The sequence below is a fragment of the Pinus tabuliformis genome, chromosome 6 (genome assembly GCF_031772625.1).
Source record: "Pinus tabuliformis cultivar Carrire ecotype Pingquan chromosome 6, CPIR1, whole genome shotgun sequence".
In the NCBI taxonomy this organism is placed as follows: Eukaryota; Viridiplantae; Streptophyta; class Pinopsida; order Pinales; family Pinaceae; genus Pinus; species Pinus tabuliformis.
This window is the reverse complement of record NC_142292.1, coordinates 894,711,163-894,783,251: the sequence shown is the minus strand read 5'-3', so window position 1 is coordinate 894,783,251 and position 72,089 is coordinate 894,711,163. Positions and strand designations below refer to the sequence as shown.

Below are 72,089 nucleotides of genomic sequence, written 5' to 3'. Positions count from 1 at the left end.
AAATTTGAATATGATCTTTAGGTTTTGATATTATTCAACTGTCATAGCACAAAGCTCTTCAGATCTTGTTGTTGCAATTGGATTGTTATTGTGTTTTTATTTTTTTATTTTTTAGTAAATGGGGGTTTTTGATTTGTGGATGTTTTGTTTTATTTCTATGTTTTCTATATGAAAATTCCTAAATTAAGTTAACCCTAAATGAAGATGACCCGAAATTAAAAATTCTTCCGAAACAATCCTCCTAACTAGCTTACATCTAAGTTTGCTTCCCCGGAAACGACACCAAAATATTGGTCTAATTTATTGAGGTGAATTAGAGCATTCATTTATTTATCAATCCCGGTTGGTAAACTTAGAAGTAAACCAAAGTATATGGAACCTTCGATTAAACTTGTGTATGAAGTAGTTGTTTAGATGCAAATAATGGAAATGCATATTACAAATCTAAACTACTTTGAAAAGAAAACATTCAGATCTATTTTATGAAAGCATAAAAATGTTTGATCAATGGAATTAGTTTACTTTAGAAGATAGAGAAGAGTCTTTTATTCAAGGCTCCTATTTTTTCCTTCTACAATCTTTCTATAATAACATTTCCAAACATCTAAGAAAGCAGGGAAGAAAGCATATAAATGAAAGCAAGTAATTTTTTTTCTTAGCTCATGGAGAAGAGTCTCTTGTTCAAGGGTCCTTGTTGTCCTTCTCACATAAAAACTAGATACTGAAAGGAAATCAATTTTCACATAAATTTAAAGCATATAAGAATGTAACTCTTGTTTCAGTTCAGTATAGCCCATGGAGAAGAGTCTCTTGTTCAAGAGTCCTGGTTGTCCTTTTCACATAAAAACTAGCTACTGAAAGGAAATCAATCTTCACAGAACAAAACACACTTATGGAAAGTAAATCACACCTGCATGAAAGGAAATAACATAAATTAAACTATGTTACAGATGTATGTGAATTTTGGTTGATGGGGAACTGTCCATTCCTTAATGAGCACACATGAAAAACTATCACTCCTTAAGAATCAAGCAACATTCATAACTCATAATTGGAAGAAAATGATTTTATTCATGTTGAATGAACAATCATAAATCTAATTCTAATGAATAACTGACAAAATTTATCTACCTTTGAAGGATTTTCCTCTTATTTATACATGAATTAGGGATATCTTCTCAATAAATGTAAATCCCCTAAATATCTACTAGATCCATACTTGTCCCAACTTATCCCTAAATACTAAATACAAATCCCATGACACATCAAGATCTCCATGATCTTTCTCCTTGGAATATGGTCCATCTCTTGAGTTGAAATTCTAGTTTGTGCTTGGGAGGCCAAGAAAGGTCCTTCACATGTCATAAAACTCATAATGCACATATATATAAATGAAACCATGTTAGTTTCGTAGTTTTTAATCATAAATTCACTTAAAAATACACAAAATAAATAACTTTCAAAAATTATTATTCTAACCCATATGATCATGAAGATGATTACTTTAGGTAGGGTTTTAGGCTAGATAATTATGAAATGAGGGATAAATGGTTATGAAATAATGGAAATATGGATGAAGATGGAAGACAATTTTGAGACTCAACATACCCCCCAACTGATGTTGTTGCATGTACTCATGCAACTATTACATTGATTCATTTATCCATAAGTTGATCTTTTTGAAATGATTGTCTTTTCTATGAGCTTTTGCTTGTATGGATTCACTACAAACTTTGCATGATCATATTCTCTTTTGGAGTGTAATACATTTGATTGCAATATATATTTTTGATGTTTGGTTCTTGTCTGACAACTAAAATTTTTGAGCATTGGTTCTTGTGTCGCAATATATTTAGAATTTTGTAGAATTTTTCTACACATCAGCTAGCTCTGATACCATGTAGAATTTTTCTACAAATCAGCTAGCTCTGATACCATGTAGAAATTCCACTTGTAGATCACCTGGTAATGCAATGTACTAAAGAAAAACACTTGATCTACTTCTACAAACAATTTAGCAAAAGCTTAATCGAACATGAGCAACATCAATAAGAACACGTATAACTGATATGAAGGAATCAATCACACATAACACAAAAGATATAACCCAAGGAAAGCCTCAGCCTAAAACAACTATGTATTATCATACAAGTGGAAATATAGTTCGAATTACACAAAGCCTTAGCTTGGAAGCTATCCAGCTCTTAATACAATCCCTCTGCTACTCATAAACAGTCAAAGGCTTCTCACAAACCTTCTCCTATGCCCTCCAAGCCTCTTATTTCCTTGTGCAGTTTCCTTGAGGCCCAGTGATGTCACATGTGTGAATTGGCCTCTTCACATACTCACTAACCTCTGATCTAACTGTACAAACCTGAAGGAGATAAATACTCATCATGGATGAGCTTCCTTTATAAGAAAAATATTCATCCAACTGATAATACACTGTCCCACATTTGATCTCAACTGGGTCTCTGACAAAACTGACATGCAACACTTATCCATGAGTGAATCCTCAGTTATCTAAAATAATAGTTGTCACATGCATGCAAGCATTAACAAACTATATTTTATTATTTTAACAACTTGTTAAAATAATCTAACTAGACTTGACTAGTTAGAACCAAGTCAACTAATTCTCTCATTATAGGACTCATACTTATTCCCTCAATTAGTGGAGGAAATTAAGGATAAATTCCTCAATCAGTGGGACAACTCATGTGCATGCTCACAAAGACTTCAAATTCGAATTTCCTTAAGTAATTCACTCAACTGAATTAATTAATTAATATTTCCAGCAGCTGTTAAGACCAAAATCAATTTTACTTCCTATAAATAGACTAGGGACTACTATAAATAGGAAGGGACCCAGAAATGCTATTTTTAGAACTTTCTATTTTTAGCAGTTTCACCTCTCACCCAATGTGGCCAATGACCTCACTAGCCAAACTTCTATTTTAGACATTCTATTTTTAATAGGTCTATTTTTAGCACATTCTAAATTTTACATTTCTTGTTGCACATTTTTCAACACTCCCTCTCAACAAGAAAGGCTTCCTCTCCAACCCGATCCTGTAACTCTAGAATGTTCTGCGTGCAACACATCTACCTAGTCCGCTCGCTCCAAAAACACTTGGAACAAAAACACTCCCAGCTAACCACTTTGTTGGGCTAGGAACATACTCTGATGCTGAAGCTCTACCCACTTCTGACAAGTGCTCCCTCTCTGACATCTACGCTACTGCAACATCTCCATGCATCTCGCACCATTGCACACCTCTCTGTGCCATCTAGCACTGTGCAAAACACTTGTGCCTCTTGCATTGCAGCAGCCTACTAGTTATACACTGTCCTGGGATTCCCTACACTATCACTCTCTCTGTCGCTCCATTCGCATCCGTCTCTACCCAATTAGTCAGTTCCTGCTACTCCACATCAGGGCTACCATAGCAAGGTCTCATCCAAGTGGTTGGGTACCTCAAGGATCCTACCCCTCCTCCTTGGGATGATCACTCCACATCACCCCACCTCCTACCTGGAGATATGGCTGCATGTGATCCCTCTTCCCACCTGGCTCGAAGTTCCCCCCTACTAGAGGTATTTGCATGAGTAGATGTCTCTACTCGATCTCCTCTCAGCTTCTCTAGTTGTGGTTGCTTCACAACCTCCGGAAGTTGCTTCACCAATTGTGGCTCCTCAACAATTGTCTAAGACTTCTTCTGGCGCTGCATGTTGAGAGGTAATATACTCTCCCTCCCAACCACCAAGTCTCTAACCTTTTCCTTTCTCCTCAAGGCTTTGCATGCATCTTGTATCTCAAGTGCATACAGGTTCTTGGATAGCACACCAATCTATTTCCACTTTCCCACTGTCACAAAATTTTCTAGAAAAAGAGCTGATTTTAAATCAGCGATATCTTCCTCATTCGAACTCTGATTCAGCCAATTTTTTTTTTTTTTGGTACTTTTCAACAAGGAATCCAAATCTGCTATTTATTTCTGAAAATTTTCTACAAAAAAATTCAGATCTGTTGTGCAAACTCTCAGCCCAAAACTCAAAACTTTGAAATCTCCTCTTCTTGTACATTGTTCTTCCTTGATAACATGTGCTCCGATACCATGTAGAATTTTGTAGAATTTTCTACACATCAGCTAGCTCTAATACCATGTAGAAATTTCCACATGTAGATCACCTGGTAATGCAATGTACTAAAGAAAAACACTTGATCTACTTCTACAAACAATTTAGCGGAAGCTTAATCAAACATGAGCAACATCAATAAGAACACATATAACTGATATGAAGGAATCAATCACACATAACACATAAGATATAACCCAGGGAAAGCCTCATCCTAAAACTCCAACTCTGTATTATCATACAAGTGGAAATATAGTCCATATTACACAGCTCTCAGTACAATCCCTCTACTGCTCATAGACAATCAAAGGCTTCTCACAAACCTTCTCCTCTGCCTTGCAAGCCTCATATTTCCTTGTGCAGTTTCCTTGAGGTCTAGTGATGTCACATGTGTGAGTTGGCCTCTTCACACACTCACTAACCTCTGATCTAACTGCACAAACTTGAAGGAGATAAATCCTCATCATGGATGAGCTTCCTCTATAGGAAAAATATTCATCCAACTGATAGTACACTATCCCACATCTGATCTCAACTGGGTCTCTGATAGAATTGACATGCAACAGTTATCCATGAGTGAATGCTCAGTTATCTAAAATAATAGTTGTCACATGCATGAAAGCATTAACAAACTATATTTTATTATTTTAACAACTTGTTAAAATAATCTAACTGGACTTGACTAGTTAGAACTAAGTCAACTGATTCTCTCATTATAGAGCTCATACTTATTCCCTCAATCAGTGGAGGAAATTAAGGATAAATTCCTCAATCATTGGGATCACTCATGTGCATGCTCACAAAGACTTCAAATTCGAATTTCCTTAACTAATTAACTCAATTGAATTATTTAATTAATATTTCCAACTATTTTTAAGAACAAAATTAATTTTACTTCCTATAGATAGACTAGGGACTGCTATAAATAGGAAGGGACCCAGAAATGCTATTTTTTGAACTTTCTATTTTTAGCAATTTCACCTCTCACCCAATGTGGCCAATGACCTCACTCATCAAAATGCTATTTTTAGACATGCTATTTTTAGCAGGTCTATTTTTAGCACATTCTAAATTTAACATTTCTTGTTGCACATTTTTCAACATATATATATATATATATATATATATATATATATATATATATATATATATATATATCATCATCATCATCGTCATCATCATTATTATTATTATTATTATTAGTATTAGTATTATTATTATTCGCATCAAAGTACATGAAAACGTTTCTAATTAGAAAAACATATAATCTTTTGGAATCCTACTGCAACAATAGTTGATTGGGAAGAATATGCGAGTTGGAATGAAATTAAAATGTGTGATGATGTATGAAATGTGAATATGAATTGATGTCCCTTCCCCCGAACTAAAGGTGTTTTTCAGTTTATGTCAATACGAGAAAGGGAGTGAGGAATTTTCCAAAATTACTATTTTATCATTTTAAGTGATTGCATGACTAAAAATTAGAAAACAACATACCTTCACTTACCTTCAATGTGGATGAGTTGTGTTTACTGAAGAGTGTGGCTGTTGATGTTGGATCTTGGATTATGTAAACAAAGGAATTTGATCTACTTCTTTGTTCTCTTTGTGTCGATGACAATATTGTGACCATTATTGTTGTTGTTACAAATTGATTCCTGCTGCAAACTTCTGAAACAATGTAGTATTCAATCATTACAAAACTCGATTGTACAATTCTAGTCATGTGAATAATTTTGTGTATGTTGAGCATGAAGATAATTCATTGGATTACAAGCCATTAATGAATGTCGTTAACGAATGCGAGTAAAACTCGCCATTAATGTCAGCGAGTGCCAAGGTACCTAAGTACATATTGCGAAGAGCAAAAAGATGAGCTGATGTCGAGCCACTTGTAAGATCCGACGATCAAGGGACATTGATGTATTCCCATGATTTCCAATGAGAGAACTTGTCATTAATGCATACAAGCCTCAAGGTACTAATAAAGACTCTAGCCTTCAACCTAGATAATGTGCTGATATCGATAGGCCAAGACTTGTTAGAAGGGAGGTATTAATGAATCCCCCATCATCTAATGCAAGTACAAAATAATGATTTTGAAGGACCATAGATGAAAAATTTGCATCGAGTTGAATTTATTTAATGGAAAGGAAAATGACAAGAGGGTAAAAAATTTAATAGAAAGCAAAAGGACAAATCAACATGTAATTGAGCTGAATGTTTTTATTAATAGTTTAATGAAAATGAATGGAAATTATGGAAAATGTGAATGGAAAATGTAAAGCAAACATGCGACACTTGCAAGGAAAATGGTGACGATGATGTTTAGCGAAAATCCTTGAATAGTTTGTGAGTTTGGAGATGAAAAATGATGGTATTTATGGATGATAGAAATAGATTTAAGTGGTTCATGTTTCTTGAAATTGGTTGTAGAAAACCAATCATGCATAAATTGGCTTCCTTGAATTCTCCAATTGTTCTGGACCCCGAAAACAAGCATGACACTAATATTGCAATAAAACGTAAGTGTGTTTTAAGAGAAGTGATCAATTTCTCTTGCTACATACGCAAAAAAAATTGCATAATTAATGCTATAAAATAGGTTCATGACATGTCTTCATTTCAAATTATCATGTTTAGTCCAATTTCACAATTGCGATAATAAATCCAATTTCTAAAAAAATGACCATATGCACAATTTCCTCAATTTATGTTTGAACCATAGCATTTCATAAAGATAAAGAAATATTATTTTCCGAATGCTTAATGATTCTTCAAAAACAATCTTTGGTCAAAAATTCATCAATCAACCCTGCAGCTTTATAGTTATTCTTCTTCCTTGCATTGGGTTTGAAAACATAACATTAGAAAAAACCAATGATAAATTTTGACCAAGATTTAATGCAAAAATTCAACCTTAACAAAATTCAATTTGTAATTAAGTTTACTTAAGTGAGCTATTGTGCCTTTATTCAATTTCTTTTGTCTCGTGTTTACTATTTTTTTTTTTCTTGCTGCGACGGGTGTATTTGAGTGAAACATCACAATAACTCTTTTTTCAATTTGCAAAATGTCAATTAATTTCACATCAATTTTTACGACAATAGTTCATGGCAATTTTCTTGGAAAATAACAACAAAGCATACAATATAATTACAATATAAAAATTAATAAAATATTTACAAAATTTTAAAAATAAAATATATATACATAAAAAAACATAAAATATTAAAACATATGGACAAACCAAAACATAACATATAAAAAATTAAAAAATAAATTATTAAAACGTATGTACAAACAAAAAACATAACATATAAAACATGTGTAAAAAAAAACGCTTCACTCAAAATTTATATATGAATATAACATATGAATAAAACACATAACATCAAAATTTATACAAAATTTGCCATGAAGAATGTGAAAGATAAGAACGCGGCTTTTCTAGCCTCATTTTCACGCATGAAACATGTTGAAAAGCATTGGTTATATACAGTGGTTAAACATGGTGAAAAATGAAATGTGTTGAAGCATTTTCATTAATCGATTTGTTCAAAATTGAATCCGGAAGAAAAGGTTGATCATAATCAATCAAAATATTACGTGTTGAAATGAAAAATGTTTATTTATTCCCATCAGAATTTCAAACGGATATCGTTGAAGTGAAAGGCGTTTTCATGTGTTGTTGTTCTCTCAGTTGATTGGGCAGCGTTGAATTATGCATCTTTCCATGTGACTTGACCATTACATATGGATAGGCTGCATTATTACGACACTGATAGTAGCAGTCTGGTGCGCAGAAATCTGCCTCCAAAAATCCACTGGAAAACAAATCCCCATCACTAGTTGTATCAATGACCTCTGCTGCTTCAATCGTTGAAACTCGAGCAATCTCTTGTGATTTGATCGTAAGAAGTGGAGGTGATGTCCAAAAATCTATGGAAGTGTTTCCACTCAAAAAGAATTTAGATCTCGGCTATGAAGTGCACATAGTTGGTAACCACAATCCAATCTTCCATGTCCACCACCAAGCATGGATGAGGATGAGCAGAAGTCTGCACGGTTAAGTCTAGCTTAAGCTCATAGCCATTTGGATGATCCAAGGGTGCTTGAAGAATAGAAATGCAACACATCGATCTAGATAAACATTTGAATGCACAGTGCCATGTGAATCATCCTCAGATTTAAAAGCTTCTCGGAACACCCTTGGATTATAAATCCCTATGAAATAGAGCACACCCACAACACATTTATATTTTGAAGAAGCCAAGTATTAGATTTCCCTCGACAACGATACTGGTATTGAATATGGATATCAATACAACAACTCCTTACCTGAGTATACCATCACATCATCTCAATATATTATTATGTATAATCTTTCAAATGTCTCCATTGGCTAGTATTCATAATGTGAGCGCAGGAAGAGATGGTAGTTCAGGGCAAGCAAGACGCAGAAAAGGAAAATTTTTCCTACCAAGCGATCCTACAGCTAAGTCTCGTGATACATAGAAAAAGCGTAGAATAGGGAAACCTTGTAGATGGGTCCAGCGCTGAAGTCGCCTTTTCTCTCAATACATATTGGAAATAGATCACCAAGATTATCAGACCGTGACGGCTCTCACGTGGGTGATATGGATCAAATCAGGCTCAGCTACAAAAACAAACCTTTTCTGCAGCTCCGCCAAAAGGAATCAGAATGGGAATCATGTGAATTGATGGTGTGCCAGATATGGAGCAAATTAGATCAAATTCAAAGCAATATTTTTTTCTTTCTTTTATGATGAATTTTGAATTTCGATTTTAAGATAACACTTTAAAAAAAAAATCTTTCAGGCCGCACGAGAGCCTACTTATCAATTTTCCATGATTTCTTTTACACATTAAAATATGGCAATTAGAACAGAGTGAAAATAATTGATTTTGCATTTCAAAATTTCACATTTTCCTTCGCTATAAACATGATTATTTTATTCAAAATCTTTTTGTGAGGTTGGTAAATGAGTTGTTCTTACTGCGCCACAAAATTTCAAATTTATCGTTGAAATCACAAAAAATTGTTTTTATTTGTTGGTCCTATTCTAGTAAATAAGTGGAACATTCTCTGAAGTATAAGATAATTTCCAATGCATTCATTTGCGTAACAAGATCATGAGGAAACTCATATACAAGTTTGAAAAATAAACCCTAGTGAATTCTTCGACATGATTATGAAGATTTGATGTTAAAAATTATAGCATAATGACTAAGGGAGACCAAATTTGAATGTGATCTTTAGGTTTTGATATCATTCAACAGTCATAGCACAAAGCTCTTCAGATCTTGTTGTTGCAATTGGATTTTTATTGTGTTTTTATCTTTTTATTTTTTAGTGAATGGGGTTTTTGATTTGTGGATGTTTTGTTTTATTTCTATGTTTTCTATATGAAAATGAAAAAAAGCTTAAATGAAAATGCCTAAAAGCAGTTAATCCTAAATGAAAATGACCCTAAATTAAAAATTCTTCCTAAACAATCCTCCTAACTAGCTTACATCTAAGTTTACTTCCTCGGAAACGGTGCCAACATGTTGGTCTAATTTATTGAGGTGAATTAGAGCATTCATTTATTTATCAATCCGGGTTTGTAAACATAGAAGCAAACCAAAGTATATGGAACCTTAGATTAAACTAGTGTAGGAAGTAGTTGTTTAGATGAAAATAATGGAAATGCATATTACAAATCTAAACTATTTTGAAAAGAAAAGATTCAGTTCTATTTTATGAAAGCATAAAAATGTTTGATCAATGAAATTAGTTTAATTTAGAAGATAGAGCAGACTCTCTTGTTCGAGACTCCTATTTTGTCCTTCTACAATCTTTCTATAATAACATTTCCAAATATCTAAGAAAGCATATAAATGAAAGAAAGTAAATATTTTTTTTCATTTCAGTTCTTAGTTCATGGAGAAGAGTCTCTTGTTCAAGAGTCCCGGTTGTCCTTCTCACGTAAAAACTAGCTACTGAAAGGAAATCAATCTTCACATAAATTTAATCTAGGAAAGCATATAAGAAAGTAAATCTTGTTTCAGTTCAGTCTAGCTCATGGAGAAGAGTCTCTTGTTCAAGAGTCATGGTTTTCCTTATAACATAAAAACTAGCTACTAAAAGGAAATCAATCTTCACATAACAAAACACACTTGCAGAAAGTAAATCACTCATGCACGAAAGGAAATAACATAAATTAAACTATGTTACAAAGGTATGTGAATTGTGGTTGATGGGGATTTTTCCGTTCCTCAATGAGCACACATGAACAACTAGCACTCCTTAATAATCAAGCAACATTCATAACCCACAGCTAGAAGGAAATAATATTATTCATGTTGAATGAACAATCATAAATCTGATTCTAATGAGTAAATGACAACAGTTGGATTCCTTTTAAGGATTCTCCTCTTATTTATACATGAATTAGAGATATCTTCTCAATAAATGTAAATCCCTTGAATATCTACTAGATCCATACTTGTCTCAACTTATCCCTAAATACTAGATACAAATCCAAGGACACATCAAGATCTACATGATCTTTCTCTTTTGAATATGGTCCACCTCTTGAGTTGAAATTCAAATTTGTGCTTAGGAGGCCAAATAAGATCCTTCTAGAACTTCCCAATAAGCCTACACATGTCACAAAGCTCATAACACACACAAACACACACACAAATAAATGAAACCATGTTAATTTCCTATTTTTTAATCATAATTCACCTAAAAATACATAAAATAAATAACTTTGGAAAATGATTATTGTAACCCATATGATCATGAAGATGATTACTTTATGTAGGGTTTTAGGCTAGATAATTATGAAATGAAGGCTAAATGGTTTTGAAATAATGGAAATATGGATGAAGATGAAAGACAATTTTGAGACTCAAGAATATACATATCTTAAGAGTACCATGTGTACACTCCATTGTGTGTATATATTTTATGTTTTTCTTTTTTTTTAATCATAAATCTTAGAATCATTGATTTATATAGAAGGTTTTCAGACCTTGCTACTCTATATGGTGTGATTTTTATTTTAACTAAACTATTGAGTAATTATAAATGTATAATATTATACTATCATCATTTTTTCGTAGTTGTTTTCAAACGTATTTCATCCAAAATATACACACTTAATTTCTTCTAACTCTTATATAATTATCTTTATTTGATTTTTAGAAACTCTTGGCAACGTTGTTGTGAGCAATGCATTTTACTTCCTATTTCTCTTCTTAGTCACAAACATACAAGATTACTCTTTCATTGTAGTTAGTAACTTAATTTACCAGTAAATATTTCATTCATCCTTATTATTTTCTTAGCTCTTTCTTTCGCATGATGATTTGGTCACCGTGAGTGCTTAGAATATTTTTTCATAAACTGTAATAAATATCTAATATAAGACAGCTATGCATATGAGTCTTCTATGTTATGTACCCAAAATCATTTTGTCTAGAACAAAAATAAGTTCTCACTATATTAGCAATACCATAGAGAATTAGTCTGAGAATTTTTTATTTTACATACAACATCCACAAGTTCATCAACATAATCAACCTTCTGTGAGCATACATATAGTTTTGAAACTTTCCAAAAATTCAAATATATCTTAAACATATATATGTATTTTTACACACATTCAAATAGAGTATGATAAATAGGTCTACAATTTTCGTTCCTTACATATTTATACATGTATACATTTCTTAGCTTGGTTATGCAAATACTTTCTCAATGCCATATATTATGAGCTTCTTTATCTACTCAATATTCAAACAATCGATATGCTAAGGAAATTGAGGGGTGGCAAAAGCTGGGACCATGTGGCGAAGAGTTGGCGGACAGCCGGGATCATACAGGACATAGAAGGTTTGATGCGGACGATTGACTATATTACGATCAATCATGTTTTGAGGCGAGGTAATAGAGCAGCCGATTTCTTAGCCAATTGGGCATGTGGAGAGCCAAACAGGGAAATGGACGGCAGTTGGTTATTATTTCAGGAGGATCCACGGTGGAATGAGTTAAAATCCATATTAAGGCAAGATAATGATGAGGCGATCGAGCATGAAAGGACTGATTAGCTGCCTCCTCATAATGGATAGGAGGGGAAAAGACAGGATCATTAATGATTGCACAGGGTGTATGAAGGCGAGAGTCGTTCAAATTAAAATTAGGAATGGTGAGTATACTCGAACATTGGGAGAAATGATCATCCCAAGAAGGAATGGGGGTCAGGTTCCGAGGTGGTGTGGCGGAAGTGTCAGAAGGACAGGGATCGTATCACATCATGATCCAAGACCTGAGACGTGTATTAATGAGAAGGATTGGCAGCAACCAAGTATCAAGGAGGAAAGGTGGCCGAGCAGGGTTATATTACTGCATGCGTGTAGCCAAACGACGACAAGGATAAATTTGGGAGTGTATAGCAGCCAAGTGAGGGGGGGAGTTTCGGATTTCCTGATTGCATACAGTCCGACGGACTTGGGAGCGAATAACAGAAGTTTTACGAAATTGCTGATAAACATTATGGCAGTGAACCCAGACAGGGGTGAAGGTAGGCGAACGCAAAGCCAGGGGATGAGTATGGATACGAAAGGGAAGAGTGCGGTTGAGGAACCGTCGCAAAGGATTTACCTTGACATACCGGAGGAGTCGGAAGAGGAGGAATTCGATATACGCGATTATATCGCAGAGGAGGAGCAGCGGCCGACCTCGGGTGGAAAGGTTGGTAAATGGAAGCAGGGCAGAGCTCCATTGGGAGACAGGGGAGATACGGAGGAGAGTTCGGAAGAAGATGAAGAGGACGAGGGTGGTAGGTGTGGAAGGAGTCGAGGTCTGAGGGGACGAGGTAACCTGAGGGGACGAGGGAGGCCTGCAGCAAGTGGAGGTCGAGGGAACCGAGCTCGAAGATCTGCTTATGAGGAAGGATCAGCCACTGGGGCCAGAGGCAGGAAGAGAGGGAAAAAGGATATGAGGAAGAAATTGCAGGAGGCAGAGGAAGCTTATATTCATGAAACCAATCCCAACATACGGAGAATTATAGACCACTTAGAGGAAGATGCAATGCAGGAACTCTCTGAGCCTGAAATGGAAGACTGGGAGAGTTTTCTCCCTGACCCGGGGCACACAAGAGGGAGAATGTCTTTATATAAGCAGTAATTACATGTCTATTGGGGCATGAAGAGATTACTAGCCAAGGCCATGGAACAAGTGGCCATGGAAATGGTGGAGCTGGCTCAAGGAATGCCCACCCTTAAAAGGGAGCTGAAGAATATCCAAGTAACTCTTCTCATGCAGGATAGAAAGATGGACAAGTTGGTGCAGATGTTTAAAGCAAGTGGAATAGAGGTCAAGGCAGAAAATGAGGCCAAGCCCGATGCAATGAAACAGTAGAATATGCAGATGCTGATAGGAGGTTTTTCTATGCTTCTTTTTGTCTTTTTGAAATATTAGATGGTCCTGCTTCCAGTTAAGAAAAGTATGTTTGTAGTAAGAATAGAGGGGTTTTTAGCATGGTTATATAGACTGAACATCTACTTTTTTTGGATGGCTGTTAAATACTTTCGATGGTCACCCGGTTTCCCTTCTGGGTAGGTGGAGTCCTGCCTGTGTATGTAATCTTTCTTTTTAGTAATAGAATCTTGCCTCAGTTTACAAAAAAAAAAATATTCAAACAATCATGGAATAGATTCCACTAGTTACTGCTCAATCAATTTTATCAAGAACTACTTGCACTCATGAATGCCCAATATACATATTCTTGCATGTAAGGGTGTTCTGCCAATAATTAATTAGTATCAATTTACTCATAGTACAAAACTCTATTACTCACCTTTTCCTTTGTTGTATAACACAAAAAAAATATTCCTCATCATTTAAGAAACACTTTTTATATTTCATGTTAGTTGTAGTCAGACATGTAGGTTGCAGTATTGTAACCCACAGATCTTATACCACATGTAACATCCCTTTAATTTTACTTAGATTTACTACTACAGTTTATATAATATATATATATATATATATATATATATATATATATATATATATATATATATATATATCATAGGCATTTTCTCCATTTATTAAAAAGTTGTAAACTTTTCTTCATAATATGATGATCTAGTTTCTAGATCCATCCTTGCTTCTACTTTCTGCCAATTTTTCTTTCTATCTATCTATCTATATATATAGATATATATATATATATATATATATATATATATATATATATATATATATATATATATATATATATATATATATATATGATATAGGCATGATTTTCTCCATTTATTAAAAAGTTGTAAACTTTTCTTCATAATGTGATGATCTAGTTTCTAGATCCATCCTTGCTTCTGCTCTCTGCCAATTTTTCTATCTAGATTGATATATGACATAGAATTTTGCTTGAGTAACTTGTTATGGCTCAACGTTATCACTTAATTACTTGGGGTGTGACTATTTGGAATGTTTGTATAACCACACTTTCCAATAGTTAAAGAAAGATATCATACTTGCATTACAATATACAACTACGATAACCATATATGCATTGCAATACCCAAGTGAATAATTATATATACCTTTCTCTATACAAATCATGTTTTGACTATATTGTATGGTATCAATATTGTAAACATTACAAAAATGGTTAACGTATATGACATGTACGTTCATGTGGAGTTTCACATATGTATTAATGCATGGGAGTGATGTGTGTAATCGTGGCCGTCTAAATTACTTAGAGTTTGGATCTATGGTGAAGTAATTTTTAGCTTAGTTAGAGTAACAACCTCCTGGGACAATATTGCCACCCTAGCCTCATTTACTCTTGCTCTAGTTTCGAATGAGCTTTGAAGTGAATGATTTTAACCTGGTAATTAGGGCTTTTCCTTACAATACTTGAAGGTATGGGCCAAAATCCTTTGTCAGTTCTCGCCTGAAAACAACAAACAAAGGCTCACTTATGTGCTGAGATAAGATTTACATATCCAGGTTGGGGATTGACCTTTACAATCACTCATTTTGCTTTGTTTATTATATAAATTCCTTATTTAGAACTAATTTGTAGAGTTTGGGCATTTTTGTTGGCTAAGTCTTTATTTCAATGTTAATTGTCATTTTTTAAAAATCATAGATGAAACCTTGGCTTCTCATGTGGCTTCCAAATTGTGGCATCCATCTGTACTAGAATTCAATACTACGACTCTGTACCTTAAGGTAATTGCATGGTAACATTTGTCAAAAACAATTTCTTAGATTCGAACCCTAACATATTTGTCCTTTTTGAAAGAAGGATTTTCCCCTATTGCATATCCTTCGATAGTAACATTTCTATATTCTGGAACATGGTTTTTAACTATGGGCTTCTCTTTCTTCATCAAGTAATTTCTCTTGTTTTACTTGGTTACAAGTTTACCATGTTTCCTTACAATAACCTCTTGAGAGAAATTTAGGGTTTTTATACAAAAATTATATTCATGTCCCCTTGCAAGTTAGTGACATCTATGACTGGTTTCACTGGGCTTTTTCTAGAATGGATTCTTTTAGCAATTTTTACTTCTTTTCTTTGCGACCATTACAGGGGCTTACTAAAATTTTATTTCTTTTCCAGGGATCTCATGCTAGCATGACCAAGACCAATAGAGAAAAAAATTGGATTAGGGTTTTATAATGAGGCCCCATGTTGGCCCTAGTCATATGAATTCTTGTAACTTTCTGTAAACTTCTAAAAGTTATATAGCAGCAAAGGCTTGACCTATGTGGACAACATTTTCAATAAAATTCTTAACTTCTTATGTTAAGGGCTCTTTTCCCTGCTCTGGTAAAATTTGCAGTTCTTATGTATATTGCTAAGTCTACAGGTGGCCTTGCAAGGACCAGATTGAAAACCCCTATATACAATATATTTTTTTTTTCCTTTTGTAACAAAGGTTATAATATGTTCTATATACATTATATTTGTTTTTCCTTCAACAACAAAGTTTATAATATGTTATTTAATGATGATGATGGTGGTGGTTAATGATCACTGAGACCAAACTTTGGTCTATCGGACCTAAAGAAACAATTTATTTAGTTTGATTTAAGATTTTATTCCTATGCTCAAAAAGCTTGGAGAGAAGCCTCCCGAGCTCACTATAATTTTGACATCATAAAAGGCTAGGAAGGTCAATATTGTGACAAAGATTATGAAACTGAGATCTAATGTGGTTGTACACGGGGCACTCTAAGAGGAAGTGGTTTCATCCTCGATGTTCCTATTCTCACATAGATGGCAGATCCTTTCCATCCATGTTGTTTTAGGAACTACCCAACGACCTGTTTCACTATGGAGCTCATGAGAAATCATTCTAAGCTTTGCTATATTAATTTTGTTCTTTGAGCTAGTTAAAATAGAGATATACTTTTGATCTTCTAGGATGGGGTTGATGACCTTCTTATAATAACTTAATTTTCTTTTAGCCGCTAAATCTTTCTCACACCACATTTTTTGTTTGAACTTAGAAGTAACATTATTTTTAATGTTATTAATGTGTAGCAATGCATCATTCTCGTTGATCTCCCAATAGTTTAACTGGGCCCTCATGTCTTTATACCACCCTCGTTTGAGCCTTAGGTGGTTTTGGCTGGAATTTAAAGCTAGCTTAGAAAGTCTATGATCTCCTATCTTATTGAGTTTGTGTTTGTACAGAAGAAGCCTAATCATAGCTAGGCTCTCGATAGGGGAAAGACCTACTTCTATAAAGAGAATAGGATAGGGTGTATTACTTTTAATTTTGAGGTTATACGTTATAAAATGCTTCTAGATTTGCTCAATATTTATCCAGGATTCTATAGAGATGTTGCAACCCCAAACCTCACATCCATATAAGATAACAGGAGTGACTAAAGTTTCAAAGAGGAACTTCTTTTTATCCCACATTATGAGGTTTGTTGTTTTACAATTATTTTCAAGACCAAAATAAGCTTTCCACCCCACATTAATCCTTTTCTCAATGCTATAGTTCCAGTTGAGCTTGTGATGAATATCAATTCGTAGGTACTTGTAAGAATACACTTCCTCCAAGTTATTATTTTCATACATAAAATTAGCGTAAGTGTCCTTCTTGTATTTGATAATCATAACTTTTGTTTTGTCAGTGTTAACAGGCATACCCATGGTAGAGCAGAAATCCTTAAGAAGCCTGAGTTTCTTATCAAGATCAGATGGGCACCTTGCAAGAAGAACAATATCGTTAGCATAGAGAAGGAGGATGACGACTATCCCAACTAATATTGTGCCAGCACATCATGCTTCCTTTAAATAGCCTTCGAGCTTGTTGATGTAAATGCCAAATAGGGTAGGGGAGAGGGGGCAATGTTGTTTAACTCTGATATTACACTTAATATCTTTCGACCACCTAGATATATGATTACCTAAGAGAGTCTTCTTTTTTCTTTTATTTAAGTTACAGTGTAAAAAGAGGTAGTGGCCCATATGAATATAAATTTAAATTTCTCATTCTTTTTTTCATAAGAAAAAAGAATAACTGTATAAGTTTTTTTTCATGGAAAGAACTTGTAACTTATTTGACAATTTCCATTTATGTTCTTTAAACATATATGTCATATCTTCTTGCTCTAGGTTTTGTGTGGTCATGTTTACTTCCTTAACCCTTATTGCTATTGACTTTCCATTTATGTTCTTTAAACATATATGTCATATATTCTTTCTCTAGGTTCTATGTGGTTATATTTACTCTCTTAATATACATATGTATAACTTTATGTATACTTTGATGAACTATATAGTTAAGAATAATTTTATTATTGTTTATAGTATTGGGCTAAAGACCTAGCAGATCCCTATCATGGGAAAGTTCTCTGGGTTCTTCTTTGAGCCCTCACATCTCGATGTTCAGGGTTATTATCCATGGGCTAAACAACATCGTTTCTCCGTTTTTATGGCCTTAGACATCTAACTTGTGCATATTATGCTCCTCTCCCTTTCCTAATTACACACACACATATAATATATACATTTATTTTATTCTGTCATTGTCAAAGTTCAATTCCATTACCAGTAGGAATTAAACAAATAAATGTGACATCCTCTACCTTTTTCTATTCATTTTGACTCTCCTAGAGAATACCAGGGTGAGTTTCTAATTAAAACCTCTTACCAAATTTTATATCAAAGGAAAGACTTATGTTGCACCTGTAGTCTTCCAACTATTGGTAGCATATCAAAGACAGATGCACACACAACTACAAACACCTACAAACACACGTAGACCATACCTAAATGTTACATTTACAAACATTATGAAGACTTTTCTGTAGATCCAATCCAATACAACAATGAAGCCTTCAAGGTTCATATTAACAATCTCTTCCATTTCCTAAATAAAATCAGTCAAAAAAAAATCAATTAACATCTATATACTTATCTAGATGTTTCCTAGAAATATGTTAAAGGTTTCCACATTCCTCCCAACCATGAACTAGCTTTTTTAGTTAGTTCCTCCCGAGCTCCAATCCTCTCTATCGGGAAAGCAACACATAAATCATTTTCAAATTCACCTCTTTAGCCATTTTATGGGTTTAAAACCAGTGTTTTGGTGCTTTTGGTTTTTTAAACAACTACCTTTATCTCCTACAGTTCTCTTGTACACGTTCCACCTCATGACATGTATCTCCCACCATTAAAATTTCTTGGTGATCGGTGTCTCTGCCAACTATTCAATTCAATAATCATGGAAAAAGGGAGGATTTTCTTCTTTTTTTCTTGCCCATTTTCAGACATGATTGATTTTAGGAGTCAAATATTACATAACAACCTTTAACATATTTTCAAAAATATTAAGAAATCAATTTTTTTTTTATATATTTAAAATAAATATTTTTTGTTGTTGTTGTAAATAAGATAGTATATTACTTGGTCAAATGACAAATTAAAAAAGGGTTGTGTGGGAAAGAACCTGACACAAAAACCAGCCGAAAAGCTAGTGTTGGTCATAGCATAGGCTATATTTATAGTACGGCCCAAACAATAGAGGGAACAAAGTACAAAAGAGGTGTCAAGAGGTGCTCTGATTACAATATTTTCTAAATTGAGAAAATAGAAGCCAAGAAAGGAAAAGAACACCTTATAACGGTCGATCATGCAGAAATTGTTAACCTTCATGACTGACAGACTTTCAAGGAGGTAGAAGAACATACACTTGGGAAGAAAAACAAAGAAGGAAATCAACTGCATCAATCCTGGTTGGTGGTGACCCGATCCTCATCTAGATGAATGGGAGTCTCCTAAGAGCTTCCCTCCTACTGCGCGGTGATGACCCAACGACTTGTGGAGGCCCCAGGGTCCTCTTTCTTGATGCTCAGGTATCCTTCAGTGGTTGAATGGACCTTCGTTGTCAACTTCTTCTTGATGACAGTAGAATTCAGAGCGTCCCGAGTGATAAATCTGAAATGGTGGATGGCTTCTACATACATTACAAACTTTTCAGTGAGTCGGTCAATCCTAATTTCTAGAGTCTTAGATCACTCCTCTTGTTCCTTCATAGCAAGCCCCATGATGGTCTTCATTTGCCACCATGTTTCAATTCTACGTGCATAGAGGTTTTCGGTTGCCTGAATGAGAGCAAGGTACGGAATCCAAGAAGATTCTGCATCAACCTCCTCTGTGGTGACCTATCTACAGAGAATATTGGCATGGGTCTCTAAGTCTGAAATTCGTTTTTGAGTTTCTAGGTTAACCGTCGTCATGAAGCATAGAATTGTGCATCTAGCAGCAGTCTCCAAATGAGTGGTAGGGTCCAGGCCCAAGGACTGCCAATGATATGCTGTGTGACTACACACACCTCCCCTACTTGGATTAGGGGTGGAATTATTCCTCACAGCCAAGAGAGAAAATGAGGGACGGGAATGCTGGGGGAACTAGAGAGTGAGGGGAAACCAGAGGAGGGAAAAGGCAGTGAGAAGAATGAGGGGAAGAAGTGGGAGGAGTGGGTTTATAGATCCCAGGAGGAGGAGGGAGACCAAAATGAGTGAGAGGGGGTGGGAAGGGGAAGCATGCAGAGATCTAAGGAGGGGCAGGGGAGTAATGGCGGAGCAGAAAGGAAGAGATTGAGAGATGGCAGTCACACAAGGGAGAGGGGAGGTGGCATCACAAGTTGTTTAGGGAGGCGAGCCTAGGATGAATTCGTACTTAGGTACTGTCCATTTGCCCTTCTCATTAAGCAGAGAATCCATCTTGTAATGCTGAAAAGTAAGCGAAAAATTATTGTTGGGTAGAGTAGTTATCTTCTTCATTAATTAATGTGCATTTATCATGGAGTTCCCCTTCCTCCAATTCCTGTGATGCTCAGGACTTCAAGTGAAGGGTACTAGCCGTACCCTCATTTGCTAGTCTATCTGCGAATTTATTTCCTTTCCTTCTGATTGTTTGAAAGTGGAGACCTGCCATGCTGTCAATTCCCTAGTTGATCCGTTGTATTATTTTGTTTAGGCACCAATTTTTAGAGATCTTATCCACCTCAAGACCCTGCTGAAGTATTTTGCCAATTTGGGTAGCGAGCATGGAATCTCCTTCAACTATCAGAGGACTGAGGTTTAGGTTGTGTGCTATGGTGATGCCAAGTTCCAAGGCATGAAATTCAGTGGCATTATTAGTGGATGAACCTATATTTCCCTCATAAATATAGATTATCTCACCTTTAGAGTTTCTGAAGACCCCTCCAAACCCTCCTAGGCCCAAATTCCCTTTACGGCGCCATCGTAGTTGATCTTGAAAGTCCCCTGCTCCAACCGGGTGCCACGCGTTATTTTTATTATCATTCCTAGAGAGGGGAGTGACTTTACAGACCTTGATATGAAGGAGATCCAACATTTAGAGAATTCTCACCTCGCGGAGAGTGGGAGGGGCTTTGATAGTCTCAGTGGGTAGAGAGGTCAATATTTCACGGAGCACGCTTTTTATCTTCATGATAATGAATTCCTCCTGGATGGAGAGGCCACGAAAGATTCTCACGTTGCGTTCCTTCCATAGAGCCCAGCAGGTCAAAAGGAATTAAATTCCATGCGCAGTTAACCAGAGGATGGGGGAAAATGGTTGTTCTTCATTTCTCGATGGTACTTTGAATGGAAGAGGGGTTCCAACCTGAGATTTTGAAGACAAAATAAATCCAATTCCAAACGGTAGACGCGAAAGGGAAGACAATTAACATATGATTGGTGGTTTCTTCTTCTTACTGGCAGAGGGGGCATCTCGAGGGGCCAATAAATCCTTTTCTTCTTAGATTGTCCCACGTTAAAACTTTTTTGTGCATGACTAACCAAAGGAAGATAGAATTTTTTGTCCAGTGCTTCCTGTCCCAGATTGCATTCCATTTCGGATATGTTTAGAGTTGTTTGTGCTTTCCAATGTATCTGTAGGCTTCGCTTGGGATGAAATGTCCTGCCGAGGTTTTTTGCCATATAAGTTTATCCTCAATAAGGTCCAGGAGGATTTGTATTTTTTGTAACTCTGAGGAGAGGTCCAACCAGTCTTTGGGGTTCATATGGGGACTCCATTCCTCGTGATTGATCCAATTTCTCCATCTGTCATTTTCTTCACATTTTCCCTAGTACTGGTTGACTTTGATCTTCCCTCTGTTTTTCATTTTAGCTTTGATATGTTGATAGTGATCTTGACAAGATCCAGCCTTTGTTGCTAGGCATCCTCCCAGAAAAGAGCCTTGTTTCCACTGCCTATTTCCCAGAAACTATGTCTTTGAATGATGTCCCTGTTCTCCCAAGCTTGATTCCAGATTACAAAACCTTTGATATTTCCGTTGAGTGTGATGATTTGCTCTTGCGTTAAGGAGGGAGTGTACCTTTCTTTCTAGAGGGTACCCCAAGGGGAGTTGTGCTTAGCAATCCATCTCCATAGGTTTTTGGCTCCCAGGGCCTTTCTGAGGAGGTCTATATCTCTAAGACCGAGGCCACCATATTTTTTGGGCGGGCATATTTTTCCCATGCTACAAGAGCCCATTTTTGTTTGACCTCTGCACCTCTCCATAAGAAGTTCTTCTAAAGGTTTATGATTTTGTTTGAAATCAATTTTGGGGCTTCCAAAGCCAAGTACATGTAAAGCGGCATGGCTTGAAGGACAGATTTAACTAGGGTAAGATGACCAACCAAATTTAGGGATCTGAAGGTCTAATTAGCCAATATTTTCTCTAATTTGTTTAGCAGGTTCTCCCAAGTGGCCCAGGAGAGCAACCTATTAGTAAGGGGGACACCAAGGTAAGTGGATGGGAGAAAGATAATAGTAATGGCCAGGAATCTGGTGATGTTCCTGCAAATGGGCAGCGGGGTGTTAAGGAAAAACAACTTGGATTTAAGGGGATTGATTGAATTTCCAGAAGCAACATAGAAGTCCATCATGATGGACATGAAAAAGGTAACCTCTTTGATGGATGGGAGGCCCATGAGAAGAGTATCATCCACAAATTGTTGGTGAGTTGTACGGGGGGGGCAGACGCATGAGGTCGGAGACCAGAGAGTGTATTTTCATGTAGGGAAGCAGTTGATAGAGTGGCTTAGCCCTTCCACCATTATAAAAAAGAGGAAAGGAGAGATTAGATCCCCTTGCCTAATACCCCTCGTAGTATTGAATGGTTGTGAAGGTGATCCTTTCACGAGGATCATGGAGAAGAAATCTCTTGACACCATAGCCATGATCCACTTGATGCTTTATTAGTGGAAGTTAAACACATCCAAGATCTCTCTCATATAGTTCCAACTAATTTTGTCAAAGGCTTTGGATATATCTAGCTAAATAATCATACCATGATTTTCTCGGGATTTGAGAGAATGAATAAACTCATGAGAGAGGATGATGTTATCCATGATTTGTCATCCTTCCACATAGCCAGAAATTTGGTGGGAGATGAGGAGAGGAAGGATGAATTTAATTCGATTGGAAAGAACTTTGGAGATTATTTTGTATATGACATTGCAGAGTGCTATGTGCCTAAATTTTTCTAGAGTATCCACAAAGATTCCCTTGGGTATCAGAGTCAGAAAGGTGGAGTTAAGGGATTTAAGGACAGACTTTTGAATTCGAGATTCCTCCAGAAGGGTATGAACAGCCATCTTTATGATAGGTCATCAAGCTTTGTAGAAACCAATGGTGAACCGATTCGGCCCTAGAGCTTTTCCATTGGGCATTCCCATGACCACATATTCCACTTCCCGGAGGGAGACTTTCCTTAGGAGCATTTTGTTATGGTCCTCTGTGACGATTTTGGGAATATTCTTGGTGATCATTTTGATATCCTGATCCTGATCATTCCTTGGTTGTTTGAGAAGAGAGCTGTCATAGATGAACTTTGTTTTAAACTCCTCTTGAGAGAATGAGATGACCCTCTTGGTTCTTCAGAGCCAGAATTCGGTTTTTCCTCCTGTGCTATATCATTGTTTTGTGGAAAAAATCAGTGTCCCTTTCCCACATTTTAGCCAATTTATTATGGATTTTTGTTTCCATAAATTTTCTTCCTGAATGACTCTTTCATCCCATATTTGTTGTAGTAGTTGTTCCTCTTGCTTACTAGTCTCAATTATCCCTTCTTGAAATATAATTTGTTGAAAAAGTTCCTGTTGGTGTTCCAAGTTTTCTTTTATTCGTAATGATATTGCCAAATGGTTCTATGCTACATTTTTTGATTTCCTCTTTGATATGTTTTAACTTTTGTTGGAAAGTATACATTTTGTTCCCAGTTCTGATGGGAGAGTAAGTCCACCATTGTTTCATTTTTTCCTTGAAATATGGGTGATTCAACTAGAAGGCCTCAAATCTAAAAGGCTTATTATTTGGACTCATGGAAATTTGAATCTTGAGAGAGAGAGGCTAGTGATCATACCCTGCTTGCAGAAGGATTCTCACCTCCGTTTCCCAGGATGTGAGATAGGTTGTCTCAGAAGGAAGGAAATGGTCTAAACGGGAGTCTATTTGACGGTCTCCTCCTCTTCTATTATTTCAAGTGAGTAAGCCAATGCTAGTAGGAATGTCAATGAGGTTGAGGTTTTTAATGGTGGCAAGGAAAGCCTCGGAGTCCTTATCTAACTTTTGGATTCCTCCTTTCTTTTCAGATAAGTTAGTTATTGTATCGAAATCACTAGCTATGATTTTGATAGGGTGGTGCAGAGGGTCAAGGAGATTGGATATGATTTGGAGCTTTTTGATACAGTCTATCACCTTATGCAGGGCATAAAAATTTGTTATACTAATGGTCTCGTTGGTGTCTATTATTCTCAGGATAAATGTCAAGGAATGGTGAGTGGCCAAAGAAGAAAGTCATGATTCCCCTCGCCGTGCTTGTAGCCATATTGGCCAAGGAGTTGTAAGGCTTGAAGAACAAGTTGAGAAGGAGGGGAGGGTGAGTTTAGTCCAGTTTCATTTCTTAAAGGAGAAAGATGTCGGAATGATCAGACAGGACTCTGATTTTTAAGATGTGTTTCTTCCCAGGACTGTTAAGTCCCCTAATATTCCAAGAGATGCAATTCATTGACATGGAGATGGGTATAGAGCTAGAACCTTTACCTTTCCTTCATTGATTAGATTGGCTCCCAGTTCTTGAAGGAGCTGACTGGTGGTTTTTCGTCCTTGCTTTCTGCTTGAGCCTTTGAGGTTGAGTCCTTCCATTGGGATGTTGGCTAATATGCCTTTTCAATCTTATACTTTCTTGTGCTGGATAGTGGGCTTCAAGTTTGAATTCTTCCTAGAGGAGATAAGCTCATTCTATTTTTTGTAACTATTGTTCTGATATGGCATTTATTCCTTTTTATTTCCATTCCTCTACAATTGTTGCAAGCTCTAACCCCTACAGAGCTTCCTCTATTTTGTTTTCCTCTCTCGTTTCCTCTGTTTCTACTTGTTGTATTTCTGTATCTTCTAGTGCCTGCTCCTTACCTCTGTTGGTATTCCCTATATCCCTTCCATCTTGGTTGATGTCTACTGGGTGCATTTCTTCCTCTCCTGCTTCATCTGCTATCATTTTGTTAGGGTTTCTTTGCTCTTGGTTATTGTTCAATACCTTGAGTTGATTCTGACTTACTTCTTTTTATAGGATCTTCTTGGGGATAGGTTTCTTCCTGTTATTCTTGTTCTTGGAGATTACTTTGGTGAATCCTTCACTGTCTTTTTGTTTTTTTGCTTGTTCTTGCACTTGAGAGGTTTTATTCATGGGACAGTCTCGAAAAAGATGTTCATGCTCGTGACACTTTATGCATCGGAAGGGAATTTGTTCATAGTCTATACTTTGTAGCCAGACTTCATCCCTGAATATTAATTTGATTTCTTCTAGCAGGGAACCAAAGACGTCTATATATATGCAAATTCAGCGGTAGGAAACATAGTGACGCAATCTCGTGCCTTCATACATTTTGATGTACTCCCCAAGCTGGTCTCCTTTACCTTTTAACACTCATGGAGCCCAATAATTAGTTGGTAAGGAGTAGAGTCGTACCCAGACTAGAACCCTAGTAAAGTCCTCTTTTTTGGTGTGAAGCTCTCCCTCCATAATCTCATGTATAAACTGGCTAAATTGAAGAAATAGGGTCCTCCTTCAAAAAAATTATCTCTGTCTTCTAAGAGGTAAAAGATGACTGTAAAAAGTCCTTCAGAGCCCAATTGAAGTCCGACCTCTCCTTTGGGTGTCCATTTTCTCTAAATCCCCCAGTTCAGGGCTCTTTCAGTTGGCCATATTCCCGTGAACTTGCATATAACTGTGTGTTCCTACATGTATTCTCTGTCCTGAATTTCCAGTTCTAGGATTTTCTTGGCTTTGGGATTACAATGGTTCTTGTTCTTTTTCCCCTGATCTTGTGATTGCTCCTGAGATTGCGAAGGATTGACGTTGGCAAGGAAGGGCAACTCTACGACCTTGCCCTTGTCTGCTCGAGTGTCCTTGGTGGATCTTTTCACTATGTCTTCGTTCCTTTTTGGCAGCTCGTTTTTCTGTGGATGAGTAGTTTCTTCTTTGTCAAAGCTTCCTCCTAGGGGCGTATAGAAGCCAGAGCTAGAGGCAAACTTTGTAAAGAATGAAGCTTGGTCTGGCAGATGACTAGAGACCATATCCTTGAAGGAGCAGGCACTAGGAAACTGTAGCGGATCCACCATGGCATGCAAGGCCCCAAGGGCCAGAACCAGAGACACCTAAGGGAAATCACAGAGCTCACACAAACCCTAGCATGCACCTCTCCTTAGATGCTTGACCTCATCAATCAATATTTTTGTTCCAATATTGTCACAAATTTTATTTAAAACAAATATTTACTTAAAAGCATCCTTTCATTTCTTTTTTTTAACTTTTGATCCAAAAATTAAAAATAATCATAAAATAACTTTTCAAAGAAATTACAATCTCTTTGTCCTAATCATTTGAATTTTTCAAATTCATAAATTATATAAATATTTATAAAAATAAAATCCAAACAAATTAACATCAATATAACCCCATATTTTTAAAATGACAACCCAAAAAATCAGTTTTGATTTTATCTTTTATTTTATATTTAAGTCCACTCCCTCGTAATAATTTGACTTAAATTCTTTTATGCGTACAAAAAAATTAAACAAGAAGAAATTATTACGCCGTAAGGCATTTCCCTCTTAAATGAACTCCCCTAAACACCTTTTTGTCTTAATGTTAACCGTCAGATCTATTGTTAGACAATTCAACAATTATCTGTTGTCCAATTATGTCTACCCACTTGGTCTGTCATGCAGACACAAATAGCCAGTTTGCTACAGAGGAGGGCTGGGGCAAATGCCTTTGCTACATGGGATTTATCAATGCAGTGGCAGGAAAAAGCACGATCCGGCCGATGGATTGAAGGTTTGTCCATAGCTATAGTCTCTGACTATTTCTCACGTGATGTATTTGGGTTTTCACGTAATCTAGTGCACTAGGGTATTGTGATTATGTATGTAGAGAGAGAGAGAGCATGGGGAACTGTGAATTTGTTAGGAATATGGGCGTTGCTATGATTTGAATACGATTTATAATGTCTAGGACGATGAATCAGATAGTGTTTGAACAGAATTTAGTTCTCAACGGGCTTGGAAAACATTTGGGTTAGTGAGTATGCCTGACCAGTTCATCATCTGGGGCTCATCAAGGCTTGCTTTGGGAATTATCATCATTTCATGGGCATTATCTAGGTAATGAAACTGCAATGCCCGATAGTTTCTTATTTTTTATTTTTGCAGAAAATTATGTTGGAACTGCTTGTGTTCCACCTAAATGAAATCTCCCTTACATAGATCATGTTGAAGCCTATGAAATACCTTGACCATAATGCGATCACAGGTGGGTAGAATCCCTTGATTGCTCGAAAAGTTGAATGTCATGAATCCAGAGGAAACTTAGATACGGTAGAGCCCTCAAATAGGATTGGGTTTTTGGGTGTAGGTTGCATCTGCCTATTGGATTAGGGCATAGGGCGACTCTGTAGGATTTGAACTTTTGACGTTTGCTTGGCAGCTGCCACATGTTGATTAATAAGCTGCGCCTCTGCTACCAAAAAACTTAGTCAGGAGACCCGTTTCTTGTTCCATTCCCGTTCCCGTTCATGTTCCAGTTTGCATCTTGACAGTACATAGAACATTACTAATCAATTTTATCGGCGAGGTTACATTTTTTATTCTCCCAAATCCTCTAGCCCCAATTCGTGTTCCATTCCTTTTCGGGTTTCTTGATTGTCATAGCTTAGGATTGAACTCACTTTGTTTAATGGTTGAATCCCATTTTTGTCTCCAAAGGGACTCCGTGTCTATTGGCTAAATCTACTTTGTCTCATGTCTGAGCCTGACTTCATAGGAATAATTAGTTTCTTTTTTTAAGGTTAATATAGAGAAATATTTGATATTTGTTATTCAATTTGGGTAAATTTTCATTGACGATGCATGTGGATGAAATGTATATCGCAAAAAGAAATTTGATTTTGACTTGGTCAAGCTCAAGGCTAAATCATAACTCCGTGTTTATTAGTTATCCATGTTCTCACGGAGGTTTGGTCTGCACTGGTCACTTTAGGTATGTTATATTTTTATATCTTGAAACTGCCTCCGTGGAGTTGTTTTTCTGCAGGAAAGAGGATACATGCCAAGGTGTCTCTAGGGAAGATTTAGATGTACTGTATTTTTCAGGTTACATCCATGTTTGATAAGAGCTATCTATCTATCTATCTATCCATGTCTTGTATTAGCTTGTGCTATTGTGGGTATTAAAACTGTCATAGAGGCTTCAAAATCCTTAATGGTGTTAGCACTAGGCATACATCCAGCAATGGATGCAATTTATGGTATCCTGTGACCTTCGCCAGATGATTACCTTATACTATTCAACGGAAGAGAAAATCCTGATCAAAGTCACATGAACCAGACTTGGAAAAAACATGGCAAATCCAATGTGGAGAGTCAACTTGGTGACATGGAAAAAATTGTCTTATTAAAAATGTCAAGAAACACACACTAAAAAATATGAGGAATATAAGCCCAGCAGAACTTAAACTTATTTACCAAAACTGAGCATGATCGACTCTGACCAGGAGTTTTGGCAAAGGTTTGACTCTGCTCACTAGCTTGGAGAGTGGAATCAACTCGCGAGTACTCGCACAGTTATAAAGAGTCCTGTTTCTAATGTTGTGATAATTGTTCATACAATTCTGATCAATTCTGATTGCTGCTGAAGAAACTTGAATTTGATGCAAATAAGATGCTATTCTACAGTTTAGTGTTGCAGAAGTCACAGATTAGTTGATGGGTTCTATCTGAAATGATTTAGTAGCACAGATTGTGATTCAGGCATTTTTTCCCATTTTTTCAAAAATTCAGCAACTGCTACAGAAAAGTAACTTAAAAGGCAGATTTTCTCATTTTCATTACACAATGACTTTTTGCTGAGCTTTTACCCTGTTAATGATTTCAAACCCTTGATTTTTTTTGTTGAGTCCAAGTAGTGCAACACTATAACAAACTTCTGAAACATACATAAATGCTTCTTCCTTAGCAGTTTTCCTTTTCCCTAAGGCGTGGAACCATAGGAAGGTTTGGCTCCTATTAGGTGATAGGGTCCCAAATTGTGGGTGTTAGAGTTTCCAGACTTTCTAGGTTTGACCCACCCATGGGGGTGAAAGTCGGGTTGCCTGCTGAAACACATGGATTCAAATTGATGGTGAGTCAAACTTGATGTCAAAAAGTTTAACTTGCTACATGAATAACTCGACCTATGAGTACTTAATGGGTTGTTCATGGGTCAACAATTTTTGACCTGTGGACCTGTCAGAAAACTCGCCACCTTCTTTTATATATCTGAGAGAGTGAGTTTCTTTGCTTCATTTTCTTCTCTGTTTTTCCCTAATTTCTGCTCATCTCTCCTCGAGTTTTAGCTTACCTGATTTGAACTCACTTTTTTTTCCTCTGCCATGTTTTTTGTGAGCTGAGCCTGGTAACTGCAGTGTTTGGTCCCATCTAGGCATTTGTGTGATCTAGTGCACATCCTCCTTATCACTCATTAGTTACAATTCAGGTGACAGGAAGAATGAGAACACACCAATACAAACGTGGGAGTCCTTGCATGGATGCTGCATTAAATCTGGTTTATTTAGGTGATCACTAATGTAATATGAATTCCATATTGATAAGAGATTAACATATGTATTATCGAGATGCATGTAAGAATGGTTCTTTTCCAGGGAAAGTTTGATGAACTTGAGCTTCTTGTGGTTACAGTGTCTTGGTTATCCATTTTTTAATACATCAACTTGTGATGTTTCGGCTTATTGTTTTGTGCTCTTATTTTGTTGGCTAGATGCTGAATACTATCATTCTTATACACTATCAAGTTCTCTTTGTTGATTATGGTAGATGAATAGATGTGAAAATTTTCTCTACTGCATTTTCATGTATGTGCATCATTGCTTTATTTCACTTCTCAATGCTATTAGGAGTCGGGATTTAGGTTTTATATTCTCAACATATTATAGATATGCTTTTATCATGATTTTCCAGGAGCTCCTTTAGTGCTTGTACTTTGTATTCTCATGGATGTATTTAGCAGTCCCATTGACCTATTTGTTGTTATTTGTTGGACATCAATAAAATTATCTTATCATATCTCTCCATCTGGACATAACTTGGTTTTCAAATCTGGAAGGAAAATAGGTTATTAATTGATTTGGCAATATATATAATTTTATTGTGGCTTCTTCAATGCAGTGGTGCAAATATATCTGATTGGTAAAGAGAAAAAACAGAGTAGAGACCTTGTTGTTGCTCAGGACTCACTATATATTTCTCCTGATATTTCCAGTTTCTCCCAAGATTTTCAAGTTGTCAATGATATATTAAGAATTCCTCAGTTCCAAGTTTATTCTTGCTGATATTTTTAGATAATTTTCAATATTTCCCCTGACATTTCCAATGAGTTTCTATTTGGACCCTTGGCAATATATTCCCTGAAACGTTATTTGCGTTAATGCTTCAATGTGTTTTTTTTAATGATCTACAAGATGATGTGAAATTCGTTGGGAGTCAATTCAGATGTTATATTGTTGCCATTGGTTAATTGGTACTTTTGTGATTCTTAATTCATACTATGCCTTCATAAATAACCAAATTAAACTATTTTGCATTGCATCTACTTGGCGTGATCACTAACATAAGATTTTATCTTGGGTCCCATGTTGTGTGAGAAATTTAAAATGGACAAATGCATCTTTCCTCAGTCACAAGCCCTATGTAGAATACTATAAAGTTGAATTATCAAAGTCTAGAGACAACGTGTTCCCCCGATTGTTTCTATCTAAAAACATTCCTAAAAAGGAAACAACCAGTAAACTTGGGGAATTAGGGGGAAATGCTATTCCCACCAAAAAATCCAAAAAAATAAAAATAAAAAGAACAAATAGAAAGGAAGGGGTTCTTCAGTAAATCATTACCCTGTGTTGTTGATCAGAAGAGAAATTTGTGATACTTGTATTTCTATAAGTAATAGATATGTACAATTAAACCACTCTTCAACAGATATATGAAACGTAAATGTTGCTTCTTTAGCATAGTTCTTTCTCCCATAGGCTATGGAACTGTAGGAAAGTTAGACTCTGTGATTTGACAAAGCCCTATGTTTTCTGCATCCCCTTTAGCCATTTTTTGTATGATTTAGGGCACTTACTCCCCAGGAATCATTAGTTACAACCTACATTCTGAGAAGTACTAGACCCAACCAATGTTGTCCTTACAATATATTGGTTTTTCACACGTGAAGATGTGTGGAAATCCTTGAACTGATGCCATATTAGTGTTGATCTATTTAGGTAGTTACTAGCATTTTATGACTTGCCAATGGAAAAAAAACATTAACATATATGGCATTGGGATACTCACAAAACTTAATTATTTAGGAATGGTTCTGTTCCGGGAAAGGAAAGTGTGAAAAACTTGAGCTACTTATGGTTAACATGTCTCACGTTTTCTATTATCATTTCATGTGCCCATTTTGTTGGCTAGTCACTAAACACCATCTCTGTTATATGTATTCAGTTTGTCATTACTAACTTTGAGCAATCAATAGATGAGAGGATTTTCTGTTTCTCCATTTGGGCATAACTTGTTTGACAGATCTGGAAGAAAACTAGTTCACAATCGAGATATTTACGTCGTAAGGTGTTTCCCTCTGAAATGAACTCCCCTAAACGCCTTTCTGTCTTAATGTTAACCGTCAGATCTATTGTTAGACGATTCAACAATTATCTGTCGTCCAATTATCTGCCCGTATGTCTACCCACTTGGTCTGTCGTGCACACACAAATAGCCAGTTTGCTGCAGAGGAGGGTCGGGGCAAATGCCTTTGCTGCACGGGATTTATCAACGCAGTGGCAGGAAAAAGCACGAAGCCAGGGTTTGAGATACGATGAAGAAAATTTCGATCCGGCCAGTGGATTGAAGGTTTGAGTCCATGGGACTCTCAAATTTCTCATCTCACCGCAGTAACCATTGCAACTGCAATTGGACACAGAGTAATTCTCTTGGTTTAGGGTTTCCAGCTTTGACTAGGTCTTCAATTCGAGACAGTTTGGTACCAAATCTAGGCGGAACTGACATTTTTACATCCAGGGTCGAGCTTTAGTGCCTTACCAAGCAGGCATGATCAAATTTCCGAGGTCATTTGCAGTAATTTGAGCTCACTTTCGACCAGTTTTATCCAAAGATTGTAGTTTTTAAGCTATGCAGACTCCAGGCGGTTCCGTTCCTCAGTTGGAGGCTATATTGGAATGGTTACAGCAGGAAATGGGGTATAAACTGCATGACCGATATTTATCTTCCAACAAACCCCTGCCATCGCCGAAAGATCTGAAGAAAATATGCAGGGGAAATATGTTACCCATCTGGAATTTCCTACTGCAGAGAGTAAGGTCCGAGAAAACATTGGAGAAAATTAAGAGAAACATTCTTGTGCACCGCAACCCTAGCATCGCAGTCGGTCTGTAAGAAGGATTCGAGGCAGCAGCAAAAAACTTAAATGTGAAGGAGGAGGAAGTTAAAGGCAAAAGCAGGAAGAGATATGACGACAGAAGCAAAGGAAAGGTGGCCGAGGTTACCAAAGCTAAAGAGCCTCTGGAAAAAGGACACACTTCTAAAGCCTATGAGACCCGAGAGAGGGCTCTGAGAGAACGAGGTGCAGCTGAGAAAGAGGTAGAAAGACTATGCCACGTCCTTCAGCGGCAGAGGAAGGAATTGAAGGGACAGATGCTTGAAGCTTCCAGGGAAGAAGCTGAATGCAAAAGAATGCTTGATGAGAAATCAAATTATAGGTACAGATTTAAAATTTATTGTGTTGTTGATTCATTTTCTAAAATCAGACTAGGTTTCGTTACCTTGTTCTATGAGAACGTTACATTATTCAAGTTAGTTTCTTGGTTAAATTCTGTCGCTTCTGAAAAGCCTGTGTATCAAATTAGTTTTGTGGATCTTGCAGCTTGTTTACATTAAGCTATTCTGTTAAATATTAGGAATATCCTGGTTTCGAATATGCTAATTAATGCGATAGGTTCAGAAGGGCCTTGACACTGTGCTCTTTTTAAGCTCCTTAATGATAAATACGGAATAAACGAACTGATTATACCCGATCCCAGAGTTACTCATTATGCTCCAAAATTCCTGATGTAATATATCACAGGGAATGATCTATTACTCGTAAGGCAGTGTGTGGCTGAATTTCATTTTGTCAAACAGGAATAATTTCGTGCAATAACATTGAAATCAAGTTTAACTGGATAATATATACTGTGAAGAACATTAAGGAACTTCGCTCAAATTTTAAAATTATTTCTAAAGTTTTCATTGAAGTATCGCCTTTTGACTGTTATTTTTTCTTCTTCTTTTGTATTAGGCATAAGCAGGTAATGCTTGAAGCTTATGACCAGCGGTGTGAAGAAACATGCAAGATTTTTGCAGAATATCAGCGACGACTTCATCGTTATGTTGATCAAGCAAGGGATGCACAGCGAGTGAGGGTTGGCAGTGGGCAAGATGCAACTCCTGACATTCTGCATGCCCGTAACGAGCAGGATACAGTTTATGCCACAATTAAGGGCAACAAGCCAGCGGATGGTCTCATTCTTATTGAAACAGCACAGGAAAGGAGCATTAGAAAGGCATGTGAATCACTTGCAGCTCATCTCATTGAAAGAATACGGAACACTTTTCCGGCTTATGATGGGGGTGGTGTTCAGGGACATGCACATCTAGATGCTGAGAAGCTAGTTATTGATTTGGATGGGGAAATACCAAATGATGTGAAGGATCTTGCTCTAAATTTGCTTAGGAGTCCTCCACAATTGCTACGTGCAATTACTACATATACAACTCGAATTGTCAATCTAATAAACCGAGAGACTGAGAAAATTGATGTCAGGGATGATGCTGAACGTCTGAGGTATTTGATTATTGCTTTGCCTTCTCCATTAGCTTTAATTTTGATTTACCAACAATGCTATGAAAGCAGATATCTGTATTTCCATTATTGTATGATCACAATCTTGTTTTTGAAATAATAGCTGATCAATTGTCTGTTATTATATTTATAAAATGCCTTCCTTAAATACAATAAAAGTATTGGAAGTGCCTCAATACCATGGAACCCATCCCTCCTCTCCCCCTCCACTGAGAAATTGCTTTTGGAAACCACTCATAAAAATTTCGTGGGCATTTTCGAACAATGAGCTTTAGGTGTAGTTTCTAGGAAATTGAAGGAGAATTTCAAAATTCCAAACAATGGGGTTTTTGAAAAATGGCCTCAATTAGATGAGACATGAGAATTTTTTTAAATTGTCAACAGTTTGGGAGATTTTGTTGGTTTTCTAAAGGGTATATACTCAGTTTTTGGCATGGCCGAGTTTTGCAAAACAACTGATCCTTTATTTGAAGGTTGGTTGTTGGGTGCATGTTTCCTTCATGGCTTGGAATTAGAAGCTTTGATATCATAAAAATGCTTTTTCAGATCTGGGTGCATATTCTACCAGAGTTTTAGAAGTCACTGGTTTTGATATCCAAGAGAAGATTATTCATAACTCTTTTGTATTCATTCAGTTTTATTCATCGCATACATAGCTTAATAATTTTGGCTCTGAGCACATTCTAATAGCAAATATCTTGAGTCTGCTAACCTATTGCATTTGTTATAAAGGGAATTTCCAAGATCTTGGTCTGGTTTCCGACTAACATTTGAGAATGTTGAAGTTCTGTCTATGTCAAATATTGGGGTATCGTGTATATCTAGTATAAGACGATAGCAGATTGATAGTTATTATAAATCGTGAATTGCCTCTGTGTTTTCGATGTTTAACAAAGGGAGTGAAAAGAACTATTGGTGATGTGGCAGCAGCAGGTTCATAATAGCACCCCCTTGACAGTTTTCAATACCATGGAACCCATCCCTCCTCTCTGCCTCCACCGAGAAATTGCTTTTGGAAACCACTCATCAAAATTTCGTGGGCATTTTCCAACAATGAACTTTAGGTGCAGTTTCCAAGAAATTGAAGGAGAATTTCAAAATCCCAAACAATGTGGTTTTTAAATTGTTGCATACCAGAGTTTTTAAATTGTTGCATACCAGAGTTTTAGAAGTCACTGGTTTTGATATCCAAGAGAAGATTATTCATAACTCTTTTGTATTCATTCAGTTTTATTCATCGCATGCATAGCTTAATAATTTTGGCTCTGAGCACATTCTAATAGCAAATATCTTGAGTCTGCTAACCAATTGCATTTGTTATAAAGGGAATTCAAAGATCTTGGTCCAATTTCCGACTAACATTTGAGAATGTTGAAGTTCTGTCTATATCAAATCTTGGGGTATCGTGTAGATCTAGTATAAGACAATAGCAGATCGATAGTTATTATAAATCATGAACCCACTCTGTGTGTTCGATGTTTAACAAAGGGAGTGAAAAAAACTATTGGTGATGTGACAGCAGCAGGTTCATAGTAGCACCCCCTTGACAGTTTTCAATACCATGGAACCCATCCCTCCTCTCCCCCTCCACCGAGAAATTGCTTTTGGAAACCACTCATCAAAATTTCGTGGGCATTTTCCAACAATGAACTTTAGGTGCAGTTTCCAGGAAATTGAAGGGGAATTTCAAAATTCTAAACAATGGGGTTTTTGAAAAATGGCCTCAATTAGATGAGACACGAGATTTTTTTTTAAATTGTCAATAGTTTGGGAGATTTTGTTGGTTTTCTAAAGGGTATATACTCAGTTTTTGACATGGCCGAGTTTTGCAAAAAAACTGATCCTTTATTTGAAGGTTGGTTGTTGGGTGCATGTTTCCTTCATGGCTTGAAATTAGAAGCTTTGATATCATGCAAATGCCTTTTCAGATCTGGGTGCATCTTCTACCAGAGTTTTAGAAGTCACTGGTTTTGATATTCAAGAGAAGATTATTCATAACTCTTTTGTATTCATTCAGTTTTATTCATCGCATGCATAGCTTAATAATTTTGGCTTTGAGCACATTCTAATAGCAAATATATTGACTCTACTAACCAATTGCAATTGTTATAAAGGGAATTTCCAAGATCTTGGTCCAGTTTCCGACTAACATTTGAGAATGTTGAAGTTCTGTCTATATCAAATCTTGGGGTATCGTGTAGACTTTAAGTGACGACATACTTTCGATTGAAGATCCACAAGCACCAGAGAACAACATTGGGAATAATTCATATAATATTTTGAAGCAAGTGAAAAAACACTTCAGTGTAGTATAAATATGCAACAAAGTTTTGAGGCTCTCCATCAACAGGTAGTTATTGTAGTATTGGTAACAATCGTGAGTCCAAAAGATACAATTTCAGGGGGGAAGTTGGGCCAAAGATATTTATTTCCTACATAATGCAGAAGGTTTGGTCTAACTTCATTTCACTCTTGGCTATGCTTATGAAGAATAAATACAATGACTTTGTGCATTAAGAAACAACAGAAGAATGCAAGGAAATTTGCAGAATTTTTTTTATATCATTCTCTAAGAGAGAAAGTATATTATGTTGGCCTTCCTAGTCACCCAGGCCTTTAGTTGACATATTCACAGACAAAGAAAGGACAGCTCTTGTGAAAGCTAGATGAGAGGATAAAATGAAGTATGTCGCTCAAAAGAATAAAGGAATATGCAATAGCCAAAAGTAGTGCAAGAAAGTAACACCTTTAATTGCTAAATGAACCAGGATACTGAATGAAAAACAACAACCCACTACAAAATTTTACTGGAAGAAAACAACAAAGCCTGTTATGAAACTATGTACTGAGACTACTGATGATTTTTCCATAGAAGCTAAAGAGAATGCTTTGGTTTGGTATCATCTTGATGCTGATCTGGATTTTTGATCTTGCCAATCCAAGGAGCTATTTAGATAATTTGGAGAGTGTGTTTGCAAACAAGCAAGTGAATGTCAAAATTGTACAACATATTATTGATGTTTTTGTTTATAGGTCTACTATGGGATCAAGGTCTATGGAGAAATATTCAATATTTAATATTGTATAATGTGTATGTTAGCTACAAGTTTATGTATGTAAGCTAATGATGGCTTCCATCAATCTCAATCTATGCAGTTTCTTAGGCATGAGAAGATGCTACCTCTGCAATTTGGTCATGGATTCAAAACAGAGCAGCAAAATGTTGATAATAGAGATGGCTTCAGTGGTGTCTATGACCAAGTTGTTCACATGAAGGAGCTTATTTTCCTTGAAGCACATGCAGAGCCATATATGAGGGAATTGACTGCCAGTGATGTTGTCATAGGTACATTCGTAACTCTTGTTGGAAAAGAGAGGGTAGGAAAATAACGTACAAATATTGAGAAACACCAAACACAATGGATTTCCAATTATTGATGGACTCCTATATCATTGTTTTATGGCATTAGGATATCAAAGAGATGAAAACCATGGTTTTTGATAGCTAGGCACTTTTTTTTTGTAGTTTTGCCAGATGTCTAGGAAAAGAGTAATTAATTTATCCTACGAATTTTACCACTAATTATATTTTTACATGAGTAATTAACCCATGGATAAAGTAGAGTATATTTTTCAAATAAGTTATATGAAACAAAAGGTTTTGTAAACCATACTTCAACAGATGACAAAAATTTCTCTTTCAAAATTGGATAAAAGGACCATTGGATGACAAGTGGCATAGTTGACCCTGTTTAATTAGAGGTCGATAGATTTTTAGGAATATTTACAACAGATTCAAATTTGTAGGCAGGATATCAATAGTCAAAGAATCAATTTCCAAATTGATGGCAAAGGATTTTCTATCATTTCTGTATTCCTTGTAGCAACTTAAAGTTTATTTTATTTTTAGTTTACTGTTAGGATTTTATTCCTAAAATCTTGTAACAGCTTGAGGATTATGTTTTTCCTATATATTCTTTCATTAGAATATATATTTGTAATGTAAGGGAGGTTGGATTTTGGTGTAAAAAACCCAGGTTTGTATACTGTAGAAGCTTGATAAAGTACTCCTTGTTATGCCTAGAAAACTGGCTATTGCTAACGGCATAAGCTAACGGCTATCTTGGCATTTTGACTGCGCAGTGGAGGATGTCCATTACATACCTAACAAGAAGGGTTCTTTGAGAGTAAGTATAGCTATTAGTTTAATTCTTGTCTCTGGGTCCAGAATATTGTTGAAATCTTCTAATTTGACTGTTTTGTGATAATATTTGATGGTATTATTGTTCATATACTGGTGAATATTGATCAATATGAATGATTTTCCTTTCACAGTTCTTGTGTTTTGATTCTTTATGAATAGGAATTGATTCATTCAACTAAAATTGGTATTGTTGATTTTGATGGTACTTCTGTTCTCCAGCTTGATAATTGGGTGCTTTGCCGAATTTACATGAAAATTTGTCATTCTTAGAGAGTACAAGGGGTGGAACGAGATGAATCACCAAGTGCAGATGAAGTGATCGCTTCTTTGCCTGATATTGATTAGCAAAACAAACTGCAACTACCCAAAATTGCCTCTTTCAGTGGGTTGTTGGAGAGTGACGATCCTTTCATAGATGGTTTTTTAAACGATGAAGCCATGGATGGCAATGGAAACAACAACGGACTACCTCAAGTCCAGTCTTCCAACCTCTCTCACAACAATTTCATCAATAACAATGACAACAATAGCGATTGCCGATATGAAGTTGTCCCAAAACAAGAAGAATTGGCAGTGGAGAATGACAACAAATTCAATTCTCTCAACAGGACCCTCTCCTTAGCATATAGGGATGATGAAACCAACCCTGCAAAGAGATTCAACAACATGTAGAACAACTACAGCTACAATGTCAACAATAACGTTTCAGCCTTGCTTAATTCAATGCAGCCCAATCAAACTTTCCAACAGCAAAACTTCCTAAGTGCATTGAATGACAGTGAACAGAATTTCAGACTTCACTACATTCAGAACATGCATTGGACCACCTAAGCAACTGCTCATCACAGAGATTTTGAATTCTTTTCAACATGACTAAGATTGGTATACGTCAAAATTTTCTGATACTAACTCAAAATAAATTGTTCTTTCTACAACTGATCTGTATAATAGTTTCTATGGTATACATGAAAATTGTCATAATTTGTGCATGGAATGAATAGTAGCATCTTGCTATATTTTTTGTATAGCAATAGGTATATACAATCAATGTATCAGGTGCAAAGAAACTGTCTATGGCTTCAGGCCTTTATTCATCAGACCATTGTAGCATTTCACTATGGTATATTATTGTTTATAGAGGAGTAGACAAGTTGTTCATACAAAAGCCTTCCTAAAGATGAGAAGGCTTATACTTCCAATTTCTGCATAAGAGCAGAAACTTGTACAATAATATCCCAATATTCAATCAGAAGGTTTGCAGTTAAAATCTCCATAGTATTCATGGGATGCATAGCTATAACAATCATCAGATCAGAATGTTTGCAAGAGATCAGGAGACCCATATCTACAATTAAGTTTCTGTATCAAACCATACTAAAGCAACAATATCAAATAAGGAGGAGACATTACATAAGAGAGACTCCAAGACTTGCTAATATTGCTTGTCATAGTATGAAAAATCTGGTTTACCTCTGTATCAGATCTGTAAAGATCTTAGAATGAGATCCAGACATATTAATGTGAAAATTTCTGTGCATATTAGATATAAAAGATTTGAGTTTTGGGTTATCAAAGCTATAGACTGAGAACTACATGGATTGCTTGATAGGATGGCTAGTTCGATTTGTATATCAGGATTGCTAGCTTCTTTGGGGTGGTAGTGTGAGATGAATGGGGAATTGCTACTCGTTTCATACTTTAAGAGGGAGATGAATTTCCCAGTGATGGTGGTGATGAAGGAACTCAACAAAAGCACAGAGAATAGCATCGCTGATTGAATAAAAAAATCAATTGTGTAAATACAAATAACACACCCTACAAAGTGATGTCTGCTTTTTCTGCAAGGTTATCATTTTATCAGTATTGTATAGAACATAAACAGTTAGCAAAGCTACAAATGTGAAATGTTAATTGGTCTTTGTTAGTCAATTCTAGTTTGTGCACATATGGAATATTGTCCAGTGTGTTTCTTTGCAAAAGAAACACATTGCCAAATAGTTATTTTCAAATAGTGAGTTACTGCTGCAACTCCACGTTGTAAATGCTAGAGCCTGTGGAAGGAGACCTCCTTATCAGTATACGCTGTGTTACAGAATTATTTGATTATATAGTTTATTAGATATTCGTTGGGGCATACGGCACGTTGGCTGGGGTTAGATACAACGAATTAGATTCCACCCACAAAGGTAGCATAATATTTGGTTCTCATTGGTTGGCCACAGGAATCCACAATATGGTACAGCAAGTTCTATTGGATGTATACTAAAATAAATTTTTATGTTTTTGGCGACGATAATCCTTGACTATTCATGGTTCCAATTGGATTTATGGTTTAGCCAAGGTTACACCATTTTGGGTTTCGTAATATACTCGCTAATTCTGGATTTTTCATGGTTTCACTTGGATTATGGTTTAGCCATGGTTTCACCACAATCCAAGAGATTTTGGCTTTTGTAATATAGTCAACGTCAGAGAAAATACAAACGACCCAGAACATTAGAGAAAATACAAACGACCTAGATCCATCGAAACCTTGGAAGTTTGTCCATGAACTCTTCAGATCCATCAAAACCTTGAAATTTTGTTCATGAACTCTCCGAATCTGGTATAAAATGTGTACTATATTTGAAACTTCAATTTGCCATTAAATTAATGGGACATGAATTCCCACAAAGAAGTTTAGAAAGGTGCAATTAAGTTGAGCTTTCAACTTGTCATTCAATTGCTGGACACTGAATATTAAATATAAGATAAATATATAGGAGTAGCATGCGAGTGTTAGTTTTATAAAGAAGATTCTTTTTATTATTAATAAAAATATAGATAGTTAGTTTCATTTTAAAGGGTTATAAATATGAGTTATAAATACAAGACTTAAAGGGTTGTAAATATTTAAAGGGTTGTAAATATGAGTTATTAATTGTTTTTATGCAAAACCTGATAAATAGTAATTTAGTAATTTCTTTTTAATTGAGCAACTCAAATTCATGTTTCTTTAGGTTGAAGGTAAAGCCACTAAAGTGGAAAAAATTGTGATGCCAATAATAGGGATCGTAATAAGAAATTTAATATTCCAAGAGGAGGAGGTAGTAGTAGATTCTAATAAATTAGCAATGCAACAACATAAATGTTTGTAACAAATTTAGAGAGATCCACCTTGTTGAATAATTCACACACTACATGGATAATGGATTCCCGCACTTTATGCCTTACGGCGTTTCCTTTGCAACATCCAGTGCAAATGCTAGTTGTTAATGATATGATCTCTCTTACACTTCATAGTTCGAGAAAAGAAAATCAAATTACTTCACCCCATTCGCATAACCATGAGAATTTTATTATATGAGTTTAAGTTGGAATTATGATAAAAATAAGACAAAGAAGCATAATTTGGAATGGCGTTGTGTAGCCGCGAAAACTAGTTGGACTTTGTTTATTTTGTCTTAAAAAAAAATAGATAGTAAGAGTGAGTGAATCTTGTTTTTGTGGTTGGAAATGAATTTAGTATTATCAAAAATTTATTGTAACATCAAAATCTTAAAACTTAAAATTTGATAACTGTAATGAAGATTTCCTACAATTTCTCTAAAATTTTAAATATAATTTATCATAAAGTGGAAAAAAAAAATGGAATATTCTACCCAAGCTGAGGAATTTCCCAGGACTGTCTGTCGAATGGGAAAACTTCGGCCATCGGCAAATGTAATGTCAAAATTGTGTGTCAGCGGATCCGTATGGCAGGATCAAGGATTCATGTCAGATTCGATGTGATGTTCGTCTCGATCTCTCCGTTGCTCGTTAATGGAGTGGATGGCGGTTAGGTGAAAGCAAAAACCATTCCTGAATTCTCCATTCTCCATTCAAATTTGAAAAAACCATTCCTGTCCATGTTTTGGAAAAGAATTTTCCATTAAAACTTGTAGGTTGAATTCACTGAATAGAGTTTTGACATTGAGATTGCCAGCGGCCCAAACAGTCCTTGCTTACTGAACTCCTGGACAGTGAAGTGCCTTGGCCGCCGGCCTGTATTGAACAAGTGAGTTGTCTTTTCCCCTCTCAACCCATACTAGCATCCCATTACCCTGTTCTTTTCTATGCAAAATTCTGCTTCCTTCTCTCTCTGTTTTGTGTTGTGCTTATATTAGAGGTTATGTTTTGATTTGATTTTGGTCTTTTTTTTGCTGGTTTTTTTCAGTCCTATAAAGTTGGCCAAGAATTGTTTCCTTGAATGGTGCATGGTACTTTGATGCAGCTTCATCCTTAGATGGAGAACGGATGGACTAGTGTAGGCTGTTACGGAATCTGATTAGAAATCACAAGGGCTGCCTCTAGCGCTTACAATATTGTTGCTTCTTTGATTTTTCTTTACTTTTACATAGAATCGTCATGCCTGTCCAGGGTGGATCGGATCCAAAGCGGAAAAAGGAAAATATGGTGAAGGGATTTAACTCTAACCCTAAACAGCCCAGCCCTAAGAAGATCATTCAATGCAATCGAAGAATGGAAATTAAATCCCAAAAAGAATTTTTGGAGAACCACTTGTTAATCCATCTACAAGCCCAAGCCGTTCGTTGTAGGCTAAATATCCCAAGTCCCGCTTGTCTCTTTGCGCCAAAGCCGTTTGTTGCAGGCTAAATATCCCAAGTCCGGCTTGTCTCTTTGCGCCAAAAGAGCAAGGTTTATCTTCTCTTTTGTTTTTTTTCTTCAATTGATTTTAACAGTGACTCTGGTGGTTTATTTTGTTTTGAACAATTTTCATTACCCTTTAATTGTTTCAGGTGAAAGCCAAAAAAGTTAATCGTTTATTGGTTACAATAAATGTATTGGGCAGCGTTGGTCCATTAAAACTTTTGGCAAGAGAAGATGAGACTGTGCATAAAATAATTCACACTGCTCTGAAATTGTAGAAGGTCGTGTGCCAATTCTAGGCTATAATGCTAAAAAATTCGTGCTCCACTGTGGTTACAGTGGAAAACGGAAAGTAAGGTTATACCATATTTTTAATTTGTAACCATCTATAGAGGTTTTCCTTAATTTAAATCGTTATTGTTCTCTCCGTATTATATATCTTTATATACTTCTTTATGTGCATATATGTTAAAGCATTTATATATAAGAGATTAATCATCCAAAAAAAATTGTTGCAATGGGAAGGAAACAAGTAAAACCGTAAGAAAACTATCGCAAAGAAAGATCACTTAAAGGTAAAGTTGAAAATTAGAATCTTATTATTGTACTGAGTCTATCACTATTCTAAATTTTACATGATTCATTTGAGATTAATTTGATATATAAGTGTTTTGTTATTATTGTTATTGGAGTTGTCTATAATGCGATTTTTTGGAGATTCCGGTGACTAAATCCGGCGGAAGAAATTGAGGTTAAATCTTGATTTGTTGCAGTTAAAATGGTTTTTTAGCTGCATATTTGGATTCAGCACCCTGGAAAACCCCTGGGACGCTTTGATTGTGCAGAAACTAATTATAAAACTTGTGATTTCAATAAATTGCTGCCGGATTTTGACCGGAAAAACCCACCGGAAAGGCTTCCAAAAAGTCGCATTATAGACAACTGCATTGTTATTTAGAGCCGTGAAAACCTCTCAAGTTGTTGGAGTTTTAGGAACCAGGAATTTACTATAGGAAAAAAACATGGTAGTAAATTTGAAAAGGAGGGGAAAGTTATGTAAAATCCTCCTGCTCACTAACACCAACATCATTTGAAGGGAAACCTGAAGGGAAACCTCCGGAAAAGTTGGTGGAAAAATTTTCGTATTTCTTCTCATTGAATGAACCTTTATACCAATACACTATTTGTCTCCTGCAACGAGGTTGGTTATAATTTTCATGCCTATCGTCTTTACTTTATAGAGCATGGGGTTATAATTTTCATGTCTATCATCTTTACTTTATAGATATATGTTGTAAATTTATTGGCATATTCATTGTTGAAAAACATTTGAGCATGTTATCACATGAAAGACATTAATGTGAATTGTGGAATGCTTTTGAATATCAAATTAACCATTTATTGTTACAATCTTCATAGATCTAAATATAAGTTTTTGGATTTAAAGTCATCTCAATACAATTTTTTTATATTTAGAATTTATTAATAGATGTTTTTCAAATTCATGCATGTTACAGTTTAGATTTGTTTAATAATCTCTTTTTTTTTACAAGAACACATCAATATTTATGATGTTAAGTTGACTTTCTTACCTCTTCCATTGTGAATTTTTTTATTGGTTTACACTCTTTTTTTATTTACTAGTCTTAATTTTTATTTGTGATTAATTGAATTAATTTTCATTTTTTTTAATCAAAATTTTTACTGTTTTATATTTTTATTAGTTAAATTAATATTTTATATAACTATTCGATATGGTTTTATAAGATATTTAACACCTAATATAGGTGAGATATATTTGTAATTTTTTAAGTTTTAAATTAAAAACTAGTTCTTGCTATATATGATTATTATAAATCAAGCACAATTAACACTTAATATAGGTGAGATGCATTTGTAATCTTTTAGGTTTTAAATTAATAACTAGTTCTTACTATACATGATTATTGTATATCAAACACAATTAAAGATTTCCTTGTCTTTGAATATGTGATAATGATGTAAGTGGAAGAAATACAAAGGTTTCATTATCTTTGAAGATCCATGGTTATTGATTCAAAAATTTGTATGAAAATAACAAGGCATTATATAAAAGACAAGAGAAAAGTGGATGAGAAAGATGAGAAACATTCATTTATAAAACAAAAAATTAAGTAGGCAATAACATTACTATTAGTAGCATGAATATGAATTTCCATGTTTTTATTTTAAACAATATTAGAATACATGTTTACATCATTAAATGTGTTTCACCATATATGAGATATGGTATTATGCTTACAAGTCAGCAATGTCTTATTATATTAGCCTTATTAGCTTCACCTTATTACATAGTAGTTGACATTAGATTCAACACCAAATAAACCTAAACAACATGGTTTAGTTTCCATTGAAAATTTTGTTACAAAATTTGTTCCTATTTAATGGGTGATAGATTCGTATAAAATTGCCCCACTACTACTTAATCCCATCAGCAATGTTAGCTATAAATATGCATCATTTAACAAGTATTCACTTTCCAAATCATTTTAGTTTCATACATACAATATTGTCATGCATAAAAGCATATGCAAATATTCATTAATGTGTAAATGCCAACAATAGTTGAGTTAACAATATAAACATTTCCAATTCCCCATAGTGTATTGTCATCAACAGATCGATATATGAAGTAAGTATCATAATCACTTGTTTACGAATTGTAATAATCTTAAATTGAATTCAATTAATGCATATAAGTTCTATTAGTTAGTTATACAACACTAACCAACCAACCATCTTAATGCATCCATGACAAGACTTAATCAAAAATTAGTTATTACAATGAAGTCTCATTACTCGACTCATTATTTATTTTCAATATCTAAAGGGGTTCTTACAATGTCTTTTAAAACACTATATCATCATATCCAAGGACATTCCCTGTATTTTATTATTAAACACTCATGAAGGTTTTCACCCCTCACTCAATGGCTTATAATGGATTTCATCCCTTATCCATTGTCATAAAATCTTACAAGGAAATATCACTTAAATAAAACATATGTAGCAAAAATCTATTACAATCATCATGATATCATTTGTCTTCAATATTTATATCTTTGTCGTCTAGTTGTTTCATCAGTGGACCACCCTACAACTCGCACCCATTTGCATGGACCATTAATTCTTTACCTGCCACAATGTTAAATATAATCTATACTTTGTGTAAGTAACCAACTTTTCCTACCAATGTTGTCATTAACAACATTGATATCATGATTACATTTATAAATAATCATATTAACTAATATATCCCCTCGCATAAGCACATATTCTTAGAGGACAAAACACTAAGGCATTCCTTTGAAGGAACTAACTAAAACATCAGTTATAATTTTCTTACATGAAAATTTACATAAACTTTATCAAAAGAACTAGTCCTTTAGCTATTACTTTTGATGCATGCAAATATGTAAAGCAATCTAACACAACTTGTTGTCTCTTCCCGCATGCGAATGTATATCCTTTCTAATGAAAGCTAACGCAAATCTCGCGTGCATACACATCTCATTCAACAAGAGACTAAGATAATAGTTATGTTAGCATAAAAGTAATCACATATCATTTTCCTAAAGAAATATGGCTCAATAGTTCCTCTATCCATACAAAGAACATATCTCTATAACACAATGACTATTCTTTGTGCATCCAATAGCTTATCATAATAGCCCTTCTTTAATGTATGCAACACATATTCCCTTCTCTAATTCTCGACAATAAATCATTAATGATGGTGTTTGAGAACTATGAATGATACTTAAAAGCTACTCATCCATGCCCTACTTCAATATTTTCAATTAGAGAGTGCATTCAACAATAACATTGATTATATGAATAATTTATTATATGTATGTGTGGTTATAGCTTAAATATCACCATATTCTTGGGTGATGTAATATTCTCGAATAGAGATACCAAGAAACAACAATATTTTCAAAACGAGGGAACAATACAACCTGAAATTTTATTTGCATAAAAAAACTAGGAATTACGACTATGAAAATTACTTGCTAAAATGAACGTAAATATGAAATTTTCCTCTAAATTTTATCTCTAGATCGACCTCCAAGATTAATGAATGAGTACATCCCATAAAATATGTTGTGTTAGGGTCTCACAAATTGTAGTTCTTCCATTGAAACACGCCCTTCTAAGTAGGGGGAGCTCATATGTCTCTCTGAAACAAGGGATATTGAAGGTTATTAGACCTTAAGCACAAAATTACAACAATATGGAATATAAAATAACAATTTATATCTTCTCAACTATCAAAGTGACCTTCTTTTATAAATTATACATGCAATGACTCGCATCAACTTCCATGCATTTAAGTTAACTAATGGTGAACTATGATGAGATGGCCATGCACACGGCTAAAGGAAGTATAATTGAGTTTAATTGAAGTGGAAGTGGAGGGAATAAGCATGTGTTTAGTCTAGTGGAGATATTCTTATGTCATGTGGGAGAGAAAAAAAACATGCACCTAGTTAACTGGCCTACACACTCGGTTATCTCCCTATGAATGCATGTGTTGTGGTTAACTCTAAGAAAAGTGTTAACTAATTCCTAAATTAGTGCATGCATCTCAGTTGTCTTAGTTCACTCATGCATGTGCTCCAAATAAATCCCAATCACACTCAGTCTTATACATGTGCATTAATCCCTGTGCATGCAACCAAACCCAATGTGGCTTTGTGTCCTTTTCCACTTGGGTAAGCCAAGGAAATGACAATTGATTTTCTATTTTTTTTCTGGTTTGAGTTGGGGACATTATAGTCATCCCCACCAAATAATGCTTATCCTCAAGCATTTGTAGATTAGGATGCTTAAGCATATCCTCCCCTTCCCACATAGCATCCTCCAAGGGAAAGTTTTTTATTCTAAGATTACTTTATTTCTCAAACATTTCTCTTGACTTGTAGATTGGTCTCTAGAATAGGTGGGTATCAGTTTTCCTTCTTCATCCATGGGAGGTAATTTTGTTGAAGGATTCACATGCTACCCAAGAGATTTTTAGAAGCATGATACATGAAATACATTGTGAATCTCGCTTGTAGAAGGAAACTCCAACTCATACACTACTTCACCACTTCTCCTAATCACCTTGAAAAGCTCGTAAAATTTGGGGTTTAAGATTTTCCGTTTCACTAATCTTCAATAAAGTTTGTCTATAAGGTTGAAGATGCAAAAAAACCATGTCTCCCACCTTGAAAGACCTCTCAACTAGATGGCGACCAAAATTGTCTTATGTGTTCTTGTGCAATTTGAATATTCTTTTCGAGTGTATTGAGGATATATCAGTTCGCTTTATCCCACTTAAAATATTTTGGAGCCCAACAATAAGAAAAGACAAAATACAAAAAAATAGAAGCTTCATAACCATACACGGATTTGAAAGGAGTCATGTCGATGTTCATGTGTTATGTAGTTTTGTAACAAAATTCTACAAAATGTAATCATTTTACCCATGCTTTTTGATGTCCCAACACATAGTTCCTCAAGTAGCCCTCAAGCCATTTATTAGCAATTTCTATTTGGCCATCTGTTGAGGTTGATATCTAGTGCTATGATCAAGTTTTGTTCCTGCCAAAATAATCAATTCTTTCCAAAAGGTGCTAATGAATATGTGATGCCTGTCACATACAATCCTCTTAGACACACCATTAAGTTTGAATACGTGCTCAAAAAATAGATAAACAACTTATGGATATTTACATTCAAAAGGAAGCAGAATGAAATGAGCATATTTCATATTTAGTATTTCTGGCTACTGCAACAAAAATAAAATTCTCACCATTTACCTTTGGCAGTCCTATGGTAAAATACACGAATATTTGTTCCCACTTTTGGTTGGGAATAAGAAGTTGTTCTAGTAGCCCTACAAGGAAGGAAACTTCAACCTCGTTTAGTTTGCATTCTAGAAATTCGCTCACATTATTGAGAACATCATCCTTCATACCCTTCCATGAGAACCTTTCACAAATAGAGTTGTATGTCTTAAGATAACTAGGGTTACCAACAAGCTAGTTGTTACGAAAAATGATTATAATTTTGTGTTTAAAATTACTTTCGAGTACTCAATAGATTCTATTCTTGTAGTAGATGGTCTCATTCATCACTTTATATCTTCCATCACCATTTTTACCTAATAAAATATCACAAGAATGCTAATTTTTTGCACATTTTGCTAGCATGTGATATTTCTAAAAGGTTGAAATTTTTGAAGGTGAGAAAAATAAAGGATTTATAGATAATGCATCAAAAACAACATTATTCTTCCCCTTGATGAATTCAATGTCAAAATCATACCTTCGTATCATAATTACCCATCATTTGTCTCTCATTTAATTATTTTTTCTCCATGAAATACTTCAGGTTGTTTTGATCAATCCTCACAGTAAACTTGTTTCCCACAAGATATTGATGAAAATTTTCAAGTGCATGCATGGTGGCCAACATCTTCTTATCATATGTGGAGAATCTCCTTTCAACTTTATTCAATTCTCAACTTTCATAAGCAATGGGATGCTTTTCTTGCATTAAAACAACCTCAATAGCAATACCTGAAGCATCACACTCAAGCACAAAAGGTTAAGAGAAATTTAGTAAATAAAAAACAGGTACTCGTTACCTTTTTAAGATGATCCATAATTCCTTGATTCTCATACATCCAAACAAAAGAATCCTTCTTGGTCAAATTTGTCAAAAGAGCAGTTAATGAAGAAAATCCCTTCACACATTATATAATATGTGCATTGACCAATAAAGCCTGACAATTGTGACACGTTCTTCAGTGGAGCCTACTCAAGCATAGGTTTAATCTTCTCTCGATGTGCCTTCATACAACCTACACCAATGATATATCCCAAAGATAATAGCTCAGTCATGTTGAACTCACACTTCAAGGCTTTTGCAAAAAGCAACTAGCCGCTAATATACTTAACATTTCATCAAGGTGTCGAAAATGCTCTTCCCATGACTTGTTATATACTAATATGCCATCAAAGAAAACCAATACAAATTTATGCAAATGTTTGTTACACATAGCTCATGAAACATTGAAAAGTAGTTGGAGCATTTGATAACCCAAAGGGCATCACCAAATACATAAAATGTCCGAAATGGTACCAGAAAGTTTTTTTGTGCACATCCTTATCTAAAATTTGAACATGATGATATCCTAAACAAAGATCCATTTTGGAGAAATATATGGCTCCATGTAGCTCATCCATCAACTCATCAATACACAGAATAGGGTACTTTTTCTTGATGTTCTTCTTATTTAGTGCATGATAATCAATGCACATCCTCAAAGTGACATCCTTCTTTACTTAAAAAAATAGAGGAAGCTAAAGGATTAGAGCTAGGTTGTATTGTCTTGTACCCAACAACTCGTAAATAGTCCTCTAGGTATCATCCTGGATTCATTTAGGATGGCAGGTAGGCAACCATAACTTCTAGCTTCTTGTCCACAAGCTCAATAATATGCTCAAAACCAAAATATAGATGTAGGCCATGTGGTAGATCTAAAACCATCATATTATAATTTTACATGATATCCACATTGTCATGTATCGCTAGACCTTCCTAAAATGAAACATTGCACTGTCCACTCAGCCTCATAATGTTGAAAAACTCTCTCCATACCCTTAGTTGTAATGACTCTAATAGTATATGGAGTTAAGCCCTATAATAACACCTTCCTAACATTTTTTGTGAAACTCAATTGCATAGTCTTAAAGTTCATAATAAATAGATTTATCAAATGCAACCATTGAAGACCCGACACCAGATTGGTATCATCAATGTCAACCACATAGAATTCATTGGTAATGGTGTAATTACCCAAAGTTATACTTAAATGTAGAACATGATCAACACAATGCAACAACAATGAACCACTTCTTATTCCCAACCAAAAATGGGAACAAATATTAATGTATTTTACCACAGGACAAACAAAGGTAAATGGTAAGGACTTTATTTTTGTTGCAGTCTCTAGACATACTAAATATGGAATATGCTCATTCCATGTTGTTTAATCTCCACAAGTTGTTCGTCTATTTTTTGAACACGTATTAAAACTTAATGGCATATAAGAGGATTGTAAGTGATAGGGATCACATATTCATTAACACCTTTTGGTAAGAATTGATAAACTTGGTAGGAACAAAACTTTATCATAGCACTAGTTATCAACCTCAACGGATTGTCAAATAGAAATTGTTAATAAATGGCTTGAGGGATACTTGAGGAACTATGTGTCAAGACAACAAAAAGCATGGGTAAAATGGTTACATTTTGTAAAATTTTGTTACAAAACTACATATCACATGAGTATCGACATGACTCCTTTCAAATCCTTGTATGGTTATGAAGCTTTTAATTTTGTGTATTTGGTATTTTCTAATTCTTGAGCTCCAAAAGCTTTTAAGTGGGATAAAGAGAACCAATATATTCTAAATACACTCAAAAAGAATATTCAAATTTCACAAGAACACATAAAAACTTTGTTGATCGTCATCCAATCAAGATGTCTTTCAAGCTGGGAGACATGTTTGTTTTTCATCTTCAACCTTATAGACAATCTTCGTTGAAGATCAATGGAACGAAAAAATATTAAACCCTAAATTCTACAAGCCTTTCAAGGTGATTAAGAGAAGTGGTGAAGTAGTGTACGAGTTGGAGTTTCCTTCTACAAGAAAGATTCACAATGTATTTCATATATCATGCTTCTAAATATCTCTTGGGTAGCATGTGACTCCTTCAACAGAATTACCTTCCATGTATGAAGAAGGTAAATTGATACCTATTCCAGAGACCAATCTACAGGTCAAGGAGAAACGATTGATAAATAAAGTAATCTTAGAATATCTCATCAAATGGAAAAACTTTCCCTTGGAGTATGCAGCATGGGAAGGGGAGGAGATGCTTAAGAATCCTATTCTACAAATGATCAAGGACAAGCATTATTTGGGTGGGGTGGGCTATAATTTCTCCAAATGAAACTAGAAAAACTAATAGCAAATAAATCGTCGTTTCCTTGGCCTACCCAAGTGGAAAAGGACACAAAGCCACATTAGGTTTGGTTGCATGCACGGGAATTAATGCACATGGATAAGACTAAGTGTGATTGGGAGTTATTTGGAGCACATGCATGAGTGAACTAAATACCACTAAGATGAATGCACTAATTTAGGAATGTGTTAGCAATTTCCTTAGAGTTAACCACACCACATGCATTCATAGGGAGATAACTGAGTGTCTTGGCCAGTTAACTAGGTGGATGTATTTTTCTCTCCCACTTGACATAAGAGTATCTACACTAGACTAAACACATGCTTCTTCTCTCCACTTCTACTTCAATTCAACTCAAGTATACTTCCTTTAGCCATGTGCATGGCCATCTCATCATAGTTCACCATTAGTTAATTGAAATGCATGGAAGATGATGAGAGTCTTGCATGGATAATTTATAAAAGAAGGTCACTTTGATAGTTGAGGAGAGATACGTTAAGGTTTTATATTTTATATTGTTGTAATTTTGGGCTTAAGGACTAATAACCTTCAATATACCTGGTTTCAAAGAGACATATGGGCTCCCCCTACTTAGAAGGGCGTGTTTCGATGGAAGAGCTACTATTTTTGAGACTCTACCACATCATCTTTTCTGGGATGCACTCATTCATTAAGCTTGGAGGTCAATCTAGAGATAAAATTTAGAGGACAATTTCATATTTATGTTCATTTTAGAAAGTAATTTTCATAGTTGTAATTCCTAGTTTTTTTATGCAAATAAAATTTCAGGTCGTATTGTGCCCTCATTTTAAAAATATTTGTTGTTTCCTGGTATCTCTATTCGATGATATTATGTCACCCAAAAATATGGTGATCTTTAAACAATAATCACTCATTCATATAATAAGTTCTTTAGTATAATCAAGGTTATTGTTGAATGCACTCTATAATTGAAAATATTGAAGTAGGGTATGGATGAGTAGCTTTTAAATATCATTCATAGTTCTCAAACACCAACATTAGAATTGAAAATATTGAGTTAGGGTATGGATGAGTAGCTTTTAAGTATCATTCATAGTTCTCAAACACCAGCATTGGTGGGGTAATTGCATAACAATCTATCACCTATTAAATAGGAACAAATTTTGTAACAAAATTTTCAATGGCAACTAAACCATGTTGTTAAGGTTTATGTGGTGTTGAATCGAATTTAATTAATATGTTGTAAGGTGAAGCTAATAAGGTTAATAGAATAAGACATTATTGACTTGTAAGCATAATACCATATCTCATATATGATGAATCACATTTAATGATGTAAACACATATTCTATTATTGTTTAAAATAGAAACATAGAAGTGCATATTCATGATACTAATAGTAATCTTATTGCCTACTTAATTTGTTGTTTTCGATTAATCTTTCTCGTCCTTCTCATCCACTTTTTTGTTGTCTTTTATGTAATGCATTTTTATTTGCACAAAAAACTTTGAATCAATAATAATGAAATCTTCAATGATAATGAAACCTTTGTCTTCCTTCCATTTTTAGCATTATCACATATTCAAAGACAACAAGTCTTTATTTGTGTTTGATATACAATAATCTTATATAGTAAAAACTAGTTATTAATTTAAACTTAAGAGATTACAGATGCATCTCACCTATATTGTGTGTTAATTGTGTTTGATATACAATAATCATATATATATAATAAGAATTAGTTTTTAATTTAAAATTTAAAAGATTACAAATGTAACTCACCTATATTAGGTGATAAATATCTTATAAAAAATATCAAATACTTTTATAAAATATTAATTTAACTAATAAAAATATAAAACATTAAAATTTTGATTAAAAAAATGAAAATTAATTGAATTGATCAAAAATAAAAATTAAAACCATAAATAAAAAAGGGCATAAATTTTTAAAAATTTCACAATGGAAGAGGTAAGAAAGTTAGTTAACATCATCGATATTTATTTAGTTCTTGTCAAAGAAAATAGATTGATTAAGCTAATCTAAACCGTAACATGCATGAATTTGCAGAACAACTATTAATGAATTCTAAATATAAAAATTTGTATTGAGATGACTTTAAATCCAAAAATTTATATTTAAATCCATGAAGATTGTAACAATAAATGAATTCTAAGTATAAAAACGTGTATTGAAATGACTTTAAATCTGAAAATTTATATTTAGATCCATGAAGATTGTATCAATAAATAAATTCTAAATATAGAACCATATATTGAGATGGCTTTAAATCCAAAAACTTATATTTAAATCATGAAAATTGTAACAATAAATAGTTAATTTTATATTAAACGCATTCCACAATTCACATTAATCTCTCTATGCCATAACATGTTCAAATATTTTTCAACAATGGATAGGCCAATTAATCTACAGCGTGGCTCTATATGGTAAAGACGATAGGCTTAAAATTATAACCAACCTCATTGCATGAGATATAACACTATTGGTATAAAGGGTCATTCAATGCGAAGAAATACCAAAATTGTTCCAGTGACTTTTCCATAGGTTGTCGTTCAAATGATACATTAATCTGTCTATGTAATACACTTTTCAACAATGGATAGGCCAATAAATCTACAAGATGGCTCTATAAGGTAGAGACGATAGGCATGAAAATTATAAACAACCTCGTGGCATGAGATAAAACACTATTGATATAAAGGTTTATTCAATGCGAAGAGATATCAAAATTGTTCCACCAACTTTTCCATAGGTTGCCATTCAAATGATGTTGTTGCTCCTCATTAGGAGGATTGTTCATAACTTTCTCCTCCTCTTCAAATTTACTACCATGTTTTTTTCCAGGGTGTAAAGTCCCAGTTCCTAATACTCCAAGAGAGGGTTTCACTGCTACAATAATGACAAAGCACTTATATATCAAATTAATCATGTACAATTCAGAATAAATCATAAATTTTGTACAATAATACGATTCTAATTTTCAACTTTAAGTGATCTTTCTTCGGGATAGTTTTCTTAGGGTTTTAAATGTTAGCTTCCCCTTGCAGCGATACTTTTTTTGCAAGATTAATCTCTTAAAGATAAATGCTTTAACATGTATGCAAATAAAAATAAGTATATAAAGATATATAATAGTGAGGGAACAATAACGATCTTAATTAAGGAAAAAGTTCTGGAGATGGTTACAGATTAAAAACATGGAATTGTTTAGCATTGTAGCCCTTCCGTGGCGTACAATTTCAGAGCAGTGTGAATTATTTTATGCAGAGTTTCATATTCTCTTGCCAAAATTTTTAATGGACCAGAGTTGCCCAATACATTTATTGTAACCAATAAATAATTAACTTTGTTGGCTTTCGCCTTTCGCCTGAAACAAAGAATTAATGGGTAATGAAAATTGTTCAAAACAAAATAAACCACAAGAGTCAAAGTTAAAATCAATTGAAGAAAAAAAAAACAGAAGCGATGATAAACTTGGTTCTTTGCGAGCAGAGAGACCAGCGAAACTTGGGATATTTAGCTGACAGCCAACGGCTTGGGATTGTACATGGATTAACAGGTGATGCTCCAGAATTCTTTTTGGGATTTGATTTCTATTCTTTGATTGCATTGAATGATCCCTCATAGAGCTGGGCTGTTTAGGGTTAGGGTTAAATCCGCCTGGGACAGACATGGCCATTCTACCCAAAAGTAAAGGAAAATCAAAGCAGCAGCCTTGGATCCGATCCGCCACGGAGAGACATGGCGATTCTATGCAAAAGTATAGGAAAATCAAAGCAGCAGCGATATTGTAAGTGCCAGACCTTGTGATTTCTAGTCGGATTCGGTAACAACCTGCATGACCCGTTCTGTTTAGGGTTAGGGTTAAATGCCTTCACCATATTTTCCTGTTTCCGGCTTGGATGGGATCAGCCCGGGACAGACATGGCCATTCTATGCAAAAGTAAAGGAAAATCAAAGCAGCAGCCTTGGATCCGATCCGCCCGGGAGAGACATGGCGATTTTATGCAAAACTAAAGGAAAATCAAAGCAGCAGCAGCCTTGGATCCGATCCGCCACGGAGAGACATAGGGATTCTATGCAAAAGTATAGGAAAATCAAAGCAGCAGCGATATTGTAAGTGCCAGACGCAGCCCTTGTGATTTCTAGTCGGATTCGGTAACAACCTGCATGACCCGTTCTGTTTACGGTTAGGGTTAAATCACTTCACCATATTTCCCTGTTTCCGCCATGGATGGATGCCCCCGGGACAGACCTGGCCATTCTATGCAAAAGTAAAGGAAAATCAAAGCAGCAGCCTTGGATCCGATCCGCCCGGGAGAGACATGGCGATTTTATGCAAAAGTAAAGGAAAATCAAAGCAGCAGCCTTGGATACCATTCGCCCCGGAGAGACATGGCGATTCTACGCAAAAGTATAGGAAAATCAAACCAGCAGCGATATTGTAAGTGCCAGACGCAGCCCTTGTGATTTCTAGTCGGATTAGGTACCAACCTGCATGACCCGTTCTCCATCTATGGACGAAGCTGCATCAAAGTACTGCGCACCATTCAAAGGAAACAATTCTTGGCCAACCTTATAGGACTGAAAAAAACCAGCGAAAACAAACCAAAATCAAAACAAAACATAACCTCGAATATAAGCACAACACAAAACAGAGAGAGAAGGAAGCGGAATTTTCGCACAGAAAAGAACAGGGCAATGTGATGCTAGTATGGGTTGAGAGGGGAAAAGACAACTCACTTGTTCATTACAGGCCGGCGGGCCACAAAGGCTCTTCAATGTCCAGGAGTTCAATAAGTAGGGAGAATGGAGATCGGTTTGGGCCACCGGTAATCTCAATGTCAAAATTCTGTTCAGTGAGCTCAACCTGCAAATTCGTATGGAGAATGGAGAATTCGTTTCGAAACATGGGCGGGAATAGTTATCGCAAATTCGAATGGAGAATTCGGTAATGGTTTTTGCTTTCACCTACCCGCCCGCGACTCCATTAAAGAGCAGCCCGCGGATGGAAACTAACACCACATCGAATCTGAGATGAATCTCCGATCCTGCCATACGGCCGAGCTGACACAGAATTTTGACATTACATTTGCTGATGGCCGAAGTCGGAAGTTTTCCCGGCCGGCGGAAATTACCGAGGCAATTCCTTCGCCTGGTAGACTAGTCCAAAAAAATTAGTTTCTGTTGACAATTTCAAAGCGAAATTTTTTTTAGATTTAAAGTATTTGTTCCAAGTATTCCGCCTCTACTCCAACAATCCACCCAGTGTAATACAAAATTTCACACTGCATGGGTGCTACTTGTTTCTTCCAACACCGAGATCCAAAGAGAGACACACAGAACTAGTCGGGAAAAATCATTCGTTGTTCAAATTTCTAATCCGTTTCCATGGCTCGCCTATCAACATATCCACTAAGACCGTAGCTGTGGGAAGTCGGTGACAGGAAGAAAAGCCGCCGCCTGATCTTCACGTCGAGAAAACTACACAATTCATCGTCAGTGATTCAGGAGTCACCATACAGACAAAAAAATGGCAAGAATGGATGAAATGCAAAATTATCGAAATGGAACCGACCAGCTTTAACTTGGACTTGCGAGAGAGTTTTGAATTCCACTCACTACCATTATTGCGAACAAGACTGGGTTCCACTTATCAACTGACTCCTAATAAAACTTTGATGCAGACGACAGTTTCAAAGTAATCCAAAAAAAAATTGAACCCTGCTTGATACATTTAGCGGCGGCTTATGACCCAGCAATGCCACGATGGAGAGAAATCAAAATTATCATAAATAAGTTATGTATCCTGTAAAATTGCTGCGGAAGAGTTGTTCAAAAATAAAATAAAATCAGAACGGTGAGACGCTCAGCCATTATCGTTTATTTGCGCCCTGAATATTTTAGGGGTAATTTGATTATATATTTTTTTTAATTATTATATATTTTTTTTAATTATATGGTGAATAGGTAATTGTCAGTTTTAATTTATGGTATACGCAGATCAATCTTCTTAGCTGTCACTATAATACTAAGAGTACATCCAATTACTTGCAAGTTGGTATACTAAGATCTTATGGTTTTAGCAAAGCTAGACTCGCTTGCTGCCAAGGCTGGGGTGGGGAATCTGATTCTCCAGTATCCACCACAACAGGCCAGGATACTCAATAAGATTTGAACTACGGTCTCCTAAGCTTCACCCAAATAAACTTACAGTCAAACCACACATCACTATATTGTACTCTAATTATATTATTAGTGCAAAAAAATATAAATCTTTTGGTGGTATTTAAAGAAATAGGTAATTACGTTGGACGGGTATTACACTAAAGTACTTAGACGATTGTACCCCATTAAGTATTTAGAGGAATTGACAATATTAGGCACACGACTAAGTGTTTAGACGAATTTGACAATACGATTACGCCTTTACAATAACATTATAAATTTTTTCTATGGTAGAAATGGGCAACACCACTATGAACTGTAAGTAAACCCATATATAAACTTTTACAGTCCAAATCCATACATAAACACCCACTGCACAAACCCATAACCCAAAAGATAAATTAGAAGATTTGAAACAAAAGCCACATACTCTATGTAAGAAAGCTCGTAGATGACCATGTCAAATAGTAATATAATAGTGTTGGAAAAGTAGAGGAGCGAAAATACAAAATTTACACGCAATTTTATTATTATTTTAAAAAATTTAATTATTACAATAAACCTGGTTAAAAGTATTTAAAAAGTATTTAATCTTTTACAACTAGCTACGGTCTAAAACAACCTTGACATGCACCCTCACTAATCAACTTGACTTATTAAGTAACTCTCTAATTTCAAATAAATCTCCATGCAAAAATTAAATATCTATTTTAACAAATCTATCTGCACCGAGGGGGCTCTTATGATGTATGAATTGACCAGGCTTTCAAGGTCTTATTTAGATCTCCGCTGTAAATAATGTACCCATTCTCGTTCAGATAATCAACGCTCGATGCCGTTACAATAGACTTCACAGGTCCTCTGTGACCTTCGATCACCGCCTTGCAACGATGTTCATGCACACCTAGTCCCTCCTTTCTCCACACTCTGATCGTTCTATCTGCGGATCCGCTGCAAATCATCGTCTCTCCGCACACAGCCATACACAGAACAGCAAGCATGTGGCCCTCAAGACGCCCGACGTACAACATCTCGAGGGGAAACTCATTAGAATTTCCCTTCACCCAATACCTTATGATGCCATCAGAATGTCCCACGTAGACCGAGCATCCATCCCTACTCACTACTATAGAATTCACTGACGAGCGATGGCGAAGCGTCAGCGTTGTAATTAGGTCATGCCTTTGTGATCTTGTGACCTGTTTCTTCGCTGCTCCTTCGGGAACCGCCATTATCCTCTTCCATAATTTCACTGTGCCGTCTGCAGATCCAGTGAAGACCAAACTGTCCGAATCCAAAACTATCGCATTCACCGCATCGTGGTGGGCATTGAGCGATTCTATGCATTTGAGATCAGACAATCTCCAAACCTTCACTGTGTTATCCCACGATGCAGAATACAGGAGCCCATGATTGGGATCTAGAGCTAGAGATGACACAGCGTCGAAATGCTTGATCCACAGGCGCTTGTGATGCCTTCTAACTTGAACATAGTTGTCCGACTGAAGAGAACTTTGGAGACGATCTCTGAGTGAAGGCAAAGTCGCTAACAGTTTAGGATAATCTGCATTTGCATTTGAACGGCGCCATATACGAATCTTCCCGTCTTGGTGGGCGCTATAAAGCTTGTCTGGGGTCGCCAGCACACATTTGACAGAGTTACCACTTCCAGAGAAAAAACTAGTGTATTGCGTTAAACTGGGAAGGTTGCAAAATTGACCTAGCATTCCATTATCTGAACCGGTATATAAAAGCCCATCCGCTACTGCGAGAGAGGTTACAGAAGCCACAGGGTCAGATAAGGTTGCTATACATCTGTATATATTTTTGTTGAGAACGATATTTCCTTCCATTCCCGGAAAAGCATGAGTGGATCGACTGGTAAGTGTTTGAACGGTAATTTCATAAATCTGTTGACATCAACACAAATTTATAATCATGCATATTCTATCAAAATCTACAGTGGTTACAGATGAGTGCAGTAAGATCAACAGAATAAAGAAAACAGACGGATTCATTAAAATAAATATATACAGGACACAAATTGATATAACAGACACATCGATTCGGTATCTCTATGCCAGGAGAGCCATTGTTGGCATCCAGGCCCAGTTCGAAAGTTTGAGGGAATAAATTAAAACTTTAGAAATTCGTTTCTGTATGACCTACCACGAAAAGCGAATTCAAAAGCATCTGACACGTTTGTAAATGCAAAGCCGATTGGCGACCAAAAGCACTGTGCCTATCAAAATCGCCGAAAAATCTTTCAACTCTATTAGGATTATTACACGCCATATAAAGTTTATTCTTCCTTCTCGGAATTTGCGCATGTCCAAAGTTCAATCTTCTCTCTATCTACCCTACTATTGAATATACATTGCGACACCATCATAGAAGAACATATTAATTGAAACATTTCGCGGGACAGTTACAGAAAAATAGTTGTGTATCCTAAACGCCATATAAAGTTTATTCTTCCTTCTCGGAATTTGCACAGGGATAAAATTCAATCTTCTCTCTATCTCCCGTACGGTTGAATATGCATTGCGTGACACAGTCATCGAGGAACATATTAATTCAAAACATTTCGTGAGACAGTTACAGAAAAATAGTTCGTGTATACATTGCGTGACAAATCATAGAAGAACATATTAATTCAAAACATTTCGTGAGACAGGTACAGAAAAATAGTTCTGTGTATTAAGAACCAGAAACCAACCTCTCGTATCCGTTTGACATGGTTGTGGGGATCAAAGATTTCGACCATGATTGTAAGGACCTGCGGTCCGGGTCACCTTCACCATGCGAAGTGTCTACGAGTGTGTGCGAGGAGCATGTGAAAAATGCGAAGTGAACAAGCGAAGGATGAGTTTATAAGGTGTTGGGCGAGTTGAGGAGGTGGTCCCACGAGTTGGGCGGGCCGACTCTACTCTTGAGCGAGACAACACATTGTGAACGGGTCGGCTTGGGCATTGGGCGTAAGTTGGCCGGATGACATAACTCGCCACCCGCTAGTATATATTGGTGGTGCGTTTGTGAAGGCAAAGGCATCGATTATCATTCGATCAACACAAGTTCAATCAAGGAGTTCTGAGTTGTGCAGATGAGCCCGCACGACAGGCAGAAACTCGGGCGAAAAACTCGTGTAGAAAAGTCGGGTGAGAAACTCGTGCAGAGAACTCGGGCGAGGTTGTAAGAACCTGCGGTTCCGCCGATGTGCGACCGCGACCAGATGGAGAGCGCGCGCGGTTGGAAGGTTGATGTGCGAGCTCAGACTCATGGGATGGAGTGTTATGCGCATAAGAGGAGGGCGAGCGTTGTGTTTATAGGCGTGGGGAGTGGTTGGCTCAACCCACGGGCCGACCAACAAACATGTGAAGCCGACGGAGGATGAACGCGTTTGGAAGGAGGCCGACATGAAAGTTAGAGCATTTGCGATGGAAATGTGGGCGTGGGCAGGTCGGCTGGGCATCCAAGACCTCGCCCTACCACACCTATATATTGGTGATGCGTGGAGCTCATTCCACCATCGCTCAACCATCAAAGCATCTTCGCTCATGTGAGAAAGGCACAAAACTAGAAGGTGGACGCACAAGAGGTGAAGGCGTAGAATTGGAGGATGCACCCATTCTTGGGCAAGGCCGCACAGAGTTAAGTGTCGTTCTTGGTTTTGGGTGAAGGGCGTGGGCAGGGTCGCCCACCAGTTGGAGTGAGGCGTGCACGGGTGTGGCGCCCGGTTTGTGCTACGACTTGGCACGGGTTCTTGGGTGACTTGGGTGAGCACCCGCCCGTCATGCAAGTGTGCACGGTGACTTGCTGAAGTGTTGAGTTTGTGGACAAAGGTGTGTCTCGGGTGGAGGCGCCCGTGTGTGGCGACTTGGAGGCGCGCCCAAGTTGGGCAAACAACACGATCGTGCGACGAGGTGAACGAAGGGTTGGTGAGTTGTGCGGCGACCATAAGGAGGCACCAACGAGCTGGGCAACCGAGTTTGCCGAAGATTGTGAATTTGGCTAAGTATGAAACTTGGGGTTTCCAAGTATACTTGTAAAGGTTTGTAACTGTTGTATAAGATTGTATAATATATTATCGGGCAAACTCATTGTTCAAGGAGTTGCCCCTCCCTTTATACTCTGCAATTTTGTTCTTCATTTATAATTGCTGATGATAATGAATGTGTATGGGTGTTCATTGATATAAAGGATAACATAATAATACTTGGTTGAAAAACACAAACTAAGTAGGAGTAAGTGGTTAGGCGTAGTCCACAAACATAAGTATTGGTAAAAAGAAAGTGTTCGATGGTGCCGCACCTTGCTAAGAGCGGTTGAAAGACTACCACCGGCTTGGGGGTGTGCCAGGTGGTATCAGAGCTCGTGTTCGGGTTGATGATGAAGCGTTGATCCCACTGCACTATCGTGACAGGTGGTATCAGAGCTCGGTTGGAGCCAGTGATTGAAGCTGATTTAGGGTTGAAGAAGCTTGACAATTGGTGATAGTGGAAGTAGGTACTTGCAGGTGAAGGAAGTTGTTTCACATACAAGTGGAACAAGGGACGGTTCAGGTTGCAGGCATCTTGCTGAAGCTGTTGGATGGTCGAAACTAGATCGTAAAGAAGAAGGAAGTTGTTAGCAATGGCAGCTGAATCTCAGGTTGGGTCTAGTCACAGTGCGAAGAATTCTACTATGGCATTCATGGAGAAAGTGTTGGAGAAGATAGAGGACTTGGAAGCTTTATGGACTAAGAAGATGGACTTGTTCGATAGGGAGCAAGGGGCCAATTCGAAGATTAAGGAAGAGCTCGATGAACTCCGGACTCAACACGAGTACACTGATCTTATGTGTACACAACTTGAAGCAAGGGTCAAGGAGGTTGAAGGGGCAAGAGACCAAGGTCTTGCAGAGATCGTGGGCTTGCGAAAATCTCTTGACGAAGCCAGATATGAGATCGCGGTATTGAAGAAGGTCGTGAGGCATAACTCAGGTGGAGGAGTGCCTCATGTGAAAGTCAAGGAACCAGAATCTTACGATGGTAAAAGAGTGCAAAGACTCTTGGCAACTTTCTATGGGACATGGAGCAATACTTGGAACGATTGGGTCTATCTGATGATGAGACGAAGGTCAAGGTAGTTGCTCAGTTCTTGACAAAGGATGCTAAGATGTGGTGGCGAAGGAGGATGGATCAGATTGCCAATGGCAGTGCTGGTGACATTACTTCGTGGGATGAGATGAAGAAAGCTTTGCAGACCCATTTCAGTCCTCAGGATGAAACATGGGAAGCAAGGATGAAAATTAAGTTCATAAAGCAGACAGGGAACCTTCAGACATATCAGCGGGAGTTTGCAAGTGCAGTTCTGGAACTTCCTGACATGGCAGAGAGGGACAAGGTGTTCAATTTCATTATTGGGTTGAAGCCTTGGGCACGCAATGAAGTGAAGAGGCAGAGGATTAGAACACTTGAGGAAGCTTTTGCTGCTGTGGACAGGTTGGTGGAGCATTATGATGAGACTTCTAATGATAGGAAGAAGAAGTCCGATAAGCCGAAAGAAAAGAAGAAGGATGATGCTTCGAAATTGGATGATAAGTTGAAGACGAAGAAAGCCTTGAAGTGTTGGATATTTGCTGAACCCCATAAGGTGAAGAACTGTCCTTCTAGACTGAAAGTGGCTGCGATTGCACAATCTAATGCGAAGAATGAAGAAGCTTTTGTGGGGATGATGCAGATACTTAGTGTTGCTGCTGCTACAGAGGTGATCTCTTGGAGGGATCCTGAGAGGAACATGTTGGAGTATGTTCAGATGAAGGTTGGAGTTGCTGATATACACACTATGGTGGATAGTGGAGCTTCTCACAACTTCATGGGTGAAGATACTGCGAGAAGAATTGGGCTGAAATTTGTACTAGTGAAGGCACAAATGAAGACAGTCAATTCTCCTCGTGATAATGTTCTTGGTGTAGCTAAAAAAGTGGACACAACACTAGGTGAGTGGACACGGAAGATCGACTTCACTATAGTGTGGATAGATGACTATGAAGCTGTGCTAGGAATGGAATTCATGAAACAATTCGATGCTATGATTGTTCCACATTTGAAGAAGCTATACATTTACGATGGAAGGGGAGAAGTACCCATTGGTGTTCCAACCATTGGAGTGACGAGGCCTAATTGTAAGTTGGCAGTAATGCAAATGGAGGATGAAAAGCGGATGGAAGACATGAGTAAGTTGTTTTCTATGGTTGAGGCAAAGCTTACCGAGTAGTCATTGGTCATCAGGACACTTTCATATAGTATCTTGGATTTATCAAGAAGACTAGAAGTGGTTGAGAATGATGATGATGATGATGAGGCATATGTGAGGCCGAATGTCCGGGAGGAGGATCGGGTCACTTATCTATAGAGGATGGAGATAGAAGATCCTGACAGATGGATTGAGATGATTAGTGAGGGTGAGCCTTCAGGCTCTACTCCCTCCACATCTTCTTAGATGACAAGAAGATGGGGCTCATTGTTAGCTGCTCATGGCAGTGAGTCCTTAAAATAGGTTGAGCAGGTATGACAAATGGTGCAGGGATGGCTTGGCATCAAGCATCATGACATGTTGCAGATGGGATGGAGTTTCCATGGCCCTGAGCATGGGTGAGAATTATTGGCGAGTCTGGGAAGTGGCAGAATCCGAGATGGACTGATGAAGGCATAAGGAGGGACATTCTTATGATTTGAGCGTGACAGTTGGACTGATCACCCGACTAGTTCAAGTCATGAGGGCTAGCAGTGTACCAGAGAGATGTTGACATCAGGCAGACGAGGAGGACAATTCACAGGATGAGGACGACACATGATGGAGATGGAAGTTCTACATATGTTGCAAGGATGTTTGCAGTATGTGGAGGAGTTGACATCATGGACCAAGGATGAGACAGGCATTGATGTTGATCTTGGTGGATGGCTACCAGGATGGTATGTTGTCGAGGACAACAACGACTTTAGGTGGAGGAGGATGTAAGAACCTGCAGTTCCGCCAATCTGCGACTGCGACCGGATGGAGAGAGCGTGCGGTCGGAAGGTTGATGTGCGAGCTCAGGCTCATGCGATGGAGTGTTATGCGCATAAGAGGAGGGAGAGCATTGTGTTTATAGGCGTGGGGAGTGGTTGGCTCAACCCACGGGCCGACCAACAAACATGTGAAGCCGACGTAAGATGAACACGTTTGGAAGGAGGCCGACATGAAAGTTAGAGCATTTGTGATGGAAATGTGGGCATGGGCAGGTCCACTGGGCAGCCAAGACCTCGCCCCGCCACACCTATATATTGGTGATGCGTGGAGCTCATTCCACCATCGCTCAACCATCAAAGCATCTTTGCTCATGTGAGAAAGGCACAGAACTAAAAGGTGGACGCACAAGAGGTGAAGGCGCAGATTTGGAGGATGCGCCCATTCTTGGGCAAGGCCGCACAAAGTTAAGTGTTGTTCTTGGTTTTGGGTGAAGGGCCTGGGCAGGGTCGCCCACCGGTTAGAGTGAGGCGTGCATGGGTGTGGCGCCCGGTTTGTGCGACGATTTGGCACGGGTTCTTGGGTGACTTGGGTGAGCGCGCGCCCATCGTGCAAGTGTGCACGGTGACTTGGTGAAGTGTTGAGTTTGTGGACAAAGGTGTGTCTCGGGTGGAGGCGCCCGTGTGTGGCGACTTGGAGGCACGTCCAAGTTGGGCAAAAAACACGATCGTGCGACAAGGTGAACGAAGGGTTGGTGAGTCGTGCGGTGACCGTGCAGAGGCGCTGATGAGCTGGGCAACCTAGTTTGCTGAAGATTGTGAATTTGGCTAAGTATGAAACTTGGGGTTTCCAAGTATACTTGTAAAGCTTTGTAACTGTTATAAAAGATTGTATAATATATTATCGGGCAGACTCATTGTTCAAGGAGTTGCCCCTCCCTTTATACTGTTATTTATTTATAATCGTTTATGATAATGAATGTGTATGTGTGTTCATTGGTATAAAGGATAACATAATAATACTTGGTTGTGAAACACAAACTAAGTAGGAGTAAGTGGTTAGGTGTAGTTCACGAACATAAGTATTGGTGAAAAGAAAGTGTTCGGTGGTGCTGCACCTCGCTAAGAGTGGTTGAAAGACTACCGCAGACTTGGGGGCGTGATAGGTGGTATCAGAGCTCATGTTCGGGTTGATGATGAAGTGTTGATCCCACTGCACTATCGTGACAGGTGGTATCAGAGCTCGGTTGGAGCTGGTGAATGAAGCTGATTCAGGGTTGAAGAAGCTTGACAGTTGGTGACAGTGGAAGCAGGTACTTGCAGGTGAAGGAAGCTGTTTCACATACAAGTGGAACAAGGGCTGGTTCAGGATGCAGGTATCTTGGTGAAGCTGTTGGATGGTCGAAACTAGATCTCAAAGAAGAAGGAAGCTGTTAGCAATGGCAGCTGAATCTCAGGTTGGGTCTAGTCGCAGTGCGAAGGATGCTACTATGGCATTCATGGAGAAAGTGTTGGAGAAGATGGAGGACTTGGAAGCTTTCTGGACTAAGAAGATGGACTTGTTCGATAGGGAGCAAGGGGCCAATTCGAAGATGAGGGAAGAGCTCGATGAACTCTGGACTCAACATGAATACACTAATCTTATGTGTACACACCTTGAAGCAAGGGTCAAGGAGGTTGAAGAGGCAAGAGACCAAGGTCTTGCAGAGATCGTGGGCTTGCGAAAATCTCTTGACGAAGCCAGAGATGAGATCGCAGTATTGAAGAAGGCCGTGAGGCATAACTCAGGTGGAGGAGTGCCTCATGTGAAAGTCAAGGAACCAAAATCTTACGATGGTACAAAGAGTGCAAAGACTCTTGGCAACTTTCTATGGGACATGGAGCAATACTTGGAACGATTGTGTCTATCTGATGTTGAGACGAAGGTCAAGGTAGCTGCTCAGTTCTTGACAAAGGATGCTAAGATGTGGTGGCGAAGGAGGATGGATCAGATTGCCAATGGCAGTGCTAGTGACATTACTTCGTTGGATGAGATGAAGAAATATTTGCAGACCCATTTCAGTCCTCAAGATGAAACGTGGGAAGCAAGGATGAAAATTAAGTTCATAAAGCAGACAGGGAACCTTCACACATATCAACGGGAGTTTGCAAGTGCAGTTCTGGAACTTCCTGACATGGCGGAGAGGGACAAGGTGTTCAATTTCATTATCGAGTTGAAGCCTTGGGCAAACAATGAAGTGAAGAGGCAGAGGATTAGAACACTTGAGGAAGCTTTTGCTGCTATTGACAGGTTGGTGGAACATTAAGATGAGACTTCTAATGATAGGAAGAAGAAGTTCGATAAGCCGAAAGAGAAGAAAAAGGGTGTTGCTTCGAAATCGAATGATAAGTCGAAGACAACGAAAGCCTTGAAGTGTTGGATATGTGTTGAACCACATACAGTGAAGAACTGTACTTCTAGACCGAAAGTGGCTGCGGTTGCACAATCTAATGTGAAGAATGAAGAAGCTTTTGTGGGGATGATGTAGATACTTAGTGCTGCTACTGCTACAGAGGTGATCTCTCGGAGGGATCCTGAGAGGAACAGGTTGGAGTATGTTCAGATGAAGGTTGGAGGCGCTGATATACTCACTATGGTGTATAGTGGAGCTTCTCACAACTTCATGGGTGAAGATCCTGCGAGAAGAATTGGGCTGAAATTTGTACCGATGAAGGCACAGATGAAGACAGTCAATTCTCCTCTTGATAATGTTCTTGGTGTAGCTGAAAAAGTGGACACAACACTAGGTGAGTGGACCGGGAAGTTCAACTTCACTATAGTGCGGATAGATGACTATGAAGCTGTGCTAGGAATAGAATTCATGAAACAATTCGATGCTATGATTGTTCCACATTTGAAGAAGTTGTACATTTACGATGGAAGGGGAGAAGTACCCATTGGTGTTCCAACCATTGGAGTGACAAGGCACGATTGTAAGTTGGTAGTAATGCAAATGGAGGATGAAAAGCGGATGGAAGACATGAGTAAGTGGTTGTTTATGGTTGAAGCAAAGCTTACCGCAGTTATTAGTCATCAGGGCACTTTCAGATAGTATCTTGGATTTATCAAGAAGACTAGAAGTGGTTGAGAATGATGATGATTATGATGAGGCATATGTGAGGCCGAATGTCTAGGGAGGAGGATCGGGTCACTTATCTATAGAGGATGGAGATAGAAGATCCTGACAGATGGATTGAGATGATTAGTGAGGGTGAGCCTTCAGGCTCTACTCCCTCCACATCTTCTTAGATGATAAGAAGATGGGGCTCATTGTTAGCTGCTCATGGTAGTGAGTCCTTAAAACAGGTTGAGCAGGTATGACAAATGGTGCAGGGATGGCTTGGCATCAAGCATCATGACATGTTGTAGATGGGATGGAGTTTCTATGGACCTGAGCATGGGTGAGAATTCTTGGTGAGTCCGGGAAGTGGCAGAATCTGAGATGGACTGATGAAGGCATAAGGAGGGACATTCTTATGATTTGAGCGTGACAGTTGGACTGATCACCTGGCTAGTTCAAGTTATGAGAGCTAGCAGTGTACCAGAGAGATGTTGACATCAGGTAGACGATGAGGACAATTCACAATATGAGGACGACACATGATGGAGATGGAAGTTCTACATATGTTGCAGGGATGTTTGCAGTATGTGGAGGAGTTGACATAATGGACCGAGGATGAGACAGACATTGATGTTGATCTTGGTGGATGGCTGCTAGGATGGTATGTTGTTGAGGACAACAATGACTTTAGGTGGAGGAAGATGTAAGAACCTGTAGTTCCGCCGATGTGCGACCATGACCAGATGGAGAGTGCGCGCGGTTGGAAGGTTGATGTGCGAGCTCAGACTCAAGCGATGGAGTGTTATGCGCATAAGAGGAGGGTGAGCATTGTGTTTATAGGCGTGGGGAGTGGTTGGCTCAACCCACGAGCCGACCAACAAACATGTGAAGCCAACGGAGGATGAACACGTTTGGAAGGAGGCTGACATGAAAGTTAGAGCATTTGCGATGGATTTGTGGGCGTGGGCAGGTCGACCGGGCAATCAAGACCTCGCCCTGCCACACCTATATATTGGTGATGCGTGGAGCTCATTCCACCATCGCTCAACCATCAAAGCATCTTCGCTCATGTGAGAAAGGGGCATAACTAGAAGGTGGACGCACAAGAGGTGAAGGTGCAGATTTAGAGGATGCGCCCGTTCTTGGGCAAGGCCACACGGAGTTAAGTGTCGTTCTTGGTTTTGGGTGAAGGGCGTGGGCAGGATCGCCCGCTAGTTGGAGTGAGGCATGCACAGGTGTGGTGCCCGGTTTGTGCGACGACTTGGCACGGGTTCTTAGGTGACTTGGGTGAGCGCCCGCTCGTCGTGCAAGTGTGCACAGTGACTTGGTGAAGTGTTGAGTTTGTGGAAAAAGGTGTGTCTCGGGTGGAGGCGCCCGTGTGTGGTGACTTGTAGGCGTGCCCAAGTTGGGAAAACAACATGATCGTGCGACGAGGTGAACGAAGGGTTGGTGAGTCGTGCGGCGACCGTGCGGAAGCGCTGACGAGTTGGGCAACCGATTTTGTCGAAGATTGTGAATTTGGCTAAGTATGAAACTTGGGGTTTCCAAGTATACTTGTAAAGCTTTGTAACGGTTGTAAAAGATTGTATAATATATTATCAGGAATACTCATTGTTCAGGGAGATACCCCTCCCTTTATACTATGCAATTGTGTTCTTCATTTATAATTGCTGATGATAATGAATGTGTATGGGTGTTCATTGGTATAAAGGATAACATAATAATACTTGGTTGTGAAACACAAACTAAGTAGGAGTAAGTGGTTAGGCGTAATCCACGAACATAAGTATTGGTGAAAAGAAAGTGTTCGGTGGTGCCGCACCTCGCTAAGAGTGGTTAAAAAACTACTGTCATCTTGGGGGCATGACAGAGGTCGTCAGGCAGGAAACTCGGACGAGGCCGTTGGGCAGAAAACTTGGGTGAGGTTGTTCGAGCGAACCGGGTGAGGTTGTTCGGGCGGACTCGAGTGAAGTCATCGGGCGACCTGGGTGAAGTCGTTCGGGTGAGTTTGGGTGAAGTCGTCGGGCGACCCAAGTGAAGTTGTGTGGTGACTCGGGTGAAGGCATTCGAGCGGACTCGGGGGAGTCGTGCGAAGGTGACTTGGGTGAGTCATGCGAAGGCGACTCGTGCAAAGGCGCAGGTGGACGTGTGGATGAGCAGTCGAGTGAGGGCGCGCCGTGCATGCTGAAACGAAGGTTGAAACTGAAGGTCGTGAATGAGAGTCGGGCAGTCGGGACTGCGTGTGGTCCACCGAACGGAGATTGAGCACGATAGCATGATTTGGGCGTTTGCTGCACAAACGGAGAGCGAGTCGGGTGTAGACGTGCGATGAGGTGAACGAAGGGTTGGTTAGTTGTGTGGCGACCATGCAGAGGCGCTGACGAGCTGGGCAACCGTTGCTGAAAGTTGGAAATTTTGCTAAGTGTAAATTTGGGGTTTCCCAAAATTTAGCTTATACTTTGTAAAAGTGGAAAATTATAATATTGATTTGGATAGACTCATATTGCAGGGAGTTGCCCCTCCCTTTATACTGTTATGCATTTTTATTGTATAATGTTGTTGGTGATGAATATGTATGGGTTTTCATCTGTATAAAGGACAAAGATAATACTTGGTAACAAAAAATAAACTAAGTACGAATGTTAGGCGTAGTCCATGAACATAAGTATTGGTGAAAAGAAAGTGTTCGGTGGTGCCGCAACTCGCTACAGTGCAGTTGGAAGATTACCGCCTGTGTAAGGGCGTGACAAGTGGTATCAGAGTTGATTCAAGTGAAGTGCAAGTGAAGGAAGTTGATCTCACCAATAGGTGGAATCAAGAGCTGGTTCGGTTTTGTGAAGAACTTGATGAATGGTGAAGAAATATGAATAGATGATTCAGGTTGTAGGAAAGTGGATGGCTGATATGGTAGAAGAACCTATGGTAGGTGAATCTAGCCATGATGCAGGTGAAGCTTTCCGATACAAGGTATTGGAATAGATGAGCAGATGGAGTTCTGAATGGGCTTCGATGAAGGCCGAGAACATGATGATTCGATGAGGCTGTTTGAAGATCAAAGAAGAACTTGAAGAAATCAAGGACCAATATGGGGATGTTGCAGATGTAACATTGATGGAGGATGAACTTGAGATTGATCAAGTTGAACCAGGGTCGTGCAATTTGTAGACATGGATGGATGAGGATACTCACATGGAGGAGCCTCATCATGATGATGTAACTACTATTGATACTTGTGTTTCACTTGAGCATTTGGTGGATGAACCGTATGCATGGAAGAGCAACACGAGTTTGCCAATGCAAGGGAGCATCCTACCATGGATGTCTATGATGAGACCTTGTATGGAGAAGCAAGGATTGTTGATTGTTGCAAGACTTGTTAGGGTTGTTTGTGACCTTATGGTAGAAGGTATAAAGACCCATGACAAGGGAGGAACATGATGATCATTACGGAGGATTGGGTCATGCTTTAGCCACAAGGAGAATTGGCTAAGTGCCCAGCATGACTCATGGACAGATTGGAGGAGGGTACACATTGAGTATGATGATATTTGGGTGGACTTCTCATGGCCGAGACAAAGAGCAAGTCTTGATGGAACCTTTAGTGGGGGAGCTATGATGGAGAGACTCATGTGATGATGATATGGTCAGATGACTGAGTTCACTAGATCGAAGATTGTAGACTTGGATGGGGGTGACCGATTGTTGTGATGGGTCTACTTATTTGGACTACATGGGCAACTTAGTCATGGACATCAGGTT

The 72,089-nt window shown here is 37.3% G+C and overlaps 2 pseudogenes; one reads left to right on the top strand and one right to left on the bottom strand.

The window, feature by feature from the left end:
* The first annotated feature begins 32,444 nt into the window (after window positions 1-32,444).
* Window positions 32,445-56,193, top strand: LOC149261806 (AUGMIN subunit 5 pseudogene; annotated as a pseudogene).
* Window positions 56,194-58,850: 2,657 nt separating this feature from the next.
* On the bottom strand, window positions 58,851-60,163 carry LOC149261805 (protein JINGUBANG pseudogene; annotated as a pseudogene).
* Between the last annotated feature and the right edge of the window lie 11,926 nt (window positions 60,164-72,089).